The 72,089-nt window shown below is 37.4% G+C and overlaps 4 protein-coding genes across 4 annotated transcripts; all 4 read right to left on the bottom strand.

Annotated features, from left to right (window-relative positions):
• Positions 1–29,341: 29,341 nt before the first annotated feature.
• LOC130829290 (olfactory receptor 51V1-like) lies at positions 29,342–30,247 on the bottom strand. Its single transcript, XM_057695646.1, has one exon. The coding sequence runs from the start codon at positions 30,245–30,247 to the stop codon at positions 29,342–29,344; it is 906 nt and encodes a 301-aa protein (XP_057551629.1).
• Positions 30,248–35,906: 5,659 nt separating this feature from the next.
• On the bottom strand, positions 35,907–36,863 carry LOC130860835 (olfactory receptor 51G2-like). The gene has a single exon (XM_057749386.1). The coding sequence runs from the start codon at positions 36,861–36,863 to the stop codon at positions 35,907–35,909; it is 957 nt and encodes a 318-aa protein (XP_057605369.1).
• Positions 36,864–46,670: 9,807 nt separating this feature from the next.
• On the bottom strand, positions 46,671–47,619 carry LOC130860833 (olfactory receptor 51G2-like). The gene has a single exon (XM_057749385.1). It carries the CDS (start codon positions 47,532–47,534, stop codon positions 46,671–46,673), a length of 864 nt encoding a protein of 287 aa, XP_057605368.1. The 5' UTR covers positions 47,535–47,619.
• A 10,051-nt stretch (positions 47,620–57,670) lies between these two features.
• On the bottom strand, positions 57,671–59,247 carry LOC130860832 (olfactory receptor 51G1-like). Its single transcript, XM_057749384.1, has 2 exons — positions 59,202–59,247; positions 57,671–58,572 (listed from the first exon to the last, which is right to left on the bottom strand). Exons 1-2 carry the CDS (start codon positions 59,245–59,247, stop codon positions 57,671–57,673), a joined length of 948 nt encoding a protein of 315 aa, XP_057605367.1.
• Positions 59,248–72,089: the final 12,842 nt, after the last annotated feature.

Raw genomic sequence — 72,089 nt, 5'->3', positions numbered from 1 at the left:
TGTCATGACATCATGCAGAATGTTTCCATGAAATATCCTGCTTTTTATTTCCTTTATCTAATCAAAGGTAATTTCTATTGTTTGTCACCAAAAAATATTTAATACACTAAAGTATTGAAGGAGATAAGAAATTTATATTTAGTTGAAGCTAAGGAAAAGTTGTTTGAGATAAGGAAAATAAATATTTTAACTGTAGATCATATATAATACATAGAGACATATCATGGAGTTTGTTGCATAAAATCATTCACATTTACTTTAGATTAACTAAGATAATTATTGATTCAACAAATATTTATTAATTACTTGTATATCCTGGGTTCTGTGGATGTAATGGTGAGGTTGGAATCAGAACTAATTCCTGACCATATGGAGTTTAGATTTTGTCCTGTCTATAGCAAATTAACATAGAAGAGGCATTATTATCGAAAGGATATTTAAACGTCCTATGCTGTTAAAGTGGCATACTGCTTTAATATGTTGAAATAATCCTTGTTGGTACTTGAGCAGTTCCTTGTCAGCTTCCTGTTTACCCCATAGCAGGAAGATAATATTTAGAAATACAAATTTTTAAAGCTCTATGCAGTGGTTAGGTGTTCTAGGGATAGATCTGTCCAGATTGATTCAGACTTGACATTTAAGCTGTCTCTCCATCCTGGACTCCCCTGTTCCCTGTTGCTTCATTACTCTTGGATCATTTTGATTGGCTGCAGAGTCCCAGCACTCGCATCCTTATCTCTTGTATCTTTACCCCATAAACAATGGGGTTCATGGTAGGTGGCACCAGTAAGCAGAGGTTTGCCAGGAGGATAAGGACATGCCTGGGTACATGGTTTCCAAAGCGATGTGTAAAGAAGGAAAAGAAGGCGAGAGTATAGAATATCAAGATGACACATATATGAGCTTCAGAGGTTCCAAAAGCCTTTGTCTAGGCCTCCCTAGAAGGTAATTGGAACACTGTTCACAAGATTAACCAGTAGTATACACTAATATGTATAAAACAGATAATTAATAGGAACTTGCTATATAGCACAGGGAACTCGACTTGACTTTGCTGTACAGTAGAAACTAATACAACATTGTAAAACAACTATAACCCAATTAAAAAATTTAAAAAAAATTAACCAATAAGACAGGGAGATGAGGACAAAGTCCAGCCCTGTGGTGAGGAGAGCAGCAGTGAGCCCATAAATGCTATTAGGGGCAACGCTGTTGCAGGCCAACGTGGCAATGCCCATGTCCTCACAGTAGGTGTGGCAGATGATGTTGCTCTGTCGGAAGTACAGTCGGAGAATGAGCGGGACCCCAGGGGTGACCACAGGCACACTTGGAGCCACCAGAGCCAGGCCCAGCTTGCTAATGAGAGAGCCTGTAAGGAGGGTTGCATAATGGAGTGGTAAACAGATAGCCACATAGCAGTCAAAAGCCATGGCCAGCAGAACAGCGGATTCAGAGAGAAACACAGCGTGGACAAAAAACATCTGCAGGAAACGTGGATGGGGAAGGGCCCTGCCAGAAGATGAGAAGCATTTTGGGCACCGTGACAGTACAAAGGAGGACATCGTTGAGGACCAGCCTGGCCAGGAAGAGATGCATGCGTTCATGGAGCCTCTGTCCCAGGCCACCACAGCTATAACCAGGCCATTGCCTATCACATCCAAAAGGTACATGAAGCTGAAAGGTTTGGAGATCCAGATTTGGACGTCTTCTAATCCTGGGAAACCAGTCAGCAAAAAGGCATTGAGGGGAATGGATGTATAGTTGGATAGTGTTATAGACAAGTGGCCAAAGTCTATGACATGAAAAACAGAGGGAAAAGACTCAGAGTAGCTAACATTAGAAAAAGAGCATTTATTCCCTCAGCTTAGTCAAGTCTTAACTATTAATTTTGGTCTGATAAAGTAGGAAAATAAAATGGTCTAAGAAAAAGTGCTAAGGGACTTCCCTGGTGGTCCAGTGGTTAAGAATCTGCTTTCCAATGCAGGGGATGTGCATTCGATCCCTGATTGGGGAACTAAGATCCCACATGTTGCAGGGCAACTAAGCCCATGTGCCACAACTACTGAGCCTGTGTGCCACAACTAGAGAGAAGACTGTGTACCTCAACAAAGAGCCCGTGTATAGACATGAAAGATCCTGCATGCTGCAATGAACATGCCAGTACCACAGCTAAGACCTGACATGACCAAATAAATAAACAAATATATATTTTAAAAGTTACTAAATAACTGAATGATCATGGTCAAACCACTCCATTTTTTATGGGACACTTTTTTTTTCTCTGAAAAAAAATTGTGAATCAGAAAAATTAAGAAATGAATCTTTTCTGTTTTTGAAATGTCAGTTGTAACTATATAAACTATGCATATGTCTTTTTAACTTTTTTTCCTCTTTTGAACCTTCAACTGTTCTATGTGTATAGTGTTTCCCTCTATTTTGATAATTAATTCTTAAATACAAAAAAAAGTACTTTTTCTCTCTCCTTTGTCTTGGTAACGCTGAATAGAAGATGGAGAGAATTAATATTCCATTCTTCAGTGGACATATTGAATGGGAAGAGATGGGTAGGGTGGTAGACTGACACAAAACTGGAGGCAGCATGAAGACTTGAATTCTTATTTCCCATCCTGAGGGGGTGAGGTATTTTCCGTGGCCTAATTTTTTCTACAATAAAGAAAAAATGTTTTACTCATCACCCCTCATCTGAACCCTTGAAGATAATGGCCAAATTAACATGACATTTAAGATGTTGTGCAAAAATTATAATATTTTGTATACCATCATAAGACTAGCTTTCAAGGATCATGAAATGGTGTCAAAGAACACAAAATTCAGAGTACAGAATGTTCTCATTCAGAGCAAGAAAATCACTGAAAAATGTCAGACCCAATGTTATTCAATACCTATTATTGAAAGAAATTTCCACAGAGTACAGTGATTGCAATTTTCATATTCACCAGCAAAAGAATAATATCAAATTTCATCACCTTTTTTCAATGGCAGCAGTTCTTACTCAATATATCAAAAATTATAAAATAAAATAGGTTTTCTAAAAAGAAATCCTCAAATTTAAAATTATCCATTCTTCAGTCCCATAAAACATTAATTCAGTAGTTCTGTTTGAAAAGTATTCCAGCAATACTTTTGGGAAAGGCACCATATATGGAAATCAACACTTTTTGACTACAGCTCTTAGGCTGTTTCGAAGTTGTGGATAGTAAGTGTTATTTCATCTAAAAAGAACCACAAAATATCTGGAATCTGCAGAGGCTTCACTTTTCCTGTGAGGCTGTCACACTGTCTGGCAGATGGAAAACTACCCTGCATTTCAAGATACCTAGCAATCCTCCCTTGAGATAACTGAATCCTTTTCACAGTATCCCAACCCTCATCAAGGAAGTAGGGCACATTACCAAATTATCAATACAAATTTATCCTCCTCTCTCTCTCTCCTTCCCCCCTGGTTTCATGAAATTCAGGTAAGGAAGAAAAGACAAAATTTCTCATCAAGGGGCAACACATAGAGCAGGTAAACTGGCTTTTAATGAAAACTGCGAGAGCTTTTTGAATGCTAATTTCATTAAAAATACGGAGGTAAAACCACAATTTTGTTAACTTCGCTAGACTAAAGCTTTGCTGCTTTTATCTGGCTTTCTGCTAGTAGCGCCTGGCTTTGCTGGATAACAGACACAGAAAATGATAGCGTATTTGTATGGAAGAAGTACCAGATATCAGTACAGGTAGGGGCAATACAACAACAATAGTAAAAATGAAAATTGAAAATATTTAGCAATCCTTACAATGTGTTAAACATTTTCCTAAAAACTATTATAACCACTTTACATGATTATCGAATTTAACAGTCACAACTACCATATAAAGTAGTTACAATTGTATCTGAATTTTACACAGAAAGGAACTCAGGCATTAAAGGACTTTCTCAAGGTCACATAAGTAATGAGTATGTAAAGCCTGCTTTGAAATTCAGGCATCCTAATGGTAGAACCCATGCTCTAATTTACCTTTTAGATGCATTTTTTTTTAAGTCATTGGAACATAGAAAGGCAGATCTTGAATTTCCTCTCTGTATCTCCCACAGTTATATTCCCATGTCATAGGCAAAAAGTCATGTCTAGCTTATAAGGAATTAGAAAGATATATATGTGTATAGATTCATCTGTATTGCACATAGATGACCATGAAAACAGCCCGAGAATAACTTCTGAGAGTGGAGTCTTTTGAGTATTTCACATGCTGAGTACACCAGAGACCCACAAGTCAATATTTAGATTAACTGACTAAATTTACCTTTCATATTTGTGAAATTAGATTTTTTCCAGTTTTAAACTGCATTTGATAATTTTCCATCCCAGACCAGCTTCTGAGCAACAACTCTGAACTTTTTGCCAACTCAGTATGCAAGCCTGAGAGAATACTACAGAACATAAGGAGATTTCCTATTGTATGGCTTCTTTGCAACATGAACAACTTTTATGACAAAACTGAACTGTTGAGGCTATTTTAATATATGTCAGTACATTACTGGTTGTCCTCCATTGGGATATATTAAAGTTTCACTGAGAGAAAAGAGTGGCAGAATATTTGAGGAACTCCTATTTTTCAAATGAAGCTTTTAAAAATTAACATATGTCACCTTATAGAGCAGTTTGAGATTTACAAAAAATGAGAAAGTACAGAGTTTACATATATCCCCCAACCGCACCCACCCAGTTTCATCTTATTATTAACACCTTGCATTAGGGATACATTTGTTACAATTGATGGGCCAATATTGACACTTTATTAACAACAGTTAATAACTTACATTAGGCTTCACTCATTATGTTGTACAACCTACTGATATGAGTTTTGACAAATGTGTAATGGCATACATCTACCACTGCAGCATCATACACAATAGTTTCACTGCCTTTCAGGTCTCCTGTGTCTCACCTATTTATTCCTCCTTCCCTCTAACCCCTCTGACAACCACTGTTCTTTTTCTGTCTCTATAGCTTTGTTCCCCAACAATGTCATGTAGTTGGTTGGAATCATACAGTCTTGTAGTCCTATCATATTGGCTTCTTTTACTCAGCAATATGCACTTAAGTTTCTCCCATACCTTTTTGTGGCTCGATAGCTTGCTTGTTTTTAATCCTGAATAACATTCTATTGTATTGATGTACCACAGTTTATCCATTCACCTATAGAAGAACATCTCGTTTCCGTGACTTTTAAAAATATTGTGTGAGAAATTTCATTTGTAGGTAGACAAGGTGGGAAAAGGACAGATTGCACCTATCTTGTTTGGGAACTGACTTCAACTTATTGCACTTTAATGAAAATTTCATTGTTAGTTTCAGCCTGTTTCAACATGGTGGTCTATGCAAAGAATATGTTTTGGAATGGAAGTGATAGGCACTGTAATCATAGTTCTATGCCTTAGAACTGATAGTCTTAGACTTAATTTCATCTTCTATAAAATGAGCATAATAAACCATACCCACTTTGGGTCCATATTCACAAGATGACAACTGTGAAGCACTTAGCAAAGTATGCAGATGTATAGTAATTAGTTAACATAACCTTTTTTCCCCCTTATTTTCTTCGATATGCTAGCAAGCTATGTTTTTAAGCCATGGTCTTAATCCATGGAGCTAGGTAACATAACAAGCTAGGCCAGCAGATGAGGACAGCAGAAGGCTGCATTATTTCTATTATTTCTGTTAATGGCTGGACAGTTGGTTGGTCTCATCCTCTCCCAGATATCTGCACAGCTCCCAAATATCTGAGACTTGACCCTGGGATCTAAGTACAGTGTGGCCTTGTCCACAAACCAGTGCAGGGGTTCTTGTTTCTGAGATGATCCTGGATAACAAGTTCACCCAGAGCCCTGACTCTCAGGATTCCATGTGCCCTTAGCTGCGTTCTCTGCTCAGAAGCTCATAAGGTTGCTTCCATTATCTGGGCTGCATTTTCATCTGTAGACTCTATTTACTTTTCTTCCTCCCTTCCTCCTTCACTTCCTTCATTTCTTTTATTTCTTTCGCCAACTTTAAAAATGCCTTTCATATGGCAGGTATAATGACACGTGGTGGTCTGCTCCATCCTATATCTGAGAGACCCTCCCTGACTAACCTATGTAAAGGCTAACTAACACTGTCAAAATTTATATCCTTTATCGAATTGACCTTTATATGTAATTCATCAGTACTTGATATTCTATATTTATTCATTTATTTCTCCACTTTCTATTTCCAAAGACATAGAAAATTCTCCCTGTAGGAATTTTCCCCCCCACAGCTCTATATCCAATACATAGGCAAGTGGTAGGAATATAGTAAGTATTCTATATATACACAATTTCCCTGCCAAGAGCAAAAGAGTCGTTATCATGAATTTTTCTGCCCTTTTGTAGGTGAAACACAGAACTTTAAACCATATCCATCCTTTATCAGAATTTCTGGTGCTGCACTAAGAAAAAAAAAGCATAATGTATACATTTAATACATTTTAAAAATTTCCTAAAATATTGTTAAATTTCACTCAAATCTTTAAAAGTCATTACAAATAAATGGCTTTAAAATTCATTGGTTCAAATTTCCCACAGAATGCAAAATAACAAGTGATCAAATGGAGAAGCTTAACATTCTTAGGTCATTAGGAAAATGCAAATAAAAGTCACAGTGAGATAGATTTTACACCTGTTAGACTGCCTATAATCATAAAGACAGAAAAGTATTGGCAAGTATGTGCAAAAACACTGAAATATGCATTGCTGCTGTGGATGTAAAATAGTGAAGCCAATTTGGAAACTATGTTGACAATTTTTCAATATATCATACTTAAAGTAACCATATATTTTCCAATTCCACCGCTAGGAATCTAACCATGAGAAATTAAAATATATGTTCACATAGACTTGTGTACTAATTTTACTAGGAGCTTTACTCATAATAGCCCCAACTAGTGAATGGATAAATAAGATGTGGTCTACCCAAAAAGCTAAATACTGTTTGTTGATGAAAAAAAAACAAAGTATTAATACATACTATATCATGGATGAACCTCAAAAACATTACACTAAGTGAAAGAAGCTAGAGACAAATAGTAGATATTATATGCTTTTACTTTTATGAAATATCCAGAAAGGCAAATAGATAGCGTCAGAAAGTAGATAAGTGGTTTCCTAGGCCTCAGGATGAGAATGCAGAATTACTGTTTATGGACATGAAGTCCATTTTGGGAATGATGGAACTGTCCTAAAATTTGTGTGGTAATAGTTGAATGTCTTTAAATAGAGCAAAAAAAAAAAAAAAAAATCAAAATGTACTCTAAAATGGTATGGTATATGTTATATCTCAATAAAGCGGTTTTAAAATGTAGTGGAGAGGCATTGAAAATGGATAATCAAAGTTGCCATTATTAATGGAATAAAATTGTATTTCATTAGGGAATTTGCAAAGTAGAAATCTAAGTGTCTGGAGTAGTATTAGGAAGAGTGAAGGGAAAATAGCTGTTGAACAGAAAACTAACAAGGGTGCATTGCAAGAGGTATATAAGTAAAGAATAGGATTAAACATGAGGAATTAGTTTTTCACAATTAGGAAAGGGGCGGGAAGGAGAGTAATTCAGCTCAAGCTACCTCCTTCTTGTCAGACTTATCTGCACCTGGGATGATTTTAGCAGCATCTAGGGTGGCCTCACAGAAGAAAACGCTTTCAAAATGAGTTACTATGAACGCCTGGAAAGGTGTGATAGGCCCTGCTATCTCTACACTGAAAATAGGTATAGGCAGGCTGGTTAAAGAATACTGATAATATTGGAGAGGGAATTTCAGTGTTGGGTGAAGACGGAACTAGATAACCTTCAGGATTTATTTAATCTCCAGATTCAGGATCATTGTTATTGCCTAATAGTTTTTACCACTCACACTGAATTTTTGCAGGCTGAAAGAAATACAATCACCTTGGCAAGTGGACTAAAGATATTAAAACATCATGGATATAGAGACTCATAGATTCAACGTAATGAGAGTTGTAAAACAGACCAGAGAGTCAAGATAGGGAGAGTTCCTATAGCTCGTTTGGGAACCACTTGTAGAAATGCTCCTTTTTACCATTAATCATAGAAAACTCCACTGGCTTCAGTATATATATAGGGCTTATGTTCTTTGCCATAGTCTTCATCATTGTAATTCTATAAAACCAATATAGGAAATCTTCAGATAGTTTTAAAAGGCCCGTATTGCTAGTATGTGCAGTAATGCAGATAGGCAGTGAGATCATAACAGCTAATTTTTGAAAGACAAAAGTCAAGATGTTCCCAGTTCTGGGTTTTCTGAGTCTTAATTGGGGGGAAAGTCATTTGCTTTATTTGGGGTTCCTGATACTCTCCCACTACCACAGGTCTGTTTCACTTATGTCAAGAGTCCCTGCCTCAATGTTGAAATCAGTTTTATATTCCCAAGATGGTTTAGCAAAATCTCCCAAGTTCTTTCTCTCTCTTATATAACATATATAGGAGAACAAGAAAAAAAGATGATAGTGATTGCTATTAATTTACCAAACTTTCAATTAAAATTAATGTACCACTGCAATAATGTTCTTTCCTTTGGTCATTCTTGTTACTATATATAATCCCAGTTCCAAGACAACCGCTTTCAATGGGCAAGTCATAACAGTTCCTGTGTATGGAGAGACCACCTTGATTAGGAGAGAAGTATATAAAGCTATAGCTATGTAAGGTCAGGCCACTCAAGATGGCTGTTCTCTTGCTCTCTGTACATCCCCTGCTCAACTAGTGCCTGCTTCACCTACATCCTTCTCACATGACTGATCTTCCTACATACTTGCCTCAGGCCCCAGCTAGGGATTGTTCTTATCGAAGGGGTGGTAAGGGATATACCCTCTGCTGGTTTCCCTGGTAACCAATGAGCCCACCAGATATAATTCTCCCTATAACTGGCAATCTCCCCTTCCCACAGGAAGTCCACAAGACTGCTGCCAGGTCCTGCCCTGTCCACTGCATATGGTAGTAACGCTCCAGGACCTCGCTTCAGAATGTAGGCACCTCCTATCCACTAAACCATTGATGTCTCTGTCAGTCTCTCCTTGGTCTTGAAGCTGGGCAAGTTCAGGCCTTGTAGGCCTATGGAGTGCAGCCCAGCAGGTCACAAGTGATGAGTTTTTTTGGAGGTTATACAGAATACGATTAAAGAAAAATATAAGCACATTATTATTCAAAGGGAGTTTATAGTTATGTGTTTCTATAAGGTGAAAAAAAATTGACTCATTAAATGTTGAGTAGCCAGAGAAGTGACACAAGTCTTGGAAAAGCTAGAGAATATCAGTAAAATAAGATTCCTTTAGTGGAGATAAATAATTCTGATGCTACTCAGTGGTTGGAGATGTGAATCAATGTACATTGTCTTAGTATATAATTTTATTTTCAAAATTAATTATATTTATATCATCAAGAACTCTTAAATTTTGAAATCATATACCTTCTTAGTTCAAAGTGATTTTGTAGATTCCCCATCTGAATTTATCATGAAGTTCTTCTGTTGACACTCATGACCTCCCTTAACTCCAGTGTTGAGAAATTATTAAATATCAGTCAGAAAATAATAATATAAAACTATGCTGCCTTTTCCAAAGAAGAACATTCAGGACAGTGTTCAATAATGTAATATTATTTCAGAATTTTTCTAGGCCAGAATTCAGGTCTCAGTCTCATCTTTGTAGTTGGTCTCATAAGATGATGTCTAATCATTAATATCCATGTTACTCCAACAAAATCTTCTGTGCAATTTGTTTTCCCTGTTGCCATAAGAGTTATATCATTTTTCTGGTTTAGATCATGTCCTTGATTTTTTTTTTTTAAATTTTGTGGTTTCTGTCTCCAAAAATTTGCTACCATTCATTTACTTCCTTATTCTTTCAATACATATTTTGTAGGTAAAAGGTATGATAAGTATCTTGTTAGAATGAATACATCAGTAAAAAAAATATACAAGTTCCCTGTCTTAATAGAATAGTCGCTACAGTAGAAAAGATAATTTCCCAGGTAACAAAATGGCATTTACTTCCAAAAATAAAGAGTTCTGGAATGACATGAAAAATGAAAGTGAAAAATGGAAACCTAAAGTAGCAATGGAATAGAATGTCTGTCTGTTTTCCAGAGTCTAGACTGAGGGTAGGTGACCTGGCATGAGATTCTTTAGAGGCATAGGTGAGACAATGAGTTACATTTACAAGCTCCTACTTTACCATACAATCTTTTAGAAATGTTATGAATTTCCTATGCATGTCCACAAAACTATGCTTTCTAAGCATAAAATGTGAGAATGAGGAACATGTAAGGCTCTACACAGCCTCTGAGAAGTTACTGTACTGGTTCATGAAGCATCTCCTTTTCCTTCTTGGCAGAACATGCTGCAAATGCAAACAACCTAAAATAGCACTATTATTTCTCTATATTATTTCAATGACTTCTTAGAGGTAAAAATTGTTCAAAGTGGGTGCTTTCCAAGTAAAATGTTCCATTTCTCTATCAAATATTCTTAGTGACACATTTTCCAACAGTTACTGAGTTAGCCTATTTTTACTTGTTTACACAATTTTGTATATCAGCAGAATTCCGATCAGCAAATACAAATCTGAGACAAAGAGTACAACTGACGTGTCAATATATCAGTTGATGTCTGAGTTCAATCTTTTTATTATAGTTTTCTGCCTAGTTTTTAAGCTTTATATATGTATCTCTCAATAGATGTCAAAAAAGTTTGGACATATTCATGGTTAAATAAAATAATATATTTGTAAAGCAATATCTAAATGAGATAAAACTCTCACAAGAAAGAGCTGAGAAAATTAAATATAATTTCAAGGATGTATAGTAAAAAAACCATGAAAAATATATTTGTGGAAGATATTTTAAAAGTTACATTGCATACTACATGGAGTCAGGTTATAATGTGTTCTGTACTGGATGACAGGTTTTCATTATAAATCTTTCAACAAATTCACTGATTTCTATGGATATTGGGGCCTTTCTAAGTATAAGGATTTTTTAGAACTTACCCTTTTTTTGTACAATTATTTATCATCTATTTTTAGGTAAGTTGCTTGAGTATGTAAGGTCATAAGGTATTGTCACTGTTTTCAAAAACTTCCAGAATAGTGAGAGAGACAATGTGTGCATGAAGATTGTAAACATAGAACTATTTCTCAGTACATATGTTTTCTTTGCCCAAGTTAATTTCCTAGCGATTATTCCAGAAATATGTGAATGACCTTGAAGTCCTTTCTGCTCTAATTCCAGTAAATTACCCAGAATATGGGTATGTATCTCCTTGGTTTTAATGCAGTATACAACAGGGTTGAGAACAGGAGGGATCAAAAGGTACAGATAGCCCATGGTAATGTGTACCATGGGTGAAAAATGTTTCCCAAAGTGATGGATAATGGATACACCTATCATGGGGACACGAAACAGCAGCACAGCACAGACATGGGAGACACAGGTGTTAAGGACCTTGAATTGTTCTTCCTGGGAGGCAATGCCTAGCTCAGTGACAAGAATCTTCAAGTAAGAGAGGAGAATGAGTAGAGAGTCCACTCCAAAGGTGATGAGAAGGATGATGAGGCCATAGATACTATTGATGCGGTGGTCAGAACAGGAGAGTTTGATAATATCTGGGTGCAGGCAGTATGAGTGGGAGAGCACACTGGGCTTACAAAACCTCAGTCGCTTAATGAGAAACAGTCCTGGGAACATAACAGCCACAGCCAGGAGCAAAAGCCCCACACCAATCTCAGCAATGATGGAATTAGTCAAAACAGCAGTGTACTGGAGTGGATTGGAGATGACCACGTATTGGTCAAAAGCCATGCTGAGCAGGATGTCTGACTCCATTAGGGAGAAAACATGGATGAAGAACATCTGGACGAGGCAGACATCAAAGTCTGTTTCACGGATGTTGATCCAGAAAAGCTGGAGCAGGGTGGGCAGGGTGGCAGCACAGAGCCCCAGGTCACTGGCAGCCAGCATGGAAAGAAACAGGTACATGGGTGCGTGACGTGACTGTTCTACCCGAATAATCACTAAGATGGTGATGTTACCCATAAGGGCAGTTAGGTACAGGGCACAAAACAAAATGGAAATCACAGGATGTGAGTCTTCCAGGCCAGGGAAACCAGTCAGAAGAAAGGGTTTGTAGTACTACTGTTGAAAAAGACCATGATGTCTAATTTGGAGTACAGGAGTCTTTTATCTCTAGAGTGAGAGAGTCTGGATTAGCACATCATCACCATGGTGCCTATTTTATAAAAATATTTACACTATGTGCTTATGCTTGTTATTACATAAATCCCCTTTACCACATTTTCAAAGCTATAGTCAAAGAGACTAACATGCAGGCACTAGTAAAGTTTTACATAAACATTATAATGTGAAACTCACATTAGTTATTTAATTTCCCCATATAACCCTATTTTAATCAATACATGAAATATCACATATAAACATTGTCTCTGAATTTTTCTTCAATTTTTTTTAATATAATATGTGGTATGGATGCTGTGAGAGGATAACCTAAAACTAGGTTAAAGATTAAACTCTAGAGAAAAAGATGGCGGCGAAGTAGAGAGACGTGGAGTGCATCCCTCTCCACAGATGCATTGGGAATGCACGGAAGGACACAGTCATTCCCACAGAGAACCAGCTGAACACCAGCAGACGGCCTCGGACACCGGAAAGGGCTGCGGAGAACCTGACATAGCCGGTAGGGAGGCATCTACGAGGGCTCAAAGAGGGTGAAGCGGCGGAGCTGTGGCAGACGGGAGGGAGTGAGAAACATACGGAGGGTCCGCAGCTTAGCTCAGCGTTCCCGGACCGAAGACATCGATCCGCGGCTGAACGGAGGGTCCAGGAGCGGGAGCGTGGGAACCGGAGAGCTGGTTCAGGGGGAGAAACATTGTTGCCGGTAGGGTGACGGACCAAGAGGACAGGAGGGAGGAGGTCCGCGGAGAGGAGTGCCGATCCCTGAGAGCTGCCGGCCATGATGGCGGCTGGAGGCTGCAGGCTCCCGGGCGGGGGGGAGGAGCCGCGCGCATAGCCTCTCTCTCTCTTTCTGCGCCTCTGCAACAGGCAGCGGAGAGACGCCCTGCGGGGCCACATAAGGCGCTCAGGGATAACAAGCACCCTCAGGCGCTCGGGCGGGGCTAGATTAAAACTCCTTACAACGCCAGCAGCAGGGAGGCTGCCGAGAGAAAAAAAAAAAAAAAAACCAGCATCAAAAAGAAAAAACCCCGAGAGAGGCCCAACTCTAAGACTTTCTGTGTACGCCTGATCCACCAGCGCCCTCTGCAACAGGCACCTCCAAGCCTGACTGAAGCAACAGTGCGCCACTGCTCACTCCCTCCCAGGAGAAGGAGCCACTATTGCACCCTCTCCCTCCCCACACACCGAGGCTTACAGACGAACAATAAAGGAACCTCTGCTGGTCACAGAATAACGCAAAAAAAAAAAACCCAAGGCAAGGAAAAGGACACTTACAGCTGAGACGCTAAGGAAACAGAAATAGTAGTATCAATACCTATTGAACTGGTCCATTCGGGGATCAGTTCTGGATTTTTTTTTTTTTTTGATTTATTAAATACGATCTTAGCCCTAAGGGATCTACAAGTTTTACAACATAATTTTATAAGGATATTTTTTTACTCTTTTTTTTTTTTTTTTTTGCCTTTTAAAATATTTCTATATCTAGCTAAGTTTTTGGTAGTACGGACAAAATATCTTTCATACTTTCCTTTCATCCCTTTCTTTTATACACTTCTATTCCTTTCTTTTTCTTTGCATATTTCCAACCACATTACGCTCTTCTGTTCCCCTTTCTTCCAGCCATTTTAAGTGTATTTTATCTTAACATACTTATAAGCAACACTATCGGTCTGCTCAGACTCCTTGCTCTATTCTCCAGATGATGCACTGCCTTGGTATTAATATTAGGCTTTTGTCTTTATCTTACTTCTTAGTACAGTTGTCTAATTACATTCTGAGAATCTCCATTCTCTCTGGTGGTACTCCAGCTCATTTCTATATTTGATCCTAGCTTACAAAATCTCCCTGGATTGATGTTTGTATGTGTAGGGTGTTATTTGTTGTTTGTTTGCTTTTGCTTTTGTCTCTGATTTGCTCTGTTTCAGTTGTCAATTTCTGCTGGGTTTCTCTCTGAATATCTGATAGCACACTGGGGTTCTGTCAGGTCTTTCTAGAGCCTTATGTCCTAACGGATTCAATAATTGTGTGTCTTATACATGTATGTGTTTCCTAGACTGAATATTCGTCTAATCCAATACTTGGACATTAGTCTGAGGCTTGGACAGTCTTCTATAAACACCTCTATCACCAGGACAAGCAACCCCAAAAGCTTGGACAACCATGAGGAAACAAAGAAACACCATGCAGGCAAAGGAGCAGGAAAAAAACCCACAAGACCAAATAAATGAGGAGGAAATAGGAAAAATGCCGGAAAAAGAATTTAGAGTAATGATAGTAAAAATGATACAAAATCTCGATAACAAATTAGAGAAAGTACAAGAAACAGTTCATAAGAACTCAGAAAAACAAACAGCAATGGATAACAAAATAACTGAAATTAAAAATACTCTAGATGCTCTAACCAGCAGAATGACTGAGGCAGAAGAACGAATAAGTGAGTTGGAAGATAGAATGGAAGAAATAAACGCCACAGAGCAGGAAAAAGATAAAAAAATAAAAAGACTAGAAGACAGCCTCAGAGACCTCAGTGATAACCTTAAACGTACCAACATTCGAATTATAGGCATCCCAGAAGAAGAAGAAAACAAGAAAGGGTCTGTGAAAATATTTGAAGAGGTTCTAGTGGAAAACTTCCCCAACATGGGAAAGGAAATAATGAACCAAGTCCAAGAAGCACAGAGAGTCCCATACAGAATAAACCCAAGGAGAAATACACCAAGACACATATTAATCAAACTAACGACAATTCAACACAAAGAAAAAATATTAAAAGCAGCAAGAGAAAAGCAACAAACAACATATAAGGGAAAACCCATCAGGATAACAGCTGACCTTTCTACAGAAACTCTGCAGGCCAGAAGGGAATGGCAGGATATACTGAAAGTCCTGAAAGAGAGAAACCTACAGCCAAGAATACTCTACCCAGCAAGAATCTCATTCAGATTTGAGGGAGAAATCAAAAGCTTTCCAGACAAGCAAAAGTTCAGAGAATTCAGCACCACCAAACCAGCCTTACCACAAGTGCTAAAGGAACTTCTCTAAGTAGGAAACACAAGAAAAGGAAAACACCTACAAATACAAACCCAAAACAATTCAGAAAATGGTCATTGGAACACACATGTCAATAATCACTTTAAATGTAAATGGATTAAATGCTCCAACCAAAAGACACAGACTGGCTGAATGGATACAAAAACAAGACCCTTCTATATGCTGCCTACAAGAAACCCACTTCAGACCAAGGGATACATATAGACTGAAAGTGAAGGGATGGAAAAAGATATTCCATGCAAATGGAAGTCAAAAGAAAGCTGGAGTAGCAATACTCATATCAGACAAATTAGACTTGAAAGTAAAGACTATTAAAAGAGACAAGGAAGGGCACTACATAATGATCAAGGGATCCATCCAAGAAGAACATATCACAATGGTAAATATCTATGTCCCCAGTATAGGAGCACCTCAATACATAAGGCAAATGCTAACAGCTATAAAAGGGGACATCGACAGTAACACAATTATAGTGGGAGACTTGAACACCCCACTTACATCAATGGACAGATCATCCAAACAGAAAATCAATAAAGACACACAAGCTTTAAATGACACATTAGACCATCTCGACTTCATTGATATTTATAGGACATTCCATCCAAAAACGACAGACTACACGTTCTTCTCAAGTGCACAAGGAACATTTTCCAGGATAGATCACATCTTGGGTCACAAATCAAACCTCAGCAAATTCAAGAAAATTGAAATCATATCAAGCATCTTCTCAGACCACAACGCCATGAGACTAGATATCAATTACAGGAAAAAAACTGCAAAAAATACAAACACATGGAGGCTAAACAATTCACTATTAAACAACCAAGGAATCACTACAGAAATCAAAGAGGAAATCAAAAAGTATCTAGAAACAAATGACAACGAAAACACAACAACCCAAAACCTATGGGACGCAGCAAAAGCAGTTCTAAGAGGGAAGTTTATAGCAATACAGTCCTACCTTAAGAAACAAGAAAATGATCGAATAAACAACCTAACCTTACACCTCAAACAACTAGAGAAAGAAGAACAAAGAAACCCCAAAGTGAGCAGCAGGAAAGAAATCGTAAAGATCAGAGCAGAAATAAATGAAAAAGAAAGGAAAGAAACCATAAGAAAAATAAATAAAACTAAAAGCTGGTTCTTTGAGAAGATTAACAAAATTGATAAACCATTAGCCAGACTCATCAAGAAAAAAAGGGAGAAGATGCAAATCAACAGAATTAGAAATGAAAAAGGAGAAGTCACAACGGACACCTCAGACATACAAAACATCATGAGAGACTACTACAAGCAACTATATGCCAATCAATTGGATAACCTGGAAGAAATGGGTACATTCTTAGAAAAATACAATCTTCCAAGACTGAACCAGGAAGAAATAGAAACCATGAACAGACCAATCACAAGTACAGAAATTGAGGCAGTGATTAAAAATCTCCCAACACACAAAAGCCCAGGACCAGATGGATTCACAGGCGAATTCTATCAAACATTTCGAGAAGAGTTAACACCTATCCTTCTCAAACTCTTCCAAAATATTGCAGAAGGCGGAGCACTCCCAAACTCATTCTATGAGGCTACCATCACCCTGATACCAAAACCAGGCAAAGATGTCACAAAAAAAGAAAACTACAGACCAATATCACTGATGAATATAGATGCAAAAATCCTCAACAAAATACTAGCTAACAGACTGCAACAGCACATTAAAAAAATCATACACCACGATCAAGTGGGGTTTATCCCTGGGATGCAAGGATTCTTCAATATACGCAAATCAATCAACGTGATACATCATATCAACAAATTGAAGGATAAAAACCATATGATCATTTCAATAGATGCAGAAAAAGCTTTTGACAAAGTTCAACATCCATTTATGATCAAAGCTCTCCAGAAAATGGGCATAGAAGGAAATTACCTCAACATCATAAAAGCCATATATGACAAACCAAAAGCCAACATTGTTCTCAATGGAGAAAAACTGGAAGAATTCCCTCTAAGAACAGGAACAAGACAAGGGTGTCCACTCTCACCACTGTTATTCAACATAGTTTTGGAAGTGTTAGCCACAGCAATCAGAGAAGAAAAAGAAATTAAAGGAATCCAAATTGGAAAAGAAGAAGTAAAATTATCACTCTTTGCAGATGACATGATACTATATATAGAAAACCCTAAAGACTCTACCAGAAAACTGCTAGCACTCATTGATGAGTTTAGTAAAGTAGCAGGATACAAAATTAATGCACAGAAATCTCTTGCATTCCTATACACTAACAACGGAAGAGCAGAAAGAGAAATTAAGGAAACTCTCCCATTCACCATTGCAACCAAAAGAATAAAATACCTAGGAATAAACCTGCCTAAGGAGGCAAAAGATCTGTATGCAGAAAACTTTAAGACATTGATGAAAGAAATCAAAGATGACATAAACAGATGGAGGGATATACCATGTTCCTGGATTGGAAGAATCAACATCGTGAAAATGACTGTACTACCCAAAGCAATTTACAGATTTAATGCAATCCCGATCAGATTACCAATGGCATTTTTCACAGAACTAGAGCAAGAAATCTTACGATTTGTATGGAAACGCAAAAGACCCCGAATAGCCAAAGCAATCTTGAGAAGGAAAAATGGAGTTGGTGGAATCAGGCTTCCTGACTTCAAACTATACTACAAGGCCATAGTGATCAAGACAGTATGGTACTGGCACAAAAATAGAAAGGAAGATCAATGGAACAGAATAGAGAACTCAGAAGTAAGCCCAAACACATATGGGCACCTTATCTTTGACAAAGGAAGCACGAGTATACAATGGAAAAAAGACAGCCTCTTCAATAAGTGGTGCTGGGAAAATTGGACAGCAACATGTAAAAGAATGAAATTAGAACACTTCCTAACACCATACACAAAAATAAACTCCAAATGGATTAAAGACCTACATATAAGGCCAGACACTATCAAACTCCTAGAGGAAAACATAGGCAGAACACTCTTTGACATACATCAAAGCAACATCCTTTTTGACCCACCTCCTAGAATCATGGAAATAAAATCAAGAATAAACGAATGGGACCTCATGAAACTTAAAAGCTTTTGCACAGCAAAAGAAACCATAAACAAGACTAAAAGGCAACCCTCAGAATGGGAAAAAATAATTGCCTATGAAACAACGGACAAAGGATTAACCTCCAAAATATACAAGCAGCTTATGCAGCTGAATACCAAAAAAGCAAATAACCCAATCCACAAATGGGCAGAAGACCTAAATAGACATTTCTCCAAAGAAGACATACAGATGGCCAACAAACACATGAAAAGATGCTCAACATCACTCATCATCAGAGAAATGCAAGTCAAAGCCACAATGAGGTATCACCTCACACCAATCAGAATGGCCATCATCACAAAGTCTGGAAACAACAAATGTTGGAGAGGGTGTGGAGAAAAGGGAACTCTCCTGCACTGTTGGTGGGACTGTAAGTTGGTACAGCCACTATGGAAAACAATTTGGAGGTTCCTTCAAAAACTACAAATAGAACTACCATATGATCCAGTAATCCCACTCCTGGGCATATACCCAAAGAAAACCATAATCCCAAAAGAAACTTGTACCATAATGTTTATTGCAGCACTCTTTACAATAGCCAGGACATGGAAGCAACCTAAATGCCCATCAACAAATGAATGGATACAGAAGATGTGGCATATATATACAATGGAATATTACTCAGCTATAAAAAGGGATGAGATGGAGCTATATGTAATGAGGTGGATAGAACTACAATCTGTCATACATAGTGAAGTAAGTCAGAAAGAGAAAGACAAATATTGTATGCTAACTCACATATACGGAATCTAAAAATGGTACTGATGAACTCAGTGACAAGAACAGGGAAGCAGATACAGGGAATGGACTGGAGAACTCGAGGTATGGGAGGGGGCGGGGGGTGAAGGGGAAACTGAGAAGAAGCGGGAGAGTAGTACAGACATATATATACTACCAACTGTAAAATAGTCAGTGGGAAGTTGTTGTATAACAAAGGGAGTCCAACTCGAGGATGGAAGATGCCTTAGAGGACTGGGGCAGGGAGGGTGGGGGGGACTCGAGGGGGGGCGTCAAGGAAGGGAGGGAATATGGGGATATGTGTATAAAAACAGTTGATTGAACCTGGTGTACCCCCCAAAAAATTAAAATAAAATAATAAAAAAAAAAAAAAAAAAAAGATTAAACTCTAGGGGAAGAGGAAGGAAGTAGGAAAACCTCTCCCTTATACTTAATGCTTGTTATCTGTCTTCATGTTCATTAAGGAAACTGAGTGACAGACATAGGGAAATATGAATGTCACCCATACGGAGTCCATATACTTTCAGGGAAAACAGCCTCATATGGGTAATTAAATTAGAATCTCTCTCTACCAATAGGTAATCCCAGGTCATGTTAAAATAAAATGATGTCTACACTCTTTCTGTATTTGTTTTTCTCTCTTAACTTAAAAGTGTGGACCAAAGAGCAAGATTTGGGTTCAGGAAATCCATACTCTATTTCTACATCTGACACTAGCTATATGCTATTGGCTAAATTGCTTCTGCCCTCTAAACTAAGATTTTGTTTTTAATTTTTTTAAATATTTTAATGATGTGGAATTAAATCAATGATCTGCTAAGGTCTGTTGCCATAAGGATCTGTTTGGATGAATTTATAAATTTCTTTTATATATATATATATATATATATATATATATATATATATATATATAAAATGATTAGGTGCCTACAAAACTTCCCATTCTAGACACTGTTCTTTGTAGTCAAAATATAAACTGATTAATGCTATGGAATTACATGTATTACATATCAGAGAAACTCCCTCGGAGGTAATATTTAAGCTGAGGTCCTAAGGGTGATAAAAATATCCACACAGGGTTGTGTGGTGGGAAAGGAAAGAAAGGGAGAAAAGTCATGAGACAAAGGGGAGAATGATGAGTTTTGGAATCTATAAGAATTTGCAGAATAGATTTTAGATGTGGATCAAGGCTTGATTTGAGAGGTATTATGAAATAAGCCTGGAAAGGTAAGTAATCGTAAGACATTCTTATATAATTCCCCAATGAACAAATAAACGTAAGGGTACTAATTTTAAGTGTATACGTGTGTATGTTTTGAGATGGTCGATAGTATGATCACATTCATATTTTTGAAAGATGACTTTAATTGCATTGTGGTCAATTAATTGCATGGGCACATTTTATTATTCTCAATAAGGTGAGTTCCCTGTTTCAAGGAAGCTGTGATTTATAATAATAGCTCACATCTACTAAATACTAAATAATACTATGCCCCCAGGACTGTAACACTTTTTAAGATTAGCTCTATAAAACTTATGAAACACCTACGTAAAAATTTCTAGTTTACTTTTATTTTTCAGATGAAGTATCGGGCTTAGAGAAGTAAACCGACTTCCCTCAGAAATAACTATTAAGCAGCAGGACAGAATTTAATTCAGTGGAGAAAAGAAAATGTGCTGTCCATGAATTTTGCCATGCTGGATGTTGATTTTCTTAATTAACTGTATCATTACGTAAAAATTAAATACATAGGCTCTGCTTGGTTTCCATAACTGCATGGCTTTGGGCAAAAATTTATTCTCTTCAAACCTTGGTTTTAAATTTATAAATTGTGGACAGTAACAGTAATACTGTCTATAACATAGTTCTGTGAGAATAGATTAGATGATTCATATTAAGAATTTAAATCTCACCCTGGTTTTATATAGAATCTTTCTAGAAATATTGATTATTAATATTTCTCAGTAGAGTGCCACATTGTTCTTTGCTATATTTTAAAACCAAATATATCACCTGAATGTATTACTGTCTGCAAAAACAAAACAATTAGGAGAAATCTGAGGGTCATAAGTTTCATAAAAAAGATTCCAAGAATTCTTCCTATAATGATGATATGGCATTCCGACCTATTAACTGATGATCTGTTGCTTGCATTTAGCATCTCCATTGGTCATTTTGGAAATCCGGTGAATCAGAGAGAAATTGACAACTTTAGAAAAGGTATAGTGAAACAAAGACCTCAGAAGAAAGCAGCTTTCCAAAGGCCTTGAAGAGGAAATAAAACCTAAGTTTAGGAATTACTTTTTAAAACCACTCCTTTCCTGGAGTTTCAATTAGAAACAAGAGAGGGAATTCCCTGGTAGTCCAGTGGTTAAGATTCAGTGCTTTCACGGCTGGGGCCTAGGTTCAATTCCTGGTGGAGGAACTAAAATTCCACACACCCACAAAAAAAAGGAAAAAAACAAAAGAAATACCTGGTTTTCCAGCAGAGAGAGTAGATAAGGACGTTGGGACCATAAGTGTAAAGGAAATACTCCTAAAATTACATCCAGAAGCAAGCAGTTATTTATGTGTGTGTGTGTGTGTGTGTGTGTGTGTGTGTGTGTGTGTTTATCAGCCTGTTTCTGAATTATTTTGAGGTTTCCCCATGAGAATCAGTCTCTTGAGTCAAAGTTACCGTGAGTGGTTCCCCAGAGTCCATAAAATTCATGCAGCTGTTTCCTTCCATCACATTAAAAGGCATAAATAAATCTTACTTTTTACTATTATTCACAGTACTTTCCTCTCTAAACTAGGATTTTAAGCCACGTTTCTTATGAAACATTTTAAGCAGTTAATGCCTCTATTCTGTGAATACTATTGATCTCAGAGAGACCGCAGTGAGTGGTCCTAAAGAGAGATCTTAGTTCTCTGCTCAGGAAATGAACCTGGGTAGCCTGGATGAAAACCAGGAATCTTAAGAGCTAGTCTACCAGGGGCTAGAGGCTAGAAGCAAAGTGGTCCTAGCTCTTTCCCCTGTTTGAAGACAAGAATGTTTCAAGGAGGCCAAAGCTGTAAAAACAGGTACAAAGTTTATTATTAGAGACCCAGCACAATGCATGGGAGAGCACACAGAGAAACAGTTTGTATATTTAAGGCAGAAGCAAGGCAGAAATATATACATACCCAGAGAGAAAAGGTTCCAGCGTCCTCTCTAATGAGGAGGTGCTCAGTAAGTCAGAAACTAGGCAGAAATACACACTCAGAGAGGAGTGCAGGAATCCTGAAGGAGGAGCGCAGGAAGGCAGTGATTTAAATCACTTATATAGGACAGTCTTTTCCAGATTTTGTTTACCTTTGGCCAATTAGCTTCTTTCATTTTTCACACCTGACTGATTAGAGGACCCTCCCCAAGATGCGCGCACAATTTTTTGCTAAGATGAATCCCACTGCAGAGGCCTGTGGGTGCATGTCCACATATATTATGGGGTGGTGCCCCTTCCCTTTTTGACCCCCCAGGAGACTCCCTATGCATGTGCAGACAGGGACGTTCTCCTTAACCTCAGGAATGGGCATCTTATCTCTTTACTTTAGCAGAGCTAAATTCTTCTGCCACTAGACTTGTCCTTGGAGTGTCTGGGTGAGAACAAAGCTTCAGTTTTACTCCACTTGACGAACGCCAGCTGTCCATCCTAGGGGCCCATCTATCGCCTACCTCAGTATCATATAACTATAAAGACTTGTTTTTATCCTACTGTTGTACAAATTAAAATATATATGAGCAAGCTTTTGCTTGGTTTTCTTTTTTTTTCAACATGTTAACTCATTTCTTTCACTGTGTCTGTGTTTTATGGTGGAGAGGAGGGTTTTTTAACTGACTTTCTAAGAAAAGAAAAAAAAGAAAAAGAAAGAAAGAAAGGAAAAGAAACAAAACAGACAAAGAAACCCACAGAGATATATATGTATAGTAATGCTGGGTAAGACTGATGCTAGTCTAACTATATCACACTAATTTAGGAAGACTACAATACTTCAAAAATTTAAATATTATGGAGATGACTGAAAAAATTTACATATGAACTGATACAGCTAATAATAGTGGTAAGAGTGTTGGTGATGATAAGAAACCCTTAAACAACAGTTCAATTTTGAGTTTTCTTCTTTCTGTGCCTGTATTATAACATAAGGTAGGACAATGTATGTTATTACAGTTGAAGAAAGTTGGCTACTGGGGACTTCCCTGGTGGTCCAGTGGTTAAGACTGCGCTTCCACTGCAGGGAGCATGGGTTCAATCCCTGGTCTGGGAACTAAGATCCCACATGCCATGCTGCATGGCCAAAAAAGAATAAGGAGAAGGAGAAGGAGAAGAAGAAATTTAAAAAAAAAAAAAAAGAGGTTTAAAAAAAAAAAAGATGTGAAAGATACTCTTACATGTGAAAGATACTCTCCCTGCACCAGGAGGTAGAGACTCCCTTATCCCCAGAGATAGGGAATTCAGGGACAAGAAGCCTGAATAAATAAACTTTGTTACCTCCTTACCAATTTTCTACCCCATATCCAAACTCTGTTTAGATACTTCTCTAGCATCCAAGACTAAGTTTCTTTGTCTTGTCAATTCCTCACAAATTTATTGTTTCTTTACATAAAATTATAAAAGCTGCCTGCCTTGATCACTTCTTAGGCCCCTAAACTATGCAACCCCTGTATATACAAAATTAGATTAGATTTTCTCCTGCTAATCTCTCATGTTAATTTAAGTCCTATAGGCATTTGTTTTTTTTATTTTTATTTTAGGTTCCACATATAAGTGATAACATAGAATATTTATCTTTCTTGGATCATTTCATTAAGCATAATACTCTCTAGGTTCATCCATGTTGTTACAAATGGCAGACTTTCATGCTTTTTTATGAGTGAATACTATTCCAAGAAAAATAAAGTGCCTGCAAATTGACAGGAAAGAAGTTCTTCTATGGCTTCCCATACTCTGAATATTAATTGTTCCAGATGAAACATATACTATGCAACTGAAGGAGACCTACAGCTCAAAAAGAGTGTCCATGACTATAGAGGCAGAGAAAATACAACATAGTATTTCCTATGGTTGTTTTTCTCACAGACATAGAGTGTTATTTTAGTATTAATATTCATCTACTAATTTTATTATAAATATTACCTGCATTCTCTATTTTTTTTTATGATGAAAACTCTGAATATTTTCTCTCACATCTGCTTGGTTTTTACAACACAGACAGTGGGATTCATCACAGAAAGAACCAGGGAATGCATATCGATCACAGTTACATAAGGGTGTGAGGGAAGCCTTTGACCAAGCTTGTGCAGGGTGGCAGCAGGATCACGAGTGTGAAGAAGAGGCCCACGGAAGTAGGGTGGGAAATGCCACAGTGAAGGGCTTGAGGCAGCCATCATGAGATGCAGTGCTTGGTACAGTTTTCAGGATGAGTATGTAATAAAGAAGAGCAGTAAGATTTTTTTTAATTGATAAAAATAGACAAAATTAAAATCTTTTGCATTTCAAAAGACACTCTGAAGAAAGTGAAAAAAAACCCATAGACTGGAAAAAAATATTTACAAATCATGTATCTGATAAGGGACTCGTATGCAGAATGTATAAATAGCTCTTAAAACTCAGCAATAAAAAGGCAAATAAAACCACAACATTAACAGCTTTTAGTCATTAAGGAAATACAAATCAAAACCACCAGGCAGGGACTTCCCTGGTGGCCCAGTGGGTAAGAATCTGCGTGCCAATGCAGGGAACACAGGTTCAAGCCCTGGTCCGGAAAGATAGCACGTGCCACGGAGCAACTAAGCCTGTGCGCCACAACTACTGAGCGTGTGTGCCTAGAGCCCGTTCTCCGCAACAAGAGAAGCCGCAACAGTGAGAAGCCTGTGCGCCGCCATGAAGAGTAGCCCCTGCTCTCTGCAACAAAGACCCAATGCAGCCAATAAATAAATTAATTAATTAAAAAAATTTAAAACAGAACAAAGCAAAACGAAACCACCAGACACACCTATTAGAATGGCTATACTCAAAAGACAGAATAATATGTTGATGAGATTATGGGAAATATCTCAATCAGCATATGCTTTGTGGGGATGTAAAATATTGCAGCAGCTTTAGAAAATGGGTTAGTTTCTCAAAATGTTAAAAAATAGAGCTGTCACATGACTCACTCTTAGGTGTCTCCACAAGAGAATTGAAACACATGCCCTCACAAAGATTTGTACATGAATACTCATCACAGCATTGTTCACAGTAGCCGAGAAAATGGGGAAAGTGTCCGCCAACTAGTGAAGAGAAGGCAGCATTGGAGTTAAAGAAGAATAGCAGTAGAATGCCACAAGAAAAATATGGCACTCGGTGCGTGCAGGTCCTGGGAAAATACAAGAATACAAGAAAGGGCATCTTGTACATTTAACCACGATAAAACCTATGAAAGTTTCACTAGAAAATGGTCACTGCTTTTGATGAATATATATTAATGCTTTAACCATTAAGAAAAAAAGTTTCATATACATACAATAGAATACTTGTGAGCAGTATAATGAAATTAAGTACTTATATGTGCTACAACATGGATGAACCTCAAAAGCATTATGCTCAATTAAAGTCAGACACAGAGGAACATGCTTGTGTGGTTCTATTTGTATGAGATATCAAAACTGGAATATCTATAGAGAAGGACAGTAGATAAGCTGTCACCTAGGACTGGGGATGGGAATAGAGAGTGTCTCTAAGTCAGAACAAGTTTCTTTGGGGCATGATTAAGATTTTCTAAAATTAGATTGGGGTGATGGTTGCACAACTTTGGAAATATTCTAAAAATGGGTAAATTCTATGGTATGTTAATTATAGTTTAATTAATTTCATGGATTAAAAAATTCACTTCTATGCTGTGCTGCTTCCCTACATCTAAGGGCTTTGAAAAGACTTAAAATTAAAAGTGAGATAAATTCATGTAAAAAATGTGCCCCATGTTTAGGAAACACTTTCCAAAATATTTACAGATAAGGAAAAGTTAACGAGAGGCGGGAGATGTATAACACGTGTTTGAGGAATCTGACTGACGGGTGTCTTTTGTTTTATTTTTTGTACCTTTTCTGAATAGTAGGTCTGAAATTCATTTAAAATAAAAAAGTTTAAAATAGTAAAATAAAAGAAGGGAAATCATGTTGTAAAGTTAGTGACCATCGTCCTCATGGTAATCACTTGTGGACCACGAATTTACTTTCCCACTGTCTACTGTGGCTAGTTGCTTTCAGGTATCATGGAGATGAAAAGGAGGAGAATGCAACTCAAATAGTATATGCTACCAAAAGTGAACTTTAGTAGTATTTCCCTTTCTGTTACCAATTATGAGTTATTAATTGTTACTGACTACATCAAGCTAGAAGCTCATAGGGAGAAAGACGGCAATTTCCCAGGCAAGGTGTTTATTTTTGTTCTGTGAGCATTAGGAAATAGTCCTAAATGGTTAATTTGGCAGCAACATTGATCTTTGGGAAGTGAATATCTTAATACAACAACAGCAACAACAACAAAAGGAAATATAATTAAGACATAATCATGTATTTGTTAAATAAAAACAAACATGGAGAGGGAGAGAGGGAGGGAGGGAGGGAGAAAGGAAGGGGGCGGGGAGGGAAGGACCTAGCTCACCTCTGACAAGGTACGCTTTTCTACCCACTATGGGCACATTCTGAAAAAAATTATCTACATCACTCTCACCTAATAATTCAGATTTCCTTCATGGAACATTGATTCCACTTCCACCATAGCACACGCCCCGTTCAGGATCTTTTCCACTGCTTTTCTAAACCAAAGGAAATTTTTCCGTACCCAATTTAAGTCCCTGTCACACGATTTTGACACACTCATTTTCCTCTTTAAAACACCTTCTCATTTGGATTCATTGACATCATGTTCCCCTAATATTTCAGTTTCTTCTTTTTCAGATTAGTGTTGGTATTTCAATTGTACCCTATTCTACTGTTCAAGTTTTTTAAGATGCTCATACCGTTTCCTTTGCTTGATCAACACAGCCACCCCCGTCACCTCAAAAACCATGTTTATGACCATCACTTCCATATTCAATACCCAGGTCTACTCTTCTCAACAGAGCCCTGACATGTGTATCAAAACCCCAGACTCAAATCTCTTCTTAAACGTATCTTGGATCAAATAAATTTTAAAAACATGTCGAAAACAAATCCTATTCACGCACCTCTTGCTTGTTTCAGTACATGGGTATATGATTGCTATAGTTTCTTATTCCAAAATCCTAAGCATGATTAGCATCTTCTTTTGTCTTGTCCTCATAGGCAATCAGTCACCAAATCTTTCGATCTCACCTATTAAATAGATCTCATGTACATTCACTTCTTGCAACTCCCTGAGCTGACCCTTCCTCCACCACTATTATAAGTATTAAGACTCTTTTATCTACTTTTCTGTGTTAAGTCTTGTCCTCATCTTTTGGGTAGCAGGACTAATGTTCTTAACATACGTGTTTGATCATTTCACCATTTTTACTGCAATCTATTAGTAGTTGCATACTGCCCTAAGAATTAAAAGTAAATGAAAATTTTACCTTTATAACCTTGTTCCTATCTATTTTTCAACTCTTACACCTGAAGTTTCATAGTCACCCATTCACCTGTTTTTCATATAGTCTAATGTATTCTCAACATTTTTTTCTCTTCTGTTTTTCCTGAAAATGCCTTCTCTTTTTTATTTCCTGGGTTATGTACCCTCAGTCTTCAAGGTTCAACTATATACCACTTTCTCAGGGAAGTCATTTCTCACATCCTCAGGACTTGATTAGAATTCCCTATCAAGCTGTCATTGCACTATTTAGTTCCTAATAATGGCATTTATCATAATTGTAAATATAGATATATAGTTAATAATTTTTGTCTGTATCACCTGCTAAGCTGAATGCAAAGTACTCTTTTTGCTCTCGACTCTTTCTCTGCACCTTAGCAGTGTCTAGCACTGTGTCTGAAACACCAGGGTACTTAATATGCTTAATGGATTTGTATACATGTTCCACAGACACCTCAAACTCAATGTGTTCAAAGTAGGTTTCACTATCTTCTTATGTAAACAATACTCTTTCTTTTTCACTATTTCATTGGATGACACAACATTAATTTGATTTCACAAACCAGAAACCTGATTGTCGACTATGAAACCACTCTCTGCTCACCAACCCAAAATCAGTCATTAAGGTGTGTTTACGTATCCTAAATATCATTCATATCTGTTATCATATGACCATCCTCACAACCATTACTCTAAGAGAGGCCACCATCAGTTCTCAATTGTGCTTCTGTAATAGTTTCTAAACTGTACTATTTTCTTGCAGATAATATGAAGAAATTAAAATGTCATGAAGAAATTTTAATGATATTTATGAAAAAGTGTAGAATGAAAAATTTATGTGCCATAAGGTCATATCTTCATAGCATGGAAATTAAGGAGAAAATCTTGGGAATAAAGGGATTAGAAATCTTTTTATTCCAACATCCCTTTAATGCGCTTGCATTAAGACACTATTGGGATAAATACAGAGTGAAGGGAAGGCTTAGTGTCATAGTTTCAGATGTTACTCACCTCACTTCTAGGAATGAGGAAAGTCCAATTTTACTGTACCATATATTTTCATATAAGGACCATTATCTGAATAATCAAAACGATAGGCATATTTCCAAAATTTTAGACAGAGGTGTGTTTAATGGAATAAAAATATTGATTGCCTGAAGGAAATGAAATTTTCATATGGCAGCCACACTGAAAAAATACTACGATTGGTGCAAAGACACTGTTACATTCATGATAGCTGTCATTATCCTCCAGGAAACTTCCAAAATCTTTTCTGGACTGTGTATTAATAAACTTAGTTCTGTCCCCTCTCTTGCATTAGCAAGACATTTAAGTTCTTTAATATCAAGTCTTTACAAAAACATTACAAAAATATTACTCAAAATTGTTACTCAAGTTTTTGAGTGAAAAATATTAAGTTAATATTACTCAAGTTTTTGCATACATGGGAACTAGCATATCAGTTTGACCTTAAAACATTTGTACTGATGAAATCCAAGGGTTTCACTACATTTTCAGAGAAAACCACTTCTTCATCCTGCTTCAGATCTGCTGGGTCTTCACACTGTAGATGATTGGATTCATCATGGGTGGAAAGAGAATATAGATGTTGCCCATAAGGACACGAACCAAAGGTGAGAGATGCTTTCCAAAGCGGTGTACCATGGTGAGACCAATGATGGGAATATAAAAAACCAGTACAGCACAGATGTGGGAAATACAGGTCTGCAAAGACTTGAGCCTCTCTTTTCGAGATGCAATTGCCAGCACTGTATGCAAGATGAAAACATAGGAGATGAGAATAAGGACAGCATCCAACAACAAGGTACAGATCACCAGAGCCAGGGCATAGAAGCTGTTGAAACGGATGTCAGAACAGGCCAGCCGGAGTAGGTCCTGGTGCAGGCAGAAGGAGTGGGAGAGGATGTGAGGTTGGCAGTAATGAAAGAACTTCAAACGGATGATGACAGGAAGAATGGACAAAGCACTTCTCATCAAAATGGTCACCATAAAGTGAATGACCCTACTATTATTCAGGATCAACGTATATCTCAGAGGGTTGCAAATTGCTGTAAAACGATCAAAGGCCATGGCGAGAAGGACTCCAGACTCTGTGCCAGAAAGTCCATGAACAAAATAAGTCTGTGAAATGCAGGCATCCAGACCAATCTCCTGGCCGAGCCCCCACAAGATCCCCAGCACGGTGTGCACGGTGGACAGCCCCATGCACAGGTCAGTGAGGGCCAGCATGGCCAGGAAGTAGAACATGGGCTCATGCAGGCTTGGCTCAGTACGGATCACATGCAGCACCAGGCAGTTTCCCAGGAAAACCACAGCATAGATTAAGGAAAGGGGAATTGAAAACAAGGGATAGTACTGTTCCAGGCCTGGGAACCCCGTGAGAATAAACATCGAGGAGTTGATGATGGAAGGAGAAGAAGCAGGCATGAATATTTGAAGGTAACTTCCAAAGGAAGATAAATATATATTCACAAGTTTATTTAAACTGCCACCTTTGAGAAGAGTCAGATAAAACACAGCTACATAGAATGTAGCATAGGTAAAGCTAATAGTAGATTTCCAGAGAAATTCAGTACTATAGAAAAAGCTACAGCACAAGATGATTTCCCAGGGAACCTCCTTGGTATTCGCCTTAGAGGTTATAGAAGAAAATCAATGTCCTGATCACTTTAGGCAAATTAGATCATTAACTTCATTCCCTTTTAGTCTCTCTGAGCCACTGACACCACACACGCCAGGTGACAGTGACTAGTTATTGAGAGCACAGGGCTGTTCTGTGCTGCTGCTCCTGAGAAGCTTCCGAACACTCTGTTATCTGTCCTTAAGGCCAGGGAGTCAGGGTGCTCAGGTTTATGAGGAAGGAAAGAAGAGGCCTGTCTGTGTGAGTCAGCTGAATCCAGGCCTTTGGGAGACCACTGCTCCCTTGGGGAGGATGATGCAAGTGTGAGATTCTACCTGGTCACTTCCAAACTAGCAGTTTGCTGGGATTGTGAGGATGGGTGAAGGGAAGCATTTTCCCCGGAGTTCAACTCTTACCTAATGCTAGAGAAAGACTCACGACACTGACTGAAAATTCAATGCTTACTCAAAAGGAGAAGGCAAGACATGGACATCCACTGGGAAGACAGAGTATCAGGATTCTGAAGAATTTTTACCTTCTTTTCAGTCTGAAATCAACAAAAATGTTTACAGAAGGCTTATTTCTCCTAAATTTCACTTTCATTTTTCACTTAATTCTTCAGTAAATATTTCTCCCTTTTCTGAATCCCTGAGAAATGCATCTGCCCTCTCACAGGAATAATATAAAGAGCCATATATAAAAATATTTTTACAATGCTGTGAAACTCACTATATTTTAAATCATTCTCTTATGTATTAGTTGCACATAGTTAATTATGCACTTATTTGTAAAATACTTAAAATATTTTCTCTTCTTTGCATGTGTATAATTATTGACAAATACTGTATATGAAGTCATTTATAACTATTTTTATTCAATTTTTTTTCCTCAAAGACATTTTCAGTAAATCATTTTTTATGGAAAAATTTCAAGTATAGCACAGAGAATATTTTTCCTGAAATAGTTGAGAATAAGTTTCCTATCTGGTATTTCATAACTCCCAAATTCTGTAGTGTTCGTTTTCTACAAGCAAGGATATTGTCCTATGTAACTATATAATCATTGAATCATGAAATTAACATTGACATATTAGTACCATTGAATTTTAAAAATCCATCAACTTTCCAGCTTTCTCCAATTTCACCATTAAGGTAATTTATAGTTAAAAAATACATAAATAAAAATAGAAAAAAATCCAGTTCAGAATCACGTGTGAGCATTACTCCTGTCTTGAGATTTTTGCCAGTGGTTCTTGGACTGGAGATAAAGACAAGTTACCCTTTGGGCAGTTTGCTTGTTTCTTTCTTTTCTTCTCTCACGCAGTATGCTTTTCTAGACTACTACAAATTATAACTTCTGCATTTGAGATATTTGTCAATTTTGTATCTTCTTTAAAATAACTGTAATGGGGCTTTTAAGGAAAGAATGTCTCTAGCTTCTTCAGGGAAAACTCAAAAGTCTTTGGCTACCTCTTTCCTTGTTAACTAGGTCAGCTCTTGTTAACGTATTCTGGGCCCTCATTGCGCCTTCCTTCCTGTGCTCAGGAGGAAACCCATTCCTGATTCACCTGGAGGGAACCATCTGAGGACACCAGAGTGCAGGCGTATGTCTGAAGAAATATCCCAATATCTACCCCACTTAAACATAGTATATTTTTGTTATGGAGTTGTGGAAATGGAATTATACTTCCCATATCTTATAACTTCAGTAATAGGGTGACAGTATTAAGTTTTGTCTTAAAGACATGCCCTGAAGACATTTCTTTTATCACATAAATCTCTCTGCCTTCTGCTTTCAGCTCTTATAATGACTAACAACCCACAATCATATAATATATGACAGGGGAGTCCACATCAATATCAGATCTATAGTTATAATTAGTAACAGTTTTTATTTTGAATATCATTCCATGGTCTCCTTTACTTCCCAGCTGTCTGGAGGTAGAATACTTGTTACTGGGAATATTTTTCTGCACTGATGAGAAAGAACACTTGCCTATTAGACCAGGCATGAGGTCCTAACAGCAGAAAAAGATGATCCTAATAGTCATAGTCTATCTTCTACCCTTTATATCTACAACATCTAAATCCACAATGTATATATTCACATCAAACTAAATTATATAAACAACATTTATCCCAATGGTGATATGTTTTTGGGGGTGGCTCATTCATTTACTCAATCACTCATTCATTCATAAACCCTGTACACAATATCAGCATAGAAGCAATGAACAGAGTTTATAATATCTCTGTTCTCTTGGAACTTACAATCAAGTATGGAATATAATATACAATAAATATACAAATAAATATAAGTATTCTAACAATGAAAACAATGTACTAACAATGAAAATTTTGAAAGACTTGTAGTTAAATGTATTTAAATGACAAAAGTAGAAAATTATATATCTGATTCAAGGAAGACCATGAATAAGACTTAAATAAAAAGAGTTGGTGATATAATCTGGGGGACTCAAAATATTATAATTCAGAATAGGTATTTTGTCACCACCAGCACCATGACCACCACTACAACTGCACTGAAAATATTTGACCAATTTCTTGCCTCTTTCTGTGTCTGTTACTGGACTTCTATCAGAGTAATCCCACCTTCCCCTACAATTTCTTCTATAGTTCAATGTCTTCTTATTTTCTCATTGTCTCCTAAACTTCATGCTTCTTAGAGATCCATTCTTGTTACGGATTCTCTTTTTTCTAAAGGAAAAAGACATAGCTTTTATTTTTCAAATCTCCAGAACTGAGTAATATGCTTCTACCTTATTATTTCCCAGTAAATGAACTGAAATGTTGAATTAAAGAATGTGTATGTCTTCATGCTAAACCATGATAACAGGACTCCAATAATGGAATCCATGCTTATCAATATCAATTTACTATGTATTTTAGTTCATAAAACCCTTCAAAGTTTGTTTGTCCTATGATAATGTCTAATCACTTTACTCCAGCCTGCAAACTCAAAAATTCTACCAACTCTCCAAAGTTCATCTCTACTCTATTTACTTCCTTGCATTCTCAACTCTAGCCATTTTATTTTTTTTAAATAGGTTTTTTTTATTTTTTTACATTTTGGCTTCATTGGGTCTTCGTTGCTGCTCTTGGGCTTTCTCTAGTTACGGCGAGCAGGGGATGCTCTTCATTATGGTGCATGGCCTTCTCATTGCAGTGGCCTCTCTTGTTAATGGAGCACAGGCTCTGGGCATGCAGCCTTCAGTAGTTGCAGCACAAAGGCTCAGTAGTTGTGACTCGAAGGCCCCAGAGCACGTGGGCTTCAGTAGTTGTGGTGCATGGGCTTAGTTACTCCACGACATATGGGATCTTCCCAGACCAGCAATTGAACCCATGTCTCCTGCATTGCCAGGCAGATTCTCAACCACTGTGCCACCAGGGAAATCCAATTCTAGCCCTTTTAAATGCTAATAAGTTTGATTAATTCTTAAGTCTGTCTTTGGACCAAACCCTTCTTATTATTCTTTATCAGAAACTCTTTTCCTCCCCTCTTTATGGTTAAGATCTAACTTGTCACTTGTCTACTGCATTTGTCTTCTGCAATTAGATAAAACTAGAACCGTCAATACATCTATTCAAGATGGGGACCCCACTTTACTGCACTGACCTTTTTAAAGCCTGTTTTGTCCCATACACCACAATGTTCAGGAGGTTGAGGCATATCTGTCTCACACGTCTATCTTGTTTGACTCTATATCTCCAGAGCACAGCATATTAACTGTCAAATAGTTGTTGAAGAAATGAAGAATCAACCTCTAGGATTCATACAGCATAGACAAAAATCTCCCTTCTCATGCCTTTCACTCTGCCTTATGATAGTTTTCAAGATATTTTGCCTAGGACAAACTTCTAATAATTTTCTCTTAAATGTAAATAAGGAAGCAGGAAACATGGAGAGAGACAGAGTGGAACTGCTATAATTTACACCAAGGAAGCCTGGTAGAGATAGAGGTGAAAATAGGCACATTAAAAAAGTAAATAGAATAGTTGTTTATTGATTTGGCGCTGTCAGGATGATTTAATACTATTGAATGAAAAGGTTGCTACTTTGAAGCTTTAAAGTATTAATTGTATTTATTATATTAAGTAATTAGCATGGATATCTTCTGTGACACATTACACAAATGTATGGCATTAAGTTTACACATCCCTTGAGGATTTGGGGAACATTCGCACTGTTATGTATACTACTGTTTTTTAGTGTTTAATGATGTCCGAAGGGTCTATCAAAGAGTATGGGACCATTTGGACATTTCCTTTTGTATTTTTTCTTTTTGATAATTTTTGTTGTGTTTCTTCCTTCCTTGGATATTATTCCAGCTATTAAGCAACTAGTTTTAGATCACCTTTCTCCCTGTAATATACTAAGCTACCAATTGTAATTGGTTATAAGGAAGGAAGCCAAATAGCAAGTTTTTAGAATTACCAACAAATTGCTATTATTCTTAGTGAGGGCAATGATTAAAAATATACACATTTTATTCTCAAAATAATAATTTAACTCTCTTTCGAGTGCTGGATTGTATTTAGGATATTTGGCTACAAACAATGGCAAATTAACATGAAAAATTTTTTCATATTGTGATTTTTTTCCTCACCTGGTAACTCTAGCCAATGACTAGATATTCAAAGAGAAAAATAATTGTCCTGTTTTTTGTTGGTTGGTTTGTTTTTAAGTAAGAAGGAAGAATGGCCATATCTTCAGATGTTCTGTATGACAATCAAGAAGCATTTCGAAGATAATATTTTCATAGCTTTGTATCTTACATTCCCTCTCCTCATTAGCATTTCAAATTTGCTACAAAATTTTTCTGTAAATTTTAACTGAATGATTTTTTAAATTTATCTAGAAAATACTCACTGAGAACCTGTCCTGTGCAAAAAATTATATCATACTCAGATGATGCAGTGGCTAACACAACAAAAATTATTTCTGTCCCCCTGGAGATTACATTTAACTGGGAAAGCAAGTTCCAAACTATCTCATCTCTGACTGAACAGCTATATAATGCCAGCTGCCTCTTTACCTTCCAACAATAGTCAGAAGTTTGCATTTTTTAAACAGTTACTCATCCCCCAGGCACTTTTTCAGGCATCTGAATTCTTTAATCATAATGGTAGGTCCTTATGTGAATATCAAAGATGATGAGATTCACCTTCCAAACAGAGGCATCAACTTAAATATCTTTTGATCCCCAGACCATAGCAGAGTTCAGAATATTTGGTCAATGCTCAGTAATTATGTGTTTAGTGAATGAATACAAAGATGAACATGTGGATTGGATCTAACCATTAGAGAGTGAAGTTAATGAGACTGAGGATGGTGTCCCCATTGTCACTGGTTCAGTTTATAATCTGCCCAATACAAAATAATCAGTTAATCTACTACAGCTATGGCTAGAGCATGACCCTAACTTTGCTCTTTCCAACAAAGATTTTAATCATGCCCTTTGTCCCTATTGCTATTTCTATTGCACTGGAAGAGACGCAGCATCCTAAGTCGGATCTGCTTGGTTTTGATAGTGTAAACAATGGGGTTGAGCACTGGAGGTGTGAGATAGTGCAGATAAGAGAGCAACACACGGCTGGAAGGGGAAGCCTGCCTCCCAAATCTGTGGATCATGGACAGGCCAATCATAGGTGTGTAGAAGAGCAGCACAGCACAGATGTGGGAGACACAAGTGTTGAGGGCTTTGAGGCGCTCAGCCTTGGAGGCAATGGACAGCACTGTCTGGAGGATGAGCCCATAGGAGAGGACGATGAGCACAGCGTCCACCCCCAGCGTGGACAGCACCACAAAGAGACCATAGGCTCTGTTGATGTGGGTGTCGGCACAGGCCAGCTTCATGACATCTGGGTGCAGGCAGTAGGAGTGGGACAGCAGGCAGGTCCTGCAGTAAGGCAGCATCTTCAGCATGATGGGGGCCGGGATGTGGAGACCGACGCTGCGCACCACAACGACCAGGCCCAGCCCGGCCATCCTGGGACCCGTGAAGATGGCGCCATAGCGCAGGGGGCTGCTGATGGCCACAAAGCAGTCAAAGGCCATGGTCAGCAGCACAGAGGACCCCATGTTGGAGAAGGTGTGGATGAAGAAGAGCTGGGCCAGGCACACGTCCAGTGCCACCTCCCTGATGCCCAGCATGTGGATGGGGAGCATGGTGGGCAGGGTGGAGGCAGACAGGCCCAGGTCGGTCACAGCCAGCATGGACAGGAAGCAGTACATGGGCTGGTGCAGGGAGGGCTCTGAGCTCACCACCCACAGGATCAGGCTGTTTCCTGCCAGAGATGCCACGTGCATGGCCCACAGAGGGATGGAGAGCCAGGTGTGCACAGCCTCCAGGCCTGGGAGGCCTGTCAGGAGGAAGGAGGAGGTGTGGTTGGAGCCTTCCATGGTGACCCGAGGGGCAGAACTCCAGCAGAAGTGCACTCACAGGCCCTGAAATCAAAAGAATAGCTGAGTTATTCAAGTTTCTGGGTCAGAACATGTAGCCCCAAGCAAAATTTTGCAATGACTTTACTCAGAACATGTCCTGAATGCTCATAACCCAATAATTTTCCCTTAAATGAAAATTGGCCAAAGCAGAAGACAAAGAATTTTAAGTAATAGAGGGAGGGTCTGCATTAGGAACCTGATTCAGATGCCACAAAAATGAGCCTCCCAGAGAGACGAATTTTGAAATACCACTTCCAGAAAAGGACTGAGGTAGTCTTGGTTTTAACTCTTTATTGTTCATAACCTAAAAATGAAGTCCAGTCCCTTCAGCCAATTATTGTGTCACAGTTGAGAGCTTAATTTATATCTCAATTCCTTTCATGTACTTTCATAACTTCACCATGTCGGCCAATAGATACTTTTTTTCGTGGTATAGCAGATATGGAAATTATACATAGAGCCCTATTATCAAATATTTTTGGAAATTTATTCTGGCATGTCAATGTATACATACTCCCTACACGGATTTTTAAGCAGTATTTTAAAAGAAATTAAACCTCAAAAAATAAAGTATATATATATTTCTACTTATGTCTTTTATTTTCAAATTTCTGAGCAGAGATTTGTGTGCTGAAACATAGCTCTAAAAGTATGAGTGTAAACTCAAACTCAAGTACCTTAGAATCAAAATGAAGCTTATAGGCCTCTGACATTCCCCAATATCTTATTAATGAGGTTCCAGTGAGTATAAAAAGATAAGAACTTGTCAAGAAATCAGATGTCTGTGACCCTCATTGTATAGCACTGTTTGGAAATAGAACCATTATCCTCCATCCCTCCATGTTTTCTTTCCTCTAGACCTCAAGGATCTCTCAGCTGCCATTCATATGTTTTCTACTATAGGCTTCTTCTTCCCAGAACCCAGTGGAAAATAACACTATTTTAAGTTTTCAATATTATCCAACCCCTCTTCAACAAAAACCAAGCCAGGAAATCTACAATGATCAAACATTTGAATAACAATAGCTAGTAAGAGCAGTTGAATTTTGAAGATTCTTAAAATCCAACATTCAGAGTTTTGGGGCTTTTGTTGCTGTTACTTGTTTGTTCGTTTGTTTTGTTTTCTGTAGCCATTGACTTTAGAGTTGTAGTGAAAACTAATTTGTCTGGTGATCCATGTGCTGGTATTCAACTGCTTTCCAATAAATATCTCCCTTATGTGTCCTGCCACTCTTCTGAAGGTAACCACCATCAGGTGTAATCCTACACATTTGTATTTTACTTTACAGTGCTGTAAAATCATGCTTTTATCTATAATCTCAGATCACCTCAGCTCTCTAAGATTGGGATATCAGATTTTTTTATGCTTGGTTTCCAGATAAATTTATAGAATCTGCAAGAAATGAAGACAATAATTTACCTGAATCCTTCTGTTTAATGAAGAGTGAATGCAGGAGTGGAACACAATTTTTTGCTGATTTTGTTAGTTTCAGAGTGTTTCAGCATGTGGTAAATAAATAAATAATAGAGAAAAAGGAAAAAAACAAGGAAAGTTCTCTGCTGTAGTAAAGAAAACTTTTGGAGAATTAGAGGCCTGGTATGTTTTCAATCTGTGTATCTGTATAAGCTAAAAACTCCCTTGATATCTTGATTTTTAATAAATTTCCAATATTATTGCTGCTTCAGGTGTCTCCTACGTGCATTCACACAGTCTTAAAACCATTTGTTTAAATATTTAAAAAATTAATAATTGTTAAGGACTTTTTTTTATAGGTGCTCACATTATAGTTGTCTACAGGATAGGTAAAATTGCTGCTACAATGATACATCATGAACAATATAGATGTAGATAGAGCTAAATATTAGAAAATAATGTGTCTTGATAGAAGAGCTATACATGATAGTGTTTTATGTAAGGTGTTATGGGGATAGCTCCAAGGAAGAAACAGCTGGAGTAAATAAGAATGATAGTTAAGAAAGCAGCCATTTGAAGATGCGTGTATGTATGTGTGTATGTGACTCTGGGTGCATTGCCTGGGCTTGTGTATGTGTGTGTGTGTGTGTGTGTGTGTGTGTGTGTGTATGTAATGGGGTAAGTGCATAGATAAGTATCAGGCAAAGCAAAGGACCTGAATTATTAATGCCCGGAGTAGCTAGGAGATGGAAATCTTCCATAGCTGGTCTAGGGATGCCAGCAAGGAAGGTAGTAGACAGAATTCAAAACCTGAGCAATCACCAAGAAAGGTTCATTCATCTTGAAACTTTGAATTCTACACCAGTGCTTACTGCCTCTGCAGTTCTGGTCCTCAAAGAGAATACTTTTTATGCAGTGAAATACATTGTTGCTTTTTTCTAAATGGCAACTAAAGTGAGCAAGGGAGAAAAGGAAAGGGTTAAGAATTGAGACAAAGAAGAATAACTCCCTTCCTAAAGCTAAGTTTTGAGAATAGATGGTGGCAGCAATCATGACCAGAATGCACACACACTGGGATGGTCCAACATGTTTTTATGTAGCATCATTAAATGTAAAGAGAGAGAGGGGTATCATAAGCAGCAAAGACATCATTTTATCAATGGCAATGCATTCTGAAGGAGACCAAATTGAGCAGATAATCTCTCTTTTAGGCTAGTCTCTGCTGTGCTGAGAATTGGACAACTTCTTTTACTTCTTCTATATATGGCTTTATGAATTTCCAATAATTTACTGAAAAATGGAGGGAGTATAGGAAATAATATACATAACATGAGGGAATTGTTGGAGGCTTTGATGGAAGAGTCTACTTCCAAAATAACAGTATGCATGCTCTATGTGTATCTATGAACTCACTGTACCACACTCTTCAACCTTGCACAATGTTTTACACTAATAAGAGCTGCTTTAGGATTTTTACAACTAATTAAATAGTCCCCTCATAGACTTCTGATCTAAGGACACAAGCAGAGGGGATGCTCTTAGGATGGTCAGAATCAACAATACTACTTTCAGTCTCCTAACTAGAGCAATAAAATAAGCATTATAAATCAAGGATTTGAAATCCATCAGTCTATGGAACATGTCCTATTTTTTTTCCCCTCGCATTTATTCAGTACCTGTCAGGGAACAGGTATTTTTGGATATAAATAACAACTTGTGGTTTAAAAGATATTTAGTGATGGAAAGTGATGGAAATTGTTGCAGGGCAAAAAGGAGGGGACATGGTTTTTGATTCAAACTTTATCACAGACTCCTTGAATAAATTTGATCAAACCCCATCACTCTGGAGTTCTGTAGACTGCAATATATAGCAATCCCATTCCTCTTTACCTAATCGTTTAACTTGAAGATTCCTAGAAATTATGCATTACAAATATTTTGTGAAATACATAATTCAACATTAGATCATCAACACTATTTTGTCTGCTGCAGACAATGAAATGTTCTTATCTACAGCTGAGGAGAGGGGTGAGCAGAAGTTCATCTGCACAATTTGTAAGCATAGACCATAAGCCAATTGCTTAGAGGAACTCTTACTCTTCACTAGTAGGTAGATCCTGGTGTAACTATTAAAAAGTGGCATCAAAGGGAGAGAAACGTTGGAGACAGTACTGTATTTGCATTGAATCAGTATGTATTCTTTCTGCAGCCACATTAGGATTCATACCAAAGGCTCATTGAGACTCATATTCCACGCTAGTCAAAAGATGATGGTTCTCATTCCCCAAATAAATCTCATACCACTACATACATACAGATCATATCAATGGTACACATCAAAAAGAGGTGACATTTAATAACAAAGTTGAGAAAAACTCTAAAATTTAGAGTGCCTTTTACTTATTCCTCAAATCCTTTAATTTTAAGTTTCACAGCATACTTTCAAAGTTGAAAAATGAATGATTTAGAAAAAATTGACTTTAGTCTCTGATTGACTGAGGCTATCACCTTTATTTTTCAAGAGAAAAGTGACCCTGTCTTTTTGGACTCTTCATATCACAGCTTTCTCCTTATGCCATTATTTTCCACAGTCCTTCCTCCATCTTAGCTTGGCTTATTTGAAGGGCAAAGAATCAATCTACCCATAGATTCAAATACATCTACACAAGATATACTTAAGAAAAGGAGAAGATTTGCCAGTGGGTTTCGAGCCTCTCATAATTATACATTCTATTACTCTCTTGTAGCAGTACATTTGGAACAGGTCTTAAGGAAACTGTACCACCCAACAGCTCCTAAAGGGTACCTTAGAGCATAACTCCTCTTTTGTCTCTCTAGACATCCAATGCACTCACATTCAGGTTTTCACCACGAAATTTACTAGTACCCTCATCAAATGTATGGCTGTTTCTGTTTTCCTTTCCAAGCCCCACAATATCAACTCACCCTTAAGAACATCAAAGCTGAAAGTATGTCTGCAAGAAATCAATGACAGAGTTCACAGTGAAGAGTAATTTTACAGCAACCTGGCCAATACTGTAAATAGTCTTCCCTTGGGGAATACACAAGTTTCCCTCCAGGGATTCAGGGAGTCATTGCCAAAGAAGTTCTGCAATGGGCTGTAGAAAGAGTCCTTTGTGACTGAGAAATCTTTGGTCCTGTCTAAGTGTGACTTCAGATCTTAAATGTTCCATTCTAGGCTGAGACAAGCCTCAAATGCATAAGAAAAACAAAACATAGGTCCTTTAAAGAATTCTCTCATCCTGATCTCTAGAGTGAGCACTTAGAAATCAAATGAGGCAAAACCCTAGGATCTGGGTGTTCAAACAAATGTTTGGGACAGGGAAGGGCCTCCAGGCAGTGAGCTAGGATAAACTAAAGTACAATTGCTAGAAACAGCAGGATGGACATTTGGCACCACTAGACTATGAGTGTCTTTGTGTTTCTGGAATTTAACATCTAAAGAAATTATAGAATTTTGAGAGAGGAGGATTTTATGTGTCATGCTAAGAAATTTCAACTGTCATGTAAGTGCTATCGTGGAGCATTTGTCCTTCTGTGTCTGGCATATTTTGCTTAGCATAACGTCCTCCAGATTCATCCATGTTGTCACAAATGACAGAATTTTCTTCTTTTTTTTAAGGCTGGAGAATATCCCATTGTAGGTATATGCTACAATTTACTTACCTATCTACCATCTATGGGTATTTAGGCTACTTCTATGCCTTGGCTATTGTGAATAATGTGGCCATGAATATGAGAATGCAGATATCTCTTTAAAATTATGTTTTTAATTCCTTTGGATATATACCCTGAAGTGGGATTGCTAGATCATATGGTAGTCCTACTTTTGATTTCTGAGGAATCTCCATATTGTTTTCCATGGTGGCTTCATCAATTTACATTCCCACCAACAGTGTACACGGTTCCCTTTTATCCATCCCTTCACCGACATTTTTTTTTTTTTTTACTAATAACCATTTTAACAGGTGTGAGATGATATCTTATTGTAGTTTTGGTTTACATATCTCTGATGGTTAGCTGGTGTTCAGTGCTCCATCCCATTTTCCCATGTCATCAGTGGGGGATTTTCAATTTCTATTTTCCTAATTTTTAATATCTTTGTCAATTTAGGGGAAAAATGCCATTTTATAGCCACCATCTGTATGACAAGCCTGCAACAAGTCAGAAAATATACGAATGGATTTTGATTATCTTGGGTAAAATTATTATCCTAAAGTTGTATTGCTTTCCTACTGAGAGGATTAACAAGCGAGAGAGTGATAGTAGGAGTCAATACCCCTCCTGCACATGAACAGTTCTGCTCAGTGAAGACTTTCTTCAATGTGAATCACATCTATCACAAGTGGGTACTAGTCAGTAATCAGGTGTATTAGCAGATCTTATGATATGGTACGCAAAACATAAACAAAAATATGCAGAGAAAAAAAACTCTGTGTCCTTGAGTGTATATATATGCGTGGGATGGGGGAGGGAGGACTTGGCTTAATTTCTATTCCTGATTTCTTTTCTGGTCTGATATTATGTTACTGGGGTAGTCAGGCTACATCCCTGCCCTTGTCTTTCACAGCCTGCTCTTGTATAATTAAAATAAAGTAATATGTTGCTTAATATTGTTTTATCTATGTTTTTATTATTTGCAACCAAAGCTCTAAAGTAGTCGACCCCACTTCCAGGTCACCCACACTATCTCTACATGCTTCGTAAACTTGGACATGTTATAGACGAGAAATAAAGATATGTTTGTGGCTCTGACAGAGGAGAGGGAAGGGCAAACATTGTGAAATAGACCCTTAGGCCTCTCCATAACACACACCAGAATTTAAAGGGAAAAGACTGCCAGAACCTTATCCCAACTGGGGGAAGAGAATTCCTCTGCTCTCCGGCTCCTGCAGTCTTCCTGTCTCATCTAAAGAGAAAGGGGTCACTGTTCAATAAATTCGAGATGCTGCAATCAGAGAAGGAAAAGGCAGCCTGGTGAGGGCAAAATTTTGCAGAAATCCTTGTGAAGGTCACACTTTGATTCACTGCCTTAATTAAATTTATTTCTAGACATTTTATTATTTTTAGATGTAATTAAAGTAGCATTACCTTCTTAGTTTCCTCTTCAAACTGTTTGTTGCTTGTGTATAAAGACACAACTGTTTTTTAAGTGTTAATCTGTACTCACTTCTTTGCAGAAATTATTTATTAGCTCTAGTAGTTTGCCTGTGGATGCTTTGTAATTTTCTCTATAAAGAATTATGTTGTCTGTGGATATAGTTTTTTACTTCTTCCTTTCCAATCTGAATGCTTTACTCCTTTTTCTTTTCTAATTATTCTGGCAAGAATTTCCAGTACAATGTTGAAAAGCTGTAGTGAAAGTGGGCATTCTTGTCTTGTTCTTGATCTTAGGGGGAAAGCTTTCAAGTCTTTCATCTTTGAGTATGATGTTAGATACAGATTTTCATAGATGACCTTTATTATATTGAAAAAATTCCTCCTATTCCTAGTTTTATGAAAAGAGATAAGTGTTTCTCTCATAAAACTGTTGGACTTTGTCAAATTCTTTTTGGATATCAATTGAGATGACACAGGTGTTTTTGTTGTTGCTGTTGTTGTTACATTCTATTAATGCAATTATGTTACACTGATTAACTTTCTTACATTGAGCCACACTTTCATTCCTCAGATAAATCCTATGTAGTCATAGTGCACAGTCCTTTTAATGTACTGTTGGATTCAGATTGTATTTTGTTAAGGATTCTTGCATCTATATTCATAAGGCATATTGGTTTGTAATTTTCTTTCTTATAATGTTTTGTCTGGCTTTCGTTTCAGGGTAATACCGGTTTTATTAAATGAGTTAAGAAGTATTCCCTCTTCTAATTTTGGAAGCATTTCAGAGAATTCGGCATTATGATTTTTAAGAGCATTGAATTCAGATTGAAATATACCTCATTACAAATCTCAGTTATTCCACTTTCTAACGATGTGATCGATGACCAAATATCTCTAAGCTTAAGTTTCTCACCTAAAAATTAAAAAGAAATTAAATTTTTATCATGAGATATTTTTAGTCAGTACATTTTCTACCATTTCTTTAATTGCTCAATAATTGGTGATTAGCTCTCGGAGTTTTGTCATATAATTCATGTAGCAGACAATTCAGGAAGATACCAATCATTCTTTAATTTATCCTCTCAACAATTAATTTGTTCATAATTTTTTTATATTTCAGGCACAGGGAACTTAGCAATTGCCATATCCTCAATAGATTGTGCCTAGCTGTTCTCTTCCGTGTACTTAACTAAATTTTTTTAAAAAGTTTATGTTAAATGCTTTCTCTGTCCATTTACGCACAATTTGGGTAATTAGCCACATACATATGCCTAATTCAGGTTTAAAATATAGGTTTTTAATTTTTTTATTTTTCCAACAAGCAGATAGACGTGTTTTCAATCATCTTATAGGCTTTCTTTCCCCATGGTCCAGTTATTATACTCAACCTTCTAACAGTTTATGAATAAGAATGAGCTATGGATATTACAACATGAAATTTCAGATGTGTCCTGTGTGTATGGCAGCTGGAGAAAAGTACAAGCATAAAAAGTTTGCAGAGAATATATTTTGTGTATTGGGAAGATAGTCTCAGACTGAAGAGAGACAAATGTTACCCTCTGTTGAGTACTCCCCCACAGCTGCTTCCTACTCTCATTCTCTGCATGCTTTCCTACAGGGAGTGGCTTGTGGCACGCACAGCTTCCCAAAGGGCAGCTCGAAACACATTGGCTATTTCCTTACATTTTAGCTTGGGCGGCTCTTGTCAACGTGTCTTCAATTCTCTTTGCTCCTTTTGTCTTGCATTTGGAAACCCTGAGAATACTCCTTGAGAGTCTACCTGAAGGGAATTGACTGAAAACTTTTGCAGAAGTATGTCTGAGGGAAATCTAACAATCTACACCATACACATCTACTGATTTGCTATAGAGATTTGGGAATGGAGTTAATAATTTACATACTATGTGACTTCAAATACAGAATGGCTATTATCATGGTGTAACCTCTTATTAAAAAATTTGTAAAATAATTCCATTCCTTAGATGAATCTCACCTCTCTTTCTCCCATTTTCAGTTTAAATAGTGACTAATAAGCTCAAATTACACAGTCCATGACATGAAAGTACACTCTACTGTTAGATGATTTTCAGTTATAATTAGCAACAATTTGAAGCATGAATGTCCTCGTGGTCTCCCCACTCCCTAAGACCATAAAAAACGAGTTTCTGAGAATCTCTTTCTGAATGGTTAAGAGGGTAATTACCTATTGGATCCTTAATGAGGTCCTAAAAACATTAAAGGACACTTCAGGATAAAGAGTCCATAGTAACATTTACCACATTACTGCTGCTATGACTACTTTTTCTTCTGAAATATTTGATCAAAGCTTATCTTATTTACACTACATGTTATGAGCCTTCTGAAGGAACAATCTTCTTGTTTGCATTCTTGTTATTTAAAAAATGGGTTGATAACTCTGGCCAAAGACGTTGGTTGTTTAAGAGCTGAATATTCAAACCATCTTTGAAATTAATATTGAGAAATAGAGGGAAATAGAGCAAAATCCTGGAATGCTCTAAAAGTGAAACTAAGAAGTACTTGTAAGCTTGATTTTTGCATATCTGGAATTATATATTTTGCCTCATGAATGTTTCACTCTTGCCAGAAGTCTTCCTCAAAAATGTAACCCAGTCATTCATTCATTCTTTAATCAGTAAATACAAACCAAACACCTAATACATAGAGAGTGCTACATTAAAGAAAGGGGATGTAATTGTTAACAATAAATAAAGAATTCCTTTCCTCATGGGGATTATATTTAATGGGGATTTTCCAAAACACTTCTAATATCACTGAATTCCAAACATGCCCATAATCCTAATTGTCCCCAGTTCTCCTAAACTCTCAGGCAAAGTGTTATGTGTCTTTTTATACATTTGTAAAGTTCCTAAGTTATTCTTTAGAGTCCCTTTTCCATTTAGAACAGCAGTTCCCTCCCCACCCCCTTTATGAGCCTTTCTTCCAAAGCAGAGGCTGTATCTTAGTTATATTTCCACTTCCAAGGTTTATAATAGGGTATTTAACATGGTATTCAATGAAATTTTGTATAATGAAAAAAATAAGCCAATGAGAATGTGGTTACTTCTTCCCATGATTGAGAACTTCTGTCTCAAGATGATGCTGTCTCTTTCCCACCTTCTTCTCCTCACTATGGGACTTACTTTATGTTCAGTGGCTCACTAGAAAATGATGGCGAAGTCTCGCCTGCCTTTTCTCTCTCTACCAAAAACTTAATGATCCCGAGTATCTCTGATGCTGGCTCCACTCGAGCGGAAGAGGCGCAGCATCTTCAGTCGGATCTGCTTGGTCTTAACGGTATAAACCACTGGATTGAGCACTGGAGGTGTGAGAAAGTGTAGATAGGAGAGCAGCACATGGCTGGAAGGGGAAGCCCGCCTCCCAAATCTGTGGATCATGGACAGGCCAATCATAGGTGTGTAGAAGAGCAGCACAGCACAGATGTGGGAGACACAAGTGTTGAGGGCTTTGAGGCGCCCAGCCTTGGAGGCAATGGACAGCACTGTCTGGAGGATGAGCCCATAGGAGAGGACAATGAGCACAGCATCCACCCCCAGCGTGGACAGCACCACAAAGAGACCATAGGCTCTGTTGATGTGGGTGTCGGCACAGGCCAGCTTCATGACATCTGGGTGCAGGCAGTAGGAGTGGGACAGCAGGCGGGTCCTGCAGTAAGGCAGCATCTTCAGCATGATGGGGGCCGGGATGTGGAGACCGACGCTGCGCGCCACAACGACCAGGCCCAGCCCGGCCATCCTGGGACCCGTGAGGATGGCGCCATAGCGCAGGGGGCTGCTGATGGCCACAAAGCGGTCAAAGGCCATGGCCAGTAGCACAGAGGACTCCATGATGGAGAAGGTGTAGATGAAGAAGAGCTGGGCCAGGCACACGTCCTGCGCCACCTCCCTGATGCCCAGCATGTAGATGGGGAGCATGGTGGGCAGGGTGGAGGCAGACAGGCCCAGGTCGGTCACAGCCAGCATGGACAGGAAGCAGTACATGGGCTGGTGCAGGGAGGGCTCTGAGCTCACCACCCACAGGATCAGGTTGTTTCCTGCCAGAGATGCCACGTACATGGCCCACAGAGGGATGGAGAGCCAGGTGTGCACAGCCTCCAGGCCTGGGAGACCTGTTAGGAGGAAAGAGGAGGTGTGGTTGAAGCCTTCCTTGGTGACCCGAGGGGCAGAACTCCAGCAGAAGTGCACTCATAGGCCCTAGAATCAAAGGATTGCTCTGTCAGAACCCATTCTGTGAATTAAGACCTTGAAAAAACTCCCCAGAATGATTCTCTGGTAACTATGGCCTTTTAATTTGCCCAAGTATTTCCCCTAGTTCATAGTTCAAGAATGCTTGAAAAAAAAAAAAAAACAAAACGGTGAATTTGAATTATTAGAAGCAATCTTGCATACACAGTAAGCTTGCCTCTGGAGCCACATAACAAAATTTACCCCTAAATCAGAGTTTGAATTCATGGCTCTTGAAATGCACTGAGACCATATTGGTTCCAACTCTACATTATACATATTGGGAAATGAATTCTTGGTTCCAATGTAGTCAGTATGTCTAATTTGGGACAAGAATCCAGGTGTCCTCACCTCTTGTCAAGATCTCCTTCACATGCTTTTCAATAGGTACTCTTCAATGTTATGAGAATTTTTCAGAGAGATATTTTTTCATAATTAAAACAAAAATGGTTCCCCTTAACACATCAGCATACCTGTGTGAGCACACAAACACAACTTTTCCACACATGCAATTTAAAATGCCAAGCTATGGCAAAAAAATGCTGGATATTTCTCCAAGTATGATTCATTCTGTAATGGAGCTGTGTGTGTGGAATATTAAATAGAGTGATTTCAAACTCATTGAATAGTGAACAGATACCTTAAAGATCATCAATAACTATTCAGCATTATATTGATGAGATTATAGAAACTAGACAAAGACATTTATTTGCCAAGGAATCAGGATTTAAAGCCCCTTAAAAAGTAATTTCTAGAGCAGTACAACAGTCTGAGAATAAATCTTCTGTTTTCCCCGTGTTCTCTCTCCCTTGAATTTTGGCCACTGTTTCACTCCATACCATCTCAGCTACCTTCCTGTACTTTGTCCATTCTGAGTTCCATTTTTTGAGAACACAGTGAAAAATAACTCAGTTTGAAAGCTTTTTCACCTTCCCTCCTAATCTCAAACAAAGGAAGGAGATTGCTGGAGTTTTCCAGACATACAAAACACTAAAGCATCATAACAGAAAAGGTGACTTAATTTTGAGGAATCTTACTTAAACATATTCACAGACTCGTTTTTTCAGATGACATCAATGTTTTTTTCTTTATTTTATCACATTTCCTTTTTTATGTCATGAGAAATGCAATCCAAGATTACTCTCTCTTTGAAAGGTAGCGCCACATACTTGTGAATTCTGTCACTTTTCCTTCTGCAGGTAAAAATGTGTAAGTGTAATTCATTACTTTTTTATTTCATTTAAAGAACTTTACAGTATATTTTCACACATACCATTTTAAAGTAATTCAAACTTCGGAAGGCAGCAGATCAGTTTTGCCAGACTAAGCAACTTAAGAATTCAAGTATGTAACTTTGCCACATTTACATAGAGGATAAAAGGAGGATCCAGGACTGGAAATAACTCTGTCTGACTCAGTGCTTTTTATTCTGGATATTGTTGCTTGTGGCTGAAGACAAATGCTAGCTATTAACAAACAGACTCAAAGCACTCACAAACCTTATCCTTACATCAAAGTAAACTAAAAACTCCCATGAATTCCTGTTTTTTAAAAGTTCCTTCATGATGGCATCTTCTAGTTTTTCTCTCGTAATCTACTTTATTACCACCGGATTAGAGGCCTGCATTTTCATTCAATAATTAAACTGCCTGAAACAATGTTCTAGATGCAGGAAATAGAACCATGAAAAATAATAATATCTCAATAATAAGGGAAGCATGAGCCCATATTATCTCACATATGTGAAGAAAATAAACCATGTGGAGAGAGACGGAGGTGCTATTTTAGACTGAGAATTTAGGTAAAAACTCTCTGAGGAGGGAGCCATTGGAGAAAGCAAAATGGCAAAAAGGAACAAGAAAGTTGGAGATCTGTGTGTACATGGTTGAATGATGGGTAGGGGATATGTAGAGATGCATCAGGGAAAACCTCATGTTATTAGCACACAAGTAAACTAGGAGGTAGATATCTACTAGAGCTGGAATTATGATAGGAATAAGAGAGATAAGCCAACAGAGACAACTTTCTAGAACCAACATAATCACTTAAGAATACTACATCCCACTTGATGGGGCTTCAGGGGTTGGGGTGATGTTCTCTTCTGTGCTGAACATACAGCAGGTGGCTCTGAAAGTGCACCCTGGGCTAGTGCTATCAGCAGCGCACGACAACTTGTAAAGGTACAAATTATTAATTCCCATCCCAAACCTACGGACTAATGGTTTGTTGGGTTGAAACTCAGAATTAAGGCATTTAAAAAAAATCCTTCAGGTGATTCTGATGCAAATCAAATCTGAGAGTCACTGGAGTACATTGTCAGTAATAGTATTGCTTGATAAACTGATGAGTGCACTGCTGTTGTCGTCCCACTAAAACAAGGAAGTGGGGGAGAAGAAAAAGTTAGGAGTTAAGACAGATGGGGTCAACAAGGACACGCAGTCACAGACACAGATTCTCTGATTGGGATGCACCAAATGACTTTACTATAGATCATTAAAGATCAAAAAAGCATATGGCAATTATAATAAATAAGGATACTATGTTTTTTATATTTATTTGAAAAGTATCAAAATGTTAATAATATAATCTGTCCACTAAGTTCTGCTGCTGTAGGAAACTGAACAAGCTCTTTTACCTCTTTTACATATAGATTTATGAATTTTTAGTCAATTACTGACAGATGGAGCAAATGTGAAATAAGGTGAAGAAATGTTTGAAGACATTGAGTGAGAAGAATTGTACATTCAAATTAAGTGTTCAATTGCTATCTGTGAATGCTCCATCCTATCTTCACCCTGCACAGTTTCTTTAAAATTAGAGAAAAACCTTTAACATTGCTTTAACAAACTGAAAGACCCTTCACTTTACCCACAGGTTTCACATATAGAGGTAAAAATACAATGAATGCCCATAATGTAAGCAGACTCAGGATTGATGACATTATTTCACATACTTAGTCTTTAAGAAAATGGAACTTTGAAAAAAATCATTGAGATGCTTATATATGTAGAATGTATTTTACTTTTTTTTTATGTATTGCACTAAGCTGACTGCCTAGATGAGGAAGAGTTTTGTGTTTGTGTGTGCATGTGTTTGTATGTGATGATTTTTCTAGTTTTTTTTTCTTTTTTTTAAAGAAATACTTGTTGGGTGAAAGGATTTAGTGATATTGCAGAATAACATAGTTGAAAAGTCTGGGTGCCTGTTTCTGGTTCAGGCCTCAGCACAAAACACTAAAAATAAATAAAAAAGCAAACAAAATAACTTGGGCAAAACTTGGACTTAAGCAAGAGCTATTTCTCCAAGAATTAAGAATGCACTACAAGCTTCTTCCTTATAGGAACTCTTCCTTTCATCTTGTCAGCAGATTTCCAATCAGGTGAAAATCTGTGGCATCATGAAGCAGACAAAGTGGGAAGCCATGCTGGATTTCCTAACAACAATACTTATTTTCTTCTGCAACCACATTAGGATTCAGATTAATAGCACAGAGAGAATATTCTGCCATGATAGCAATAGAAAATAATCAGGGAATGGGTTTCATGTTCACAAAGAATTCTCCTGTCACACTGCATGCATACACTCACATATACTATGCTGATTTCACATCTCGCATCACCTAAAGAAAGGAAATGGGTGAATTGTACTAATTCTCATAGTATGCCAGTCTCATAGGTTTACTTGATGATAGGCTAAGACAGTGGATGGAAGAGTTCCTAGTATTCTATAAAGTACTTAGAAAGTAAATAATACTTAATATTTGTCCATCCTTTAATTTTTCTAAATTTACTTACCATGCTCAGAATACAAGGAGCTTCTTCAAAGGTGATTCTCCAAAGATTTAGAAATAATTGCAGTTAATCTTGATCACCCTAGGCTTATCAATTCACATCATCATTTTGCTCCTTTCCATCTTGCAAGGAGAAACAGACCGTCTTTTCAAACTGTCTTCACAAACCATCAACCCCCATACCATTCTGTTCCTCAAACTTTTCCTCATTTCAGCTTGTCTTCCTTAAGGGGCATAGAATCCATCTGCCTATAAATTCAGGTACGCATATATCAGGCTGTATTTAAGACACAGAGGGCTTCTGATGGTGAGTTGCCAGCTCCTACTTGCCCATTTAATTAGTTTTATCTGTTGTGATAGCAATTTTGAGGAATTCTTCAGGAAACCTATCCAATAGCTCCTAGACAGTATCTGAAAATGAAAAGTCCTCTTTCTTCCTCTAAATCTTCAATATGCTGTCCTTTTTCAGGGTCTTAACCCAGAACGTATTAACACTGTCCTTAAACGAGCACTAATAAGGAACCTTGGTAAATGACTCCTTTCTGCTCCAAACTCCATGCTGTTGACTTAACCGCAAGGAGACAAAATCTGAGAACGCTTCTCATCCCACTCCAAGGTACATTTCTGGATATCCTCCCTTGATGAATACTCTGGGCTTTGGGGAAGCAACTGGCTTTAACCATGTCACTGCCAAACAACTTTTGCAACGGGCTATAAAGAGACTCTGTTGTGATTGGAAAGCCTTTGGATCTGCCCAGGTCTGAATTTTTCAGTTACTGAATCCACTTATATTGTGATTAAAAAGCAACTGGTCTGTTTGAGAAGACAAACTTCAACATCAGGAAGCTGAAAATGGTCTTCACTGGTAATTGTATAAGTTGCACAAGCGCTTTTGAGCCTCATTTCTCATGTCTGTAAAACATAATAACATTACTACCATTGTGAGGTAATGGATGTATGAGTAACATCGATGGCCCTGAGGTTATACTGTGTGGGTTTGTATCTCAGCTCTGTCACTTAATAGCTCAGAATATTTGGATATGTTCTTTAATTTCTCTTTGACTCAGTTTCTTCATCTGTGAAATTAGTAATAGTGAAAGGAGCTAAATCACCATGTTTTTGAGGATTAAATAAGGTACGCCATTAAAAAAACTTAAAACAATGTTTATTGTTATTCAAGTATTCAAGTAATTATCTGTTATTTTCATAAGATTATTATTTCATAATAACGAGTTTTTAATGTAATAATATGTACAAATCGCTGTTTTTTTTAAAAACACACGTTAAACATTTAATAAGTCATATGATAATGATATTCATACAAATGCAAGAATGAAACTTCCTATTGTTGCAGCAGAAATTTAAAATGTTCAATAAAATGCCCTCCAGCTTTGAGGACATATCTCTGTAGTTAAATAGAAATTATAAATTTAGCTGCAGCATTGGAAACAAAGGGAGAAAATTCATACAACTATAAAATTACGTTTTGTAAAATTCTTTGTTTCACAGTATAGATGGAAAACAAAACAACAGCTCCATTTTGGGGGGCACACTTATTTGTCAAACCCTTGAGTGTGAATGCAGAAAAATAGAGTCTCAAAAAGTTTTCCAACTCAACGTTATATGTCATGAAGAAATAATGGATATTAAACTTACTCCAACAAATAAACAAATCTTACTCTGGTCAGGATATGTAAAATATATCAAACACTGAAAAACAGACAGCGAAGATCTGTGATTCCTTGTGATAAAGGAAACAAGAGGTGAACTCCATATTCATATGGGCTTTCTGCCTGACTGCAATTTACAAGCTCAGACAAGGAAGGTGAATTCAGTTCTCTTCTTAATGGAGAAAGAGAAGAGAAAACTGATTTCAGAGGCTATGATGGGTCAAAATTCGGGACATCTACTGAATATAAAGAAGTTGCAGAAGGAGGGAGTCTTAGAAATCTGCCTATGTGTTTAATTTTCACCAAATTTCACAAGGCAAGATTCCACAAAGCTGGCAGAGAAAATAATTGAGGGGGAAAGGTGGGTTGTAAGTTGAGTGGAGATTGTGGAATTCCTATAGTGCTAGGACACAGTGAAATTTCAACAAGAGAGAATGGAAAGATCTCTTTGAATACCTTTGACATTGATTTGAAACCCTAGAAGGACCATGCCATAGGAATAGGAGTATATGGTGTGGTTTTTGGTTTCATAAAATTGAGATTCAGTATCATGTGCTACCTGGGCATCTGAAAGTGCGTGCATCAAAAAGCCTAATCATGAGTTTTCCTGGTCTTACCAGGTATGCCCCACATTCAGCAAAAAAGGCTCTCCTCCCAGCTGATTCCCCAAACAATCAAGCCAGCTGCACTCCAACTAATGGATTTCTCTTCCTTGCCAGCCCGTGAAATTATTTAAACAAGTCATTCAAATTCTTCTGTGAGAACAAGAAGGGTAACCCCACCTTCTTGTTACTATAGAGGTTGCCTTCCATAGTCCCTGCTTGTCCACTCTGTTTCCGAGTACAGCCCCGTGAGCCTCTTGCCTGGCAAGCAGTGTCCTCCTTTCCCAGTCTGGGAGTACCTGTGGCTCATATACTGTTGTCAGTCTTATATTTCCAATGTCAAGTGCCATGCTTTCACCCATCCCCATAACCTTAGGGTGGAAATCTCTCTCTCTCTCAGACATGGAGTGAATGGGAGACAATCACAAGAGACTACTGTAACCCCAAAGTAAGGGCTAATAAGCATCTGCCTGAAAAAACCCCAAAACTAAGATGCAAAACCATCAGCATGATCCACCAATAAATTAACAGCCTGCCATGTCAAATCAGACTCTCCTTATGTAAGACAGAATGACCCAGATTCTCAATAATGTGTTACCTACAGTGCCCGTGGGCACATAAAAAATAGACAAATAAAAACCTAGAAAAATAATCAGAAGAAAGCAATACAGCTGATAGAAAGTTTCAAGATGTATGGAGATTCTAGAATTAGAAGAAAAGAGCTCTAAAACAGCTATGATAAATATGTCCAGACACATAGAAAAATATGGACATAGACAGTCATGTGTATATAATTTTACAATGTATATATATGTAATTCAGCACTATGGGGTACATTCCATCTTTCCCCCACTTGCTTTTTTGAACACAACTATATGCTTTGTCAACTCATAGACTTGTAAGCCACAAAGTGTAAACTTTGCTGTATGGAAATACAAAAAAAGGAAAAAAAAAATGTTAGGGAATCTCGTGATGGATGGCCAACTGTGAAAAAATATTTCACCTGTATTACCAACATATGACATAATCTCATTGGAGAACATGAGGGGAAAGGGGGGAAGTAATTTTTATCCTTTTTTTTTTTATTTTTTGTAATTTTAGAAAATGGTGTTTTGACTGGGCACTATAAATTTAAAGATGAAAAGAACTACACAAAAACATTGTAAATGAGTTCAAAAATTTTTTCCTGGCAGGAGTAGGGATTAATGCTTTTAAAGCTACGTTTATGTAGTAAGGGATAAGATGATGAGAAAATAAATTGCAGATAATGGTATCTAAATTTTTCACTGACAGTGTAAGAAACTAACAAATAAAAAATAATATGTTTAAAGTGGTGTAAGAAAATTCTCCCTGCAATTTATAATCTTAATCTTGTAAAATTTTAGAATAAAAAATTAAAGTTTTCAGACTGAAAGAAAATATACCAGATATAAATTTGGACATATGCTAAGGAATACAGAGTATTACATGAGTAAATGTAAAAATAAATATAATTATTCTAATTTAATAATTTCTTTACATGGTAATTTACTACATAATGGAAATCAGGGTATATCCATAAAACAAAGTGTTCTTCAGCAATGAAAAAGAATAATAAATGAACCACATGGATAAATCTCAATATAAGCATGCTGAGAGGAAAAACGCAGACCAGTAATGAAAAGAGCATATAGTTTAGGAATACAATTATGCAAAATTATAAAAAGATGTAAACGTATCTGTGGTAAAAAAAAAAAACATCATCTCAGTGTTTGAGACAGTTTGGGTGTGCAAAGCTACTAGGGGAGTCCAAAACAGCAACAGGGGACTTTTGGGAGTAATGGATATGTTCATTATCTTGATTGCGGTGATGATTTCATAGGTGTATACATATGCCAAATTTATCAAATTGTACACTGTAAATATGTGCAATTTTTATGTGTCAATTATATCTCAAAGCTGTTAAAATTAAAATATAATGTTAGTGAAAATAATTAAAACTATTGACCAAGAATAATAATATTTCTTTAATCTAGGGTATATAATGACAATTCTATAAAGGCTCATAGCAAGCATTTTTCATTGGTTTAGTACAACTTTATTCGTTAAAGAAATATTTTTCATGATTTGAAGATAACTTCAGAAAATCTATGAAGAGGCTCATTTAATAATATATTTGCAATAAAGTTTAAACCAAACCAAAACAAAACAGCAAAAACAACAAAAAAACCCAAAAGACAAAACATGCATGAGGTATCATGAGATCATGAGAAGGGTTAGCTAACCTAATAGAAAGTGTGGTAGGAAGGTAACAACAGGTATCTTCAATGCCTTGATAATAGGCCTATATGTGTGGGGTGAGGAGCAGTACAGGGATGTCAAAAGGGAAAGAGCATTGGAAGTTTCAGACAGAGTTACAGGATGAACTAATGGTCAGATGCTAGAAACTACATGTGTTCATGGGCACTTAACTATTTTTGTGTTTCTTGAATGCAGGATCTATTGAGATGAAGTCAGGTCAAGAAAGGCTTTATTTGCCATATTGAATATTTCATTTTTCTAATCTCTACTTAAAACTCATCACTTCAGAGATATGTCTCTTGATATCCCACCAATGAAATGGACCCAGCCTTCTTTGTGTCTTCATTCTAATCTGTGCTGCCTGCCACCAAAGCACCGTAATTTATTGGAGAATTATGTTTCCAATCCTGGTTCCCCTAATGATTTAAATTTTCACATTGAACAAGTGATATTCCAATTTGCTTTCTTTATACTTTGAATAGGAAGCGATTCAGCATAGATGCATAAATACGATTTAAATGAATGACTCTATAAGGGAAAAATCAAATATTGGTAACAGCTCTCCTTTCTCTTTTCCATCCCAATGAATAAGTACAATACAATTTGACACAAAGTAGTAGCACATGAATGACAGACGTGATTAGTACTGATTATGTTTGTAATAGCGCAGTTCTATGAAAGAAGTTAGCTAAGGATTTGGTCCAAAAATGAAGAGACCATTACAAAATGAACAAATCACTCCAGTTTTGACTTGTTTAGGAAAGCCTAGTCAACTCTCATACAAATGGCCTTGCAGGATGACAACTTTGCCTCTTTTTTAAATCTCCCTTCAAAGTCAGAGAAATTCAGTTGTATATCGTATTCATCATTCAAAGACTATAACAGCATACATTATGAGGGCACAGACTATCCCATGTATCTATTAGGAAGTGAGGAGCAGTGCTTTAACTACATTCAGAAGGCTGAAGAATATTGGAGGCTGTGTCCACTCTTCATATGTCATGGAGCTTAAAGAAATACTGAGCTGTATAATAGTCATATTGTGACACACTTCACTTTATAATTATAACTAATGCATTTATTTCCTTAAATGCACTTCAATTTTTAAGTATTCTACTTTGTTTACACTTTTCAATATAACCCACATCTATAGATAGCATGCAAATCATAAGAAAGACATATTTTTATTTCACATATTTGCCAAATTTTCAGAAAGCACAACCAAGTGAGGCCTTCTTAAGTTTAATTTTGTATGATTCTATGTTTTTAGCTGGAAGAGATCTTAGATATCTTCTACGATATTAGATGTTTTGAATCCTGCTCTTCTAATTTGCTTGCTTTCACATGAAAACGATATTCTCAGGAAGTTGTCAGTTTTCTCTGTAATAATCTGAGATTTTTACAGACTGATAATGACTTTTCCAAATATGAAACGTTTTCTTTGTTGCTTTTTTTTTTTAATTAAGTAGGTGCTGTTTTGATGGATTGAAAAATACCGTAATGTATTTAGGTCAGTGTTTTTGAAGAATCAATTGATAGATCAGATGGAAGGTACTCTCTGCCTCCTCTCGGAGACGTCTTCAGACAATAGGCTGACTATCATAACCAATATTTTATCGCTGTGGCTCAGCACTTTCTGGGGTGGAGCATCTTCAGAACGCATACTCGAATCTCTTTGGTTTTGACACTGTAGACAATTGGGTTGAGCATTGGAGGTACAAGAAAATGCAGATAGGAGAGAAGCATGTATATCTGAGCTGGAAGCTTCTTTTTCCCAAAGCGATGGATCATAGACAGGCTGACCACTGGGGTATAAAATAATAGTACAGCACAAATATGAGAAATGCAAGTATTGAAGGCTTTCAGCCTCCCAGCATTGGAAACAATGCTCAATACTGCCTTCAAAATTAGCATATAGGAAAGGAGAATGAGGACAGCATCCACCCCCAATGTGGAGAGCATGACAAAGAGCCCAAGGCCACTGTTGACAAGAGTGCTGGAACTGGCCAGCCTTAGAACATCAGGGTGAACACAATAAGAGTGAGACAGAGCATTCACAGGCTGGAACCGCAGTCTTCCAAGGAGGACGGGCAGCGGCAGATGAAGGGCAGCACTACGGATCACACTGGCCAGCCCAATGGCCCTGATGCACTTGGTGGTGAGGATGGTGGCATAGCGTAAGGGCTCTCGGATAGCCACACAGCGGTCAAAAGCCATGGCCAACAGCACAGCTGATTCAGTTACTGAGAATGTGTGGATGAAGAAGAGTTGTGTAAAACAGACTGCAGCTCCCACCTTCCTTTGGCTCAGGAGAAAGACGGCTGCCATGGAAGGCAGTGTAGAAGCTGCGAGGCCCAGGTCAGCCATTGAGAGCATGGAGAGGAAGAGGTACATGGGGGTGTGGAGGCTGGGCACAGTCTTGACAATGTACAGTATGGTGATGTTGCCCAGCAAAGAGAGAATGTAGATGAAGCAGACAGGAATCACTGTCCAGCAATGAGCAGTCTCCAGTCCTGGGAAATCCATCAGTATGAAGAAGAAACGCCCATCAACAAATGAATGGATACAGAAGATGTGGCATATATATACAATGGAATATTACTCAGCTATAAAAAGGGATGAGATGGAGCTATATGTAATGAGGTGGATAGAACTACAATCTGTCATACAGAGTGAAGTAAGTCAGAAAGAGAAGGACAAATATTGTATGCTAACTCACATATACGGAATCTAAAAATGGTACTGATGAACTCAGTGACAAGAACAAGGAAGCAGATACAGAGAATGGACTGGAGAACTTGAGGTATGGGAGGGGGCGGGGGGTGAAGGGGAAACTGAGACGAAGCGAGAGAGTAGCACAGACATATATATACTACCAACTGTAAAATAGTCAGTGGGAAGTTGTTGTATAACAAAGGGAGTCCAACTCAAGGTTGGAAGATGCCTTAGAGGACTGGGGCAGGGAGGGTGGGGGGGACTCAAGGGGGGGTGTCAAGGAAGGGAGGGAATATGGGGATATGTGTATAAAAACAGTTGATTGAACCTGGTGTACCCCCCAAAAAAAATAATAATAATAAAAAAATAATAATAATAAAAAAATAAAAAAAATAAAAAAATAAAAAAAATAAAAAAAATAAAAATAAATAAATAAATAAATAAAAAAAGAAGAAACGGCTGGCATTGCTGTTGTTCGGAATTGCCATAACTCTGAGAGACGGTTGCCCTTTGAAAATGATAAAGATAGAAAGTGTTATTCTTTCACAGCATTTTCCTATCATCTCATCCCACATGCACCCGTGGCCCATGCCTGCAGTGTAACATTGCTCTTCTTTGCTTCTCACAGTACTGACTCCTACTGCTGTAGCCACTCTCCTAGGGTATAACGCTGCCTCTCTTCTTGGTGGTTTGTCCTAGTTTTCAGAAGCAACTTTGGCCTTTTATAAGGAGAGAATCCCTTCCCTATATGAACGTGTTTCAAGGTACAAAAATTGCCAAGGGAAGCTCTGTATTGAGAGCACAGGATCCATGTGCCTAATCAAAATCAGTTTTTGTGCCATAATAACAGGGTTTTAAAGAGACTGAGGTACAGATAATTGTATTAAATGACTGCTTGGGGGTTAAAAAATAAAGTAGATGTAGAGATGTGGATGGACCAGAGACTGGTATACAGAGTGAAGCAAGTCAGAAAGAGAAAAATAAATATGGTATATTAATGCATATATGTAGAATCTAGAAAAATGATACAGATGAACCAGTTTGCAAGGTGGAAAGAGAGACATAGATGTAGAGAACAAACGTATGGACACCAAGAGGGGGAAGCAGGGGTGGTGTGGGTTGGGATGAATTGAGAGATTGTACATATACATATATGCTGATATGTATAACATAGATAAGTAATAAAAAATTAATTTAAAAAAGAAGATAAAGTAGATATGAATGATAATACGGACTCTGAACTCCTGATATTACCAGATGTATGTTTTACTCTGGCAGTCAAGACATCAGAAGTAATATTCGTGACAAGAAGATACCAGGAAGGGTTTGAGCTTGATGTGTATGTTTACTAGATCTAAGTCGCTTCTCAGTTCTAGTTACAGCTCTCCAAAAATGTTTGGATAGCTGAACAGACATATGAGAGAAAGAAGGTGAAGACTAGATACTATTTGTAGTGAGAAATATAATGTATTCTCAATGCCATCACACATTTACTGAGCTCCTGCTATGTCCTCAATTTAAGTAATATAATGACAGACAATGTATAGCTTAGATTTTTGAAGGTCCAGTAACCCACTGGTCAACAAAGAACACATTTGTAAACTAGTTCATGAGGGCACTGGCCATGGGACACTTAAAAGATCTCAACTGTGAATCCTCATACTGCTCTCCATGACTCACCTCTGTAATGATTCTGGATGCCTCAATGACAATTATTAAAAAAGGAATAAAGTGTGAAATCTGACTACATAGAAAGTTCAAAAGAAATTTTGTTCACAGTGAATGATGATTCTCTTTGGCAGCATTTCCCGGACAGTCATGCATGTGCAGCTATGACCAGTTAAACAATCTTCATTATATTCTAATTCTTTTTCATAAACTAACTATAATGCTGCCCTATAAGTCATAAAGAATATAATTTATATATTCTATAATCCCCATTTGCATGTTAACTGTCAGTCTAAAGAAAACCTAAAGAAGAAATTCTGTGAAGGGTGAGCAATGATGTCAGAACCAAAACAAGCACTGTAATTGAATACTAAACAAATATTGACAGTAATGATGGAACAAGTTGTGGACAAAAAAGTAGAAGAAGGAGAAGAAGAAGAAGAAGCTGAAGAAGAAGAAGGAGAAGAAGAAAGAAGGGGAGAGGGAGGAGGAGGCAGAGGAGGAGGATGAGGAGGAGGAGAAGGAGAACTACATTTAAAAAACGGCAAAAGGCAGAGGCAGGCCTATCATATTTGAGAAAGGGTCTGTAATAGGAAAAGAAAACTGGATTTTTGTGTGGGTACACTTATTGAGATACAAGGGTGGGTACTAGGAATCATCTACATGGTTCTAATAAAAACTCTCTGAAGACATGGATGTACCTAGAGTCTGTCATATGGAGTGAAGTAAGTCAGAAAGAGAAAAATAAATATCATATATTGATTAATATATGTGAAAAGAGTTGTGTAGGTGATCTTACTCACAGAGCAGGAATAGAGGCAGACGTAGAGAAAAACGTATGGATACCAAGGGGGGAAATGGGGGGGATGAATTGGGAGTTTGGGATTGACATATATACGCTATTGATACCATGTATAAAACAGATAACTAATGAGAACCTACTGTGTAGCGCAGGGAACTCTACTCAGTGCTCTGTGGTGACCTAAATGAGAAGGAAATCTGAAAAAGAGGGACATATGTATATGTATAGCGGATTCACTTTCTGTACAGTATAAACTAACACAATATTTATTGTGAAGCAACTATACTCCAACAGAAAATAAATAAATAATAAATTAATATTTAAACACCCTCTCTGAATTGTGGTTACAGAGGGAGAGATGGCAATGAGTGTACTTTGTATCCATCAACCTGCCTCTGACAAGTTTTATTTATAGGCTGTTAATCACAGTGTGTTTTCAACAGAGAGGAAAAGCACCCTCCAAAAAAATGTAATAGACTGAAATTCCCGTAGAAATTCCTGTAGAAAACTTACCATTATTAATAAAAGTAAAACAAATGGGATTCAGCATGAATGTTCCTGGGAGAATATTTAACATACTGGTACGAATAAAATAGATTCTGCAACAACCCTAAAAGGAAAGTGAAACTCCATGTCTCAGAAAGAAATTCATTCTACTGATGTGTAAGTAATTAAGGAAATACACCTTCCTGTATTGCCTTTTATGCTTTTAGGAGAAGTGTTCCAAGCCCTCACTTAATAATGGAGTGTTTAGATTTTACCTGTGCTGAAGCATCCTTGTCTGATAAAACGAGACACATGGATGGTTCCTTCTCTCCTACAGTCTAAAAGGATTATTGAATGTTAATATTTAGTAAAGAGCAGCTATACATTTTTGACACTCACCTACACACAAAGAAGAGACACACATTACAAAATGTCTGGATTTGTTCACAAAGAAATGCTAAGATGACAGGAGTTAACACGGAATGGAAGAGAACACGTCTGGACAAAGGCCAGAGCTTGCGGCATAAGCCAATGTTTGCTTCTCTCTAGGTAACGCTTCCCTCTACAGTTTCATCTTTAACTGTCTCATTGTTATAAACAGTAGTTATGACATTTCGTTGAATGGTGTCTAATATTATAGATCATGGAGGTTTGAATTTCAAAAGGCTTTTTTCAAAACTGTACAACTTTCTGAGAAACACTGCTATGGTGCCCACATGCGGGGTGGCTTTCTGGGCATACAGGTCCTTAAAGGTGTTAAAGCTACTTCAAAGCACTAAACCTACACAAATGGAGTCCTGGAGTTTCTTGCACTTCCCTGAGAAACACTGCATAAACTGTCATATCAGTTCTTCAAAGCATAAATGCAGAGCTATTGTGCTTCATAAAATCTTATAGCATAGATTCAATATTACCAGTCCTTTAGACTATGTAAGACAGACAGGAACTCTACATAGCTCTTCATCCTGAGAGCTTCATTAGTAAATACTTGGTGTTGCCTCTATTACAATGTAATGTGAAAATTAGAAACCATATTTCAGTTGTCCTTCTCCTCTACTCACCCCCCCTTCCTTCCTTCCTCCTTTCCTGATTTCTTTCCATTGTTTCCATTCTTACATTAATTATTTATCAATTATCTAATATGTGTCACATAAATGAACTTTGACTTGCAGCTGATCTTAAAAAAATGACATTGTTGGGTGAGGAGAGAGGGACCAAGGATTGTTTCCCAAAACTATAGATTATAACATATAAGAGGAAAAGAGATGCTGTATACCTCCAACAAATGTCAATCCTGCCTCAGAAATCCTCACATCAAGTTAACCATATCTCAGATAGCCTATGACTTCTCTTGGTTTCCATCCCCAGTATACATATAACATGATTTGAGCTAAACTAGCCCCAGATATTTCTATTACTCACCAGACTCCAGAGCAGGGAGACAACCTCTGTGGATCATGGTGCAGCTGCTTTGAGCATAGTGCCAAGCGAGTAGGTTTATAAAGCACTGGTTCTGGCTCTCCCTGGATGAGAGTCCCTGTGGTATAGGGCCTCTTGAGACGCATCAGATGTGCATGTGCCAGACAGAGCTGTCCGTTGCTAATCTCTGTGGGTCTCTGCCAGCTTTCCAGAGGATGTGTGATACAAGTCTGGAACACACAGCCAGGTCTGCTTCAGGCTTCCTTTCTTGAGTTTCCAGCCTATGACCTTCTTAGCTCCATAGAGATCAAAGTCATCACACAGATCATGGCTATTCTGGCCCCAGGAACATCTTGCATTGTGTGTAGAGATCCAGGCCATACAATCCTTGCTATCCTCCAATCCTCCTCCTCCAAATCCAGATAATTGTTCCTTAACTTGTAAATCTCTTGAGGGGTGAGAGTTGAATATCTAGAGCATTATTTCCAGGAGTGATAATATTGATAGATTTTCTTCTAGATAATTTCATTCTGCGCTGATCGGTCTTTGTTACAATAACATAGAGCTTACTTTTCCCTTGCGTTTTCCCTTATTCTCCTCCCTTTGTCCTCAAAGTGAGTTCTTTAAGTTTATTTGAGGAATGGTTATGAGGAGTGGAAGAGATTAAAAGGTTCCAGCAGGAACATATGAAATGGGCCTGGATTTTGTTTTGAAGCAGAGGACAGAGTGATATAATATATATCCTGGTCACAGTAGGTGTGGAGCTAGGCATGAATGGCCTGGGAAATTTGAGGTAAGGACTAAATTGAGCATGAAGTAGAGGGATCATCTCAGGGTACCACACCCACTCCCTAGTTCAGTGCTTCACTAGAAGCACTTGTACAGCTCACCATAACGTTATACTTGTGGCTAAGATTTAATATAGCAAGGGATACCGTGCACGACAGCAAGAAAAAGATATGCATAGGTAAAGGCTAGAGAGGTAACATACAAGCTTCTAAGTATTTCATTTCTTTCTTCAAGGTCAGTCTAGCAGCAAACCTCAGAGACATATGCAAGATGTCTCCATCCAGGGAAGCCTGCTCAAGTTTTGGAGTCCAGAGTCCTTTTTCTTTTTTAATTATTTTATTGAAGTATAGCTGATTTACAATGTTTTGCTACTTTCTATTGCACATCAAATTAGATCAGTTACTTTTCATCTTCTTTTCCATTATGGTTTATCACAGGATATTGAATATAGTTCCCTGTGCTACACAGTAGGACTTTGTTGTTTGTCTATTTTATATATGAGTGTGCATCTGCTAATCCCAAACTTCCAACCCATCCTCCAACTCCCTTCACCCTGGGCAAACACAAGTCTGTTTTCTATGTTCATTTGTATCATATTTTAGATTCCACATATAAGGTCCATGCATGTTGCTGCAAATGGCAGTATTTAACTCTCTTATGGCTGAGTAGTATTCCATTGTATATATATTCCACATCTTCCTTATCCATTCCTCTATTGATGGACAGTTAGGTTTCTTGCATGTCTTGGCTATTGTAAATACTGCTGCTATGAACGTAAGGGTGCATATATCTTTTCAAAGTATAGTTTTCTCAATATATATGCCCAGGTATTTGCTGGATCATATGGCAACTTTATTTTTGGGGGGAACCTCCATACTGTTTTATGTAGTTGGATTTTAGCGTTCTTAAAGCGAGCTGGTTACATAGGCCGTCACATGACCAGAATACGTAGACCCCAAAGCAGACAACAGGAACATGTAATAAATTCTATGTTTATCTTACACATACCACCAACCTGGTTCATTTTGACTTACTGCTTTGGGCAAGGATAATGATGTCATTGCTCAGTAACTCTATGAACATTCCAGAAGATTAGTTCTCAAAGTTTGGTCAAGGACCATCCATTGACATGGTACAGAGATAAACAAAAGCTGAGTACAACAGATTGTTGCATTTACCCTTTCCTTGTAAGGATCTTCTGTGCATTTTCAGGAGTATGTCATGACCCTCCTGACCATGTGTTAGAACTGTTTGCATTCAGCTTGTGTGAAATATGACTAGCTTATAATATGACATAAAAATAATTCTAATCCTAGGTGACTGCAAATAACCAAAAAATACAGTAATTGTCAATTCAAAACTAGATGGACACTATTATGGGTCCTTACATAATAAGGACAATATTTAAAGACGAGACTATGGCGAGAAGAATTGTAATAACTTGCTAGAGATAAACAAGTGGCTAAATAGGAAGGTTATTCATTTCAGAGTATGGAGTATACAATCAGAAATGAACATTTGGAGCTAGAAAATTATCAAAGAATAATAATGGCAGTTGTGAGCATAGACAAACCTGTAAATAAAGAGGAGCAATGGAAAGGTTTCACAAGTGTGCAACATAATCATATTGAGATTTTCAATTATGTTTGGAGCTGTCTGGAGTTGTCTGAGAGTGAAGGCAGGGAAGTCAACCAGCAGAATGGTTAAACAATCTATTTAATTATGAGAGTCTAAATTGAGGTAAGGGCAATGGAAATGTAAAGTGGGGATTCCAGGAAAAATACTAAGAAAGTAAAATCTACAATATTAGTAAGTGATTGGAAATTATGGGAGAGTGAGGGCCATCTGGGGCATGGTTCATATTTTTGGCTGGAGTGAGGAAGTGAATGAGATGCCATTCACAAAAATGGAGAGCTCCAATGTGGGAACAGGAGGAAGTAGCAGTTGAGGATGGAGCAAGAGACAGTAAGTCCTACTTTGGGCTTATTGAGGTTAAGATTTCCATGTGGCATACACAAGAAATTATCCGGGAGTGAGGTATGAACCTGTCTGGAGTCCAGGAGAGAGATGAGTTTAGGACTGAGCAAGGAAACATTTGTATTTGGGAGGCTGGCAGAAAATGTGACAAGTAATATTATCCAGGGAGACCAGAGAATAACCAGAAAAGAGAGGTGTTGGAGGAATTGACAAAGCACAGATATCTAAGGACACGCAAGCAGTCGATAGCGTCAAATATTGACCTGAGGTCCAGTGATAAAGAGACAGGATTTGAAATAGGTTATTTGATATGGTGATTTAGAGTTCACTGGGGACATTTGCCCAAGCAATTTCAATGGAGTCATAGAGACAAAATTTGATTGTAAGTGGAGTTGAAGAGAAAGTGATTTTTCCTTTAGTTTAATTACAAGCAAACTACGTTGTTTGTGGATGCATACTTAGTCATAATAAAAAGAAAAACAGTGAACTGAAGACTGTAAAAGTCAGAATACTGGTTTAACGTGGTGACAGTGGTAAGGCTATGTTTAGGAAAACCTGCAGAGGAAATTTGGGTGTTAATTATTAATTATTTCTTTACTGAAGTGATATTTACATGGATGTTTATTTTACAAAATTTGTCAAATTTGATATTTCATTCCGTGCAGTTTTCTGTCTGTGTTTTATAGTCCAACATAATGTATTTTAAAATGATTTGACAAGCAGACTTTTAATACAATTTATGCATATTATGTTTTCAAGTAGCTTATTTATGAGCCAAAGGTAAAACTAGCGAGGGCCATATGGTTAATAAAATTTTATCTGATGAAGAGAGAGTCTTAAACATTTTTTAAACTGTTGTAAAGCAACTAGTATAAAAGGAGTCACTGCAGATAATTATTTGTGGTTGAAGAAGTATAGTAAATTCATGCTTGGTAGGAAGGTGTAGTAATTTCCTATTGCTGCTACAACAAATTACCACAGTCTCAGTGGTTTAAAGCAGCACAATATTGTAATCTTATTGTTCTGGAGATTAAACATCCAAAACGAATTTTCCTGTGCTAAAATCAAGGTATCTGCAGGACAGGTTCTTTCTGGAAGATATGGAGAAGAATCTGCTGTCTTGCCTTTTTCATATTCTGGCAGGTATTTGCATTCCTTGGCTCATGCCTTTGAGCCCACTCAAAAAATTTGGAATAATCTCCCTGTCTCAAGATCCTTAATCTAATCACATCTGCAAAGTTCATTTAACAAAGTAAGGTAACATATTCATTCACAGGCTAAGATGTGGAGACATTTGATGGGCTGATTCAGCCTACCACTGGAGAAAAACTTAGAGTAAGGAGAAAAACTTGCTTGAAACAGCAGAATATAGGCTGAAAGGAATTTCATGCAGCCATATGAGAGTTAAAGCCAAGGGATAGTCTCATACATATAGGGATAGCAAGTACAATGAAGTTACTCCAGAAGGTCTCATGCAGAGATTGTGGTTGCATCTGGGGATGCTAAGGAGATAGGAAGACTATGTAGAGTTCTAGGAGCCTCTTCTATCCTATTAATGGTAATGTGTAAGGTAGAGAAAGAGGCAGGATTAACTGGAAGAACTAAAATCTCTGGAGCTCTTTCTTATATTCTGAACAACAGAGGAATGTTTATAACAATGAAAATGAATCTGTTCAAATTGCATATATTAATACTGGCAAATCTTAAAAATGTTTCTGTTAAAAAATTTGGTGACTTTTTTGGAAAGCATTTTAAACAATGTTATATACCATATATATGCTTATTATACATACTGTGCTTGTGCTTGTGTTATATACACATATACACATACACATTAAATGTAATGAGGAAGGGAAAAATCATCAACAAACTCAAAATTGTGTGGTTACTTTTGGGAATTGAGTTTGAGGTCTGGTTCAGCAAGAAATGTTTTCCTTTATTGTAACTCATTTTACTTTAAAAATTTGGACTCACTTGTGGCAAAATATTGTAATTCAGTAGAACCAACTGGAAAAATATATGTGGGTTTACTATATTATTTTCTGCATTTTTGCATGCTTGAAGTATTTTCTAATAATAATATATAAACAAAAAAGAAAAAGAGTATTGAGTGGAGGGCAAAATTGAACATCTCAGATAACATTAAAATAAATTCATTTGAAAGTAAAGATAGTTTAATAGTCTTTGAAGAGAGGAGACTACAATTTTTTTCTTTGATATTGGAAGGGAGAATTTGAGGGCATATCTAGATACAGACTCTTTCATGTATGTGAAAGTGAAGAGTTGCAAACATTTGAAATTGCAACTGTGAATTATGAGAAAAGCCACCAAGGGTTTCAAATATATACATTTAAGGCACCAAAAGACCAAATGAAGTAAAGATCATTAATTTGTAGTCATTACAATATTAAAAAAATCCATTGTTATTCTTAACTAGAATTTACAATTACAGGTGTAAGAGTAGAAAATATAAAGATACTTAAATTGATTCTAAAGTTAAGTTTAGAGTTGAGAAGTATAATAAAGAAGAGAGAATGAATACTGATGGAGCCTTTGCAGGAGTATGTGTGATCCATAGTGAATATGAAAGACAATGAAAAAAGGATGGTTATCATAGACTTAGAGAAAGTGAAGTTTTGAAGGATTGGGACTAGAGATCTGAAGGCCGAAGTTCAATACTATGAAGTCAAGGAATGAGCATGCTTGAAAAACAGAATATTATAACAAAGATTGACACACTGGATTTGAGGATTACACTAATTTTTAATGATGATGCTATTTAGTGGCTTGTAACTGAACTGTTGCTAATAATGAATTTAGTAACTGATGCACGGTGAAGCCAAACTGAAAAGCCAGAGTTTGGAGCAAAGTTATTAGTCAAGAAGGCGCCAACCCTGAAGATGGGAGACATAGACTTGTCTCAGGTCCATTTTGCTGGCTGGCCCAGGACCAAGGTTTTTAAAGGCATAAAGAGCAGGGGAGAGGGTTAAGATGTGTGATCAGGTCGTGGACCTTCTTCTGATTGATTGGTGGAGGGGGTAACAGGGTACCCTTTCCAAAATGTCAATCATCGACCTTTTGGATCCAATCAGTCTGGGGTCTGCCCTCTTGTGGTCATCATGTAGTCACATCCTCCACCTCGGGGAGGGAGGTGGGGACCAGGGCAGGAGCTTAGTTTCTGTAGAAGAGCTCAGAGGTATGCAAGGACTGGGGCGGGGAGGGTGAGGGGGGACTCGAGGTGGGGGGGGAGTCAAGGAAGGGAGGGAATACGGGGATATGTGTATAAAAACAGATGATTGAACCTGGTGTACCCCCCAAAAAATAATAATAAAAAAAAAATTGTTATCTGTATCCTTTCAGGAGTAACTAGGAGTCCTGTGACTATTGTCCTAATCGGTAACTGCCTGAGGATTCTACTGTAATCGCAGAGGGCCTAGGAGACTGAATGCTTTTTTTTTTTTTTTTCTTTCTATAAACAGGAAACGGGGCATTGTTTTTTATTTTATTTTTATCTAAGAGGGCTCCCACAGGGACCTGCTCGGTTTCAGTCATGCTGTATTTTTTCTTTGCTGTCTGGCTTATTTCATTCAGCATAATGTTTTCAGGGCTCATCCATATTATAGCATGTATCAGAATTGTATTCCTTTTTTTAATTGAATAATATCCGGTTTCCTGTATACACCACAATTTGTTTAGCATTCATCAGTTGATGTACCTCTGTGATGTTTCCACCATTTGGCTATTGAGAATAATGCTGTAATGAACACTCACACATGAGTATCTGTTTGAGTTCCTGTTTTCAGTTATTTCACGTATATACCTGAGTGGAATGGCTGGATCTGATAGCAATTTTGTTTCACCTTTTTGAGGAACCATTAAAATGTTTTCCATAGTAGCTGCACCATTTTATATTCCCCCTGGCAATATTCTAGGGTTTCAATATTTCCACACCCTGGGACATAAATCTCTAAATGACATACTGCAAACTATAATTACTAATGAAATACAAGCTAGTCAGAATTATGATTCAGTTTGGTTAAATATAAATTTTGATGAGGTTTTTCTCTTGGTTTAGTGTTCATTACCTTAACCTACAATATGAAGGGTCAGATGTTTAAGTATATGATTTGCCTATATAGCAAAGATGGCTTTTCTTGACAGAATAACCTTGTGTGATTTATGTTGACTTTGTTATGTTTTTGATTACGTTTTAAAAAAGCAGATTTTTCAGTTAGGAAAGAGCTAAGGATCTTACAATCATATTACATTCCATCTTTATTTTTTAAAATTTTTACTGCCATTTTCAAATAAATAAGCCAGTATTGTTTCTCAGGTACCTAGGATCCTATGTTAAATGTGCACATATATTGAAGGTTTTGATTTTTTCACTCCCAAAATTGAATCCCGAAAGTAAAATAAGATAAAGACAGTCAATAATACAGAAACAAATAAAAAAATTGCAGTATATCTTTCCTCTTAAAACACTCTTTCAAGGGGGGACTCGAGGAAGGGTTGGGGGGGGAGTCGAGGGAGGGAAGGATTATGGGAATATGTGTATAAAAACAAATGATTGAACTTGGTGTATCCCCCCAAAAATAATAAATAAATAAATAATTAATTAATTAAAAAAAAAAAAACACTCTTTCAGATATCCCATTGGGCGGCTGAAAAAATCACAAAGATTGTTCTTCCACCTTATAAAAAGGGAGGTGCTAGAAATATATAAATTTATTTGGTCTGTTCCCATGGATTAATTTAATAGGAAGAATTGTCAAATTAGAAGAGATGCTCATCATATCTAGATTTGTTCATAACCTCAAGTTATTTTATGACCCTTTATAAATTGTGAGTAAATTATGTGAAATTTATCTTGTCTTGCATAGGTTTCATATTGTCTTCCTTAAAAATCTGTAAGGGGAAAAAACAGATTATGTCTCTATTTGTGATTCCTTTCAACATTCTTTTATTCCATGGATATTAGTGATATTTTAACATCCCTTTTAAACAGCTTTCCTTTGAACAGATTTTCTTTTGAACATCTGCCTAGTTGCCTCATATATGAATAAACTAAAATCATTGAACATATGTTCATTTTATATCTGCATGAGATCATGATTTTACCTTTATCTACAAGTATTCTTTTTTTTTTAATTTATTTATTTATTTACTTTTGGCTACATTGGTTCTTCACTGCTGCACACAGGCTTTATCTAGTTGCAGGAGAGGGCCTACTCTTCATAGCGGTGCGTGGGCTTTTCATTGTGGTGGCTTCTTTTGTTGCAGTGCACTGGCTCTAAGAGCACAAGCTTTATTAGTTGTGGTATGCAAGCTCAGCAGTTGTGGCACATGGGCTTAGCTGCTCTGAAGCATGTGGGATCTTCCTGGAGCAGGGACCAAATCCATGTCCCCTGCATTGACAGGTGGATTCTTAACCACTGTACCACCAGGGAATTCGCTGCAAATAATCTTTTAATAATTGCTGTTTGTGGTTCCAAATATTGTGTGTGACACTCAACATAGAAAATAAGTCAAGCTTAAAAACAAACAACCCAATCAAAAAATGGGCAGAAGACCTAAATAGGCATTTCCCCAAAGAAGACATACAGATGGCCCAGAGCTACATGAAAACTGCTAAACATGACTAATTATTAGCGAACTGCAAATCAAAACTGCAAAGAGGTATTGTAGTTTTGATTTGCACAAAACTGGATAAATGAGCATCATCAGAAAATCTACAAACAATAAATGCTAGAGAGGCTGTGGAGAAAAGGGAACCCTCTCGCACTGTTGGTGGGAATGTAAATTGATACAGCCATTATGGAGAATGGTATGGAGGTTCCTTGAAAAACTAAGAATAGAATTACCAAATGACTTAGCAATCTGACCACTGGGCATATATCCAGAGGAAACCATAACTCAAAAAGACACATGCACCCCAATGTTCATTCCAGCACAATTTACAATAGCCAGGTCATGGAAGCAACCTAAATATCCATCAATAGATGAACGGATAAAGAAAATGTGGTACATATCTACAATGGAATATTACTCAACCATAAAAATGAATGAAATTGGGACATTTGTAGAGACATGGATAGACCTAGAGACTGTCATATAGAGTGAAGTAAATCAGAAAGAGAAAAACAAATATCATATATTAACGCATATATGCAGAATATAGAAAAATGG

This window comes from Hippopotamus amphibius, chromosome 9 (genome assembly GCF_030028045.1).
Source record: "Hippopotamus amphibius kiboko isolate mHipAmp2 chromosome 9, mHipAmp2.hap2, whole genome shotgun sequence".
Classification (NCBI taxonomy): Eukaryota; Metazoa; Chordata; class Mammalia; order Artiodactyla; family Hippopotamidae; genus Hippopotamus; species Hippopotamus amphibius.
This window is presented reverse-complemented; position numbering and strand designations above follow the sequence as displayed.

Excerpts from the sequence above, each read along its gene's own strand:
- LOC130829290 (XM_057695646.1), bottom strand. The coding sequence starts at position 30,247 with ATGCCTGCTTCTTCTCCTTCCATCATCAACTCCTCGATGTTTATTCTC.
- LOC130860833 (XM_057749385.1), bottom strand. The coding sequence starts at position 47,534 with ATGTACGTGGCATCTCTGGCAGGAAACAACCTGATCCTGTGGGTGGTG.
- LOC130860835 (XM_057749386.1), bottom strand. The coding sequence starts at position 36,863 with ATGGAAGGCTCCAACCACACCTCCTCCTTCCTCCTGACAGGCCTCCCA.
- LOC130860832 (XM_057749384.1), bottom strand. The coding sequence starts at position 59,247 with ATGGCAATTCCGAACAACAGCAATGCCAGCCGTTTCTTCTTTTTTT. Across the intron at positions 58,573-59,201 it reads CAGCCGTTTCTTCTTTTTTT|TGATGGATTTCCCAGGACTG; the intron begins ATTTATTTATTT and ends TCTTCTTCATAC.